Source organism: Ailuropoda melanoleuca, chromosome 13 (assembly GCF_002007445.2).
Source record: "Ailuropoda melanoleuca isolate Jingjing chromosome 13, ASM200744v2, whole genome shotgun sequence".
NCBI classification, from domain to species: Eukaryota; Metazoa; Chordata; class Mammalia; order Carnivora; family Ursidae; genus Ailuropoda; species Ailuropoda melanoleuca.
The window spans coordinates 69,574,198-69,645,016 of record NC_048230.1 but is presented as its reverse complement, the minus strand read 5'-3'; the positions used below and the strand labels follow the sequence as shown (position 1 = coordinate 69,645,016).

Here is a 70,819-nt window from a genome sequence, read left to right as displayed (position 1 = left end):
GACGAGAGATCCTTCCCAATGGAAGTGAGCCATTGGCCAAAATCCTTCTGGAGTGTCATTTGTGAACCCTGGCCTGTGGCCAGCCTGCCGTGGCTCCTGTTCTGCTGGCTAGTCCTGCAGCATTCTGGAATGTGAGGCAGGGCGGCCTACAGCTTCGAGGTAGGGGCATGGAAAATAAGAGAGCTGGCCAAGCCAGCAGCCCAGGGTCTGGCTGGTCCAGGCTGGTGTCAGCTCACCTAAGAGAGAAGACAGGGTGGTCCTGCCCACCCCTGCTCCGGGCTCTCTTGGTGTGGCCTCTGATCAAGCTGCTCTGGAGGCCTGAAATGGTTTAGAGCTCTTATCTGCTGGACCTTTTCATATATGGTTCCACATGGTATCCGCAGATGACTCTGGTGTGGGCATTTAGGCAGCACTCAAATGTCATGGTTATAGTGCAGCTATCAGCCAGATTTGGCTTTAAATCTAAGCACTGCTACTCGCTTGGTGTGTGACCTTGGGTATGTCACTTGACCTCTCTGAGCCCTGTGTATCTCATCTGTACAATGGGGCTTATGACATTTCGACCTCATGGGGATCCAGTATGATGAAATGTGCAAAGGACTTGGCATAGTGCTTGGCACTTGGAAAGCGCTCAATAAATGTTTTTATCAAAATATGTGTCCAATGGCTCAGGCTTGAGGCTTGGCAGTTTCTTTCTTTTCCCCTAGGCGGCAGCACTCCCTCCCCCTCCTCCAAAGTATGGAGGGGCTGAGAGGTCCCATGGCCCCTTGCACACAGCTGTGCTCCCCCATTAGCCATGAAGAGGTTTGATGCTCTCATATTTCAGAACACGGCCATGGAAGGGGTTTATACTCTTGAAAATGCAGGATCCTGGGCCTTGCCCCCAAACCCTTTAGCATCAGAAACTCTGATCAGGCTTCTAGAATCTGTAGTTGCCCCCACTGCCAGCACTCTGTCCCCACTCCCCAGCTAGTCCAGAGGAGAAGCAAACCAGGCTTATTGCGAGGCAGGGAAGAGAAAAGGGGCCTTGACCAGTGTTTCCTCATTTCTATTCACAGTCACACTGCCTCAGTGGTAAGAGGAAACTAAGGCTCAAGAAGGGAGAGGGAAGGATGCAGCAGAGCTGTTGGACTCAGTCTGATGAGTTTCCTTGAAGGCCGGTATGTCCCTCAGATATCTGTGCTGGGGCTCTCGGCTGGCGCTCAAAGCAAGCCCAACTTCCCCTCAGGAAGGGTATGATGCAAGAGGATGGACCAATGAGGAAGTGGTACACAGTTGAGGTAGTAAGAGCTTCAAGTGCACCCAGCCTTCAAAGCCAGAGGGGGGCTGGTGAGGACAGAAAGTCTCTTCAGAGGAGGTCACATTTGAGTTGGTCCTTCACGCAGAATATTTTGATGGTTGGATAAATAGGGAAAGGCATGCCGGGGAGAATAAGCCATGAGCAAAGCCTTCAAGGTATGACAGTTCTGGGGCTGGTGAAAGGACCAGGATGACCAGAAGTTTGGGGGTAGTGGTTAGATCATAATAATCACTAATATGTTTTAAGCTTCCACATGATGGACACTGCACATATCACCTCAGCCCCATCAGGTGAGAATTGTTAATTTCTTTATTTTACAGATGAGGAAACAGGTGCAGAGAGGCAGGGCTCCTTGCCCAAGCTCACACAGCCAGTAAGTCACAGAGCTGGGGTTCAGGCTGGGGTGGTCTTCCTCTATGTGCTGTTAGCCACTTTGCTGTATTGAAATATAAATTGATGTTGAATCAGAGATGTCCTTGGATGTTGGGTTAAGGAATTTGGACTTTATTCTCTACAAAAGGGAGGAGTCATTAAACATTTTTTAAAATTGTGACATTAAAGAAAATGTTAAAAATCACATCTCCATCCTAATAAAACTACTTAAGCTATATTTTTGTCTCTTCCTGACCATGTACACATGCATGTACATTTATCAATAATCATGAGGACTCATGTTTACTAGGCACTTATGCCATGCCTGGCATGTCCTAAGCACTTGGAGGTAGGTGCTACTTTTAATTCCATCTTATAGCTGAGATGAGGCAAAAGGCACAGTGAGGTTAAGCAGCCCCAAATCACACAACAGTAAGTGGTATAGCCAGGCCACAGAACAAGGGACATATCAAGGCCTAATATTTGATAGATGTATAGTGGGACTGTAGAGGATGAAGCTGGGACCATACTGGGGTTCCCATAACTATATCCCTCCTAGGTTGACAAATGGGAAGCTTGAGACAAAGAAAGGGGAAGGCCCTTGGTCAAGGGTCCCTCAAAGTTGATGATAGAGCTGCTCCAGGACCCCAGGGGTCCCCCAAGATGCTGGAGAAGATGAAATGTAAAGAAGGGCTGTCCTGAGCATCCAGGGTCCCACAGATTTTGACATCGAACAGAGCTAGGTTTGAATCCTGGCTCTGTCCCTTCCCAGGTATGTGGCTGTGGCAAGTCACTTCACCTCTCTGAACTTCAGTGTCCTCATATGTCAAACCAGGGCAAATAATAGTACCTACCCAATAAGGTTATCACAATTCAGAGAGAATTCAGGTAAAGCAGAAATCACAAACTGGCAGCCCATGGGTTGAATGCAGCCTATAGACAGACTTTGTTTAGCTTTCACTATAAAAAAAAAACAAGACAAAACCCAGTATTTAAAAATAATGAAATTAAAAATCTACCACAATGGTGAAAAGTGAGATACATTCCCCCTGTGTCAGGAACAAGAAAAGGATTCTTGCTATCATCATTCCCACATTGTGTTAGAGACCTAACCAAAGCAATAAGGCAAGATAAAGAAACAGTATAAGTATCAGAAAGGGTGAAATAATAGCAAGATCAATATATAAAAATTTACTAGGTTCTATGAATAAAAAAAAAATGCTGGGTTCCTATACTCCAGAAGCAATTAGAAAATGTAAGTAAAAATTAGGAGATTTGGGGGGTACCTGGGTGGCTCTGTCAGTTAAGCTTCCCACTCTTGATTTCAGCTCAGGTCTTGATCTCACGGTCATGAGTTCAAGCCCTATGGTGGGCTCCATGCTGGGCATGGAGACTACGTAAGAAAAAAAAAAAGCAAGTTCAAAATAAAAAATTGGGAAATTTCAGAATCCCTGGCTGGCTCAGTTGGTGGAGCATGTGACTCTTGATCTTAGGGTTGTAAGTTTGAGCCCCATGTTGGGTGTAGAGATAACTTAAAAATAGAATTTGTTAAAAAATGGGAGATTTCATATAAAAATCTGGGTTCTAACTTACGTTGAAAATAAGGATGTCGGGCATAGGGAGATAGCAGCCAGGTGGAGCTGAGCTAGCCAGCCCCTTTCAATGGGCACATGCATTCCAGATGCCATGGTTCCTGTTCTTTAAGATCTCTCTGACATTGAAGCTGAATGCCAGTTTCTACTTACTATACTTGCACTGATTAGTCTTAGCGAAATATTTCTAATTTCCCATGTCTTTCAAGAGTAGGAAAACCAGATGGCCAGAGAGGGTCACATGATTTTTTATGTTCCTCGCCTACTCAACCATCTTTCTCTCTGGACCTGAGGTATATGATTTGAGGAACCCTGTAAATAGTGCTTTCTTTTCTCCCTCCCACTGCCAGTCCTCTGTTTGCCTCTGAGCTAGCCGGCCTCAGTTTCTCTATCAGTAAATGTGGGGAGTTGAGTCGTAGCTAACTTTACTGTCTATTAAGTGCCAAACCCTGTGTTCTGTGTCTTATTTACGTGTCACTGAGTCCTCAAAACACCCTTGGAAGCAAGCTCTCTTATCACACCCAGTTTGTAAATGGGGAAACCAAGGCTCAGATAGGTGTAGCAACCTGCCCAAAGACTCTCAGCCAGAATGTGGAGCTGGGCTTCAAACCCAGGACTGACCCCAAAGTTCCTGCCTTGTCTTAGGATCACTAAAGCTCTCACCAGCTCTGTTGGCCAAGGTTTTGGGTTTTTGTTGTTGTTTTAATCACTTCTCCAGGGCTCCAACCACTTTTCATCTCCTCAGCCATCACTGCCCTGTCCAGGCTGCTAGCCTCTCTTGCATGGATAATTGCATCAGCCTTCTCTGGTTTCCTTGCTTTCTCTCTCTCTCCACCATGATCCATTCTCTTGACAGCATCCCAAGGGATCTTTCTAGAGCCTCAATCAGATTATGCCACTTTCCTGTTTAAAAGCCTCTAGTGTATTCCAATCTCTCCCAGAATGAAATCTAAAGTTTTCCTGGTAGATTTCAAGGTTCTACATGATGTGGCCCTCTTCTTTTATTCTCTTATTCTACTCCACCATATGTGCCCTCTTGCTGCTCGTCCATTATGTAAGCTGGTTCCTGCCTCAGGGCCTTTGCACTTGCTGTTCCCTCTGTCTAGAATGTCTAGAATGCTCTTCCCCCAGATTTTCATATGTCTGGCTCCCTCCCTCTATTTACCTTTGTCCAAAAGTTATTTCCTTGGGAATTCCCTGGCCAATTTGTCTAAAATAGCCCCACCCCACCCTCATCACACTCTAGTAGTCCCTTACTCTTCATTTTTATTTATCATCCTTGTGACATTATATTAGACATTTCTTTATTGTCCATACCCCTCATTAAAAACAAACAGTGCACAAGGACAAAGATTTTCTCTGTTTTGTTCTCTGATATATCTACAGTGCCTAGAACTGCTCAGGAATTGCTCGATCAATATTTGTTGAATGAACCAACAGCAGCACTTTGAGAGAACAAGACCCACTCTACCCATCCCCTTTTCTCATTAAATGGAGGCCAAGGGTAAGTTTCCCTCAGGAGGAATCTGTCATGTAGGCTGAGAAATGACTAACCCAGGGCCCTGTAAAGCTCTGTTTTCCTTGTTTTAAGAAGCTGAGAATATCTGGGACAAATGACAGAAGCCATGGCTTGGAAATCTCCGTTGACACAGCAGGTATTGGTGTGGCCCAGGAGAACCGGTTGGACCAGTTTTGTCTCCCTTGGGGAGGCTGGAGTGCAGGTGGCAGCTGCAGGTGCTCCCAACCCCCAAGGCCACCAGCAAATGACACCCATGGATTCTCAGGCCCTGTAGGTTGGTAGAACAGATTCCACCTCAGGTTGGGGGTGAACCCCTGCTCACCAAGGGTGGCTTGTGTATGGTCAGGCATGGAATCCTGAGGCCAGGGTCTGAAGCCCAACTTCAGGGCCTTGGGCCCTTTGTAGAATCACAGGGAATAAAACGAGGTCCAGAGAGGGAAAGCGTCTTGTCCAAGTTCCATCATAATATGGCTAAATCCAAACCCAGTTTTCCTGCCCCCCAAGTCAATGCTACATCAGCCCATTCGTTTATCCATTTGACAAATATTTATCAAGTGCCTACTATATGCTGGGCATAGTTCTAGGCATTGATGATACATTGTGAACCAGACAATAATGATCTGTGGAAATCCTCTGTGGAAGAAGCAAGATAAACAACAAATAAGCAAGTTATATAGTATGTTAGAAGGTGATGAGTACTGTAAAAAAAAAAAATGGAGGAGAGTAGTGTGAGTGTGTGGGGGGTGCAGGTTGCAACAAGATATGGGGTGGCCTGAAAAGCCTTACATTTGACCCTTCAGGGCACAGTGCCTGTTGCATCGCCTACACATGCTCAGATGAATAGGTATGGAATAAGCAGGCGCTGTAACCCACCATAGGCTCAAGTGCAGGGGCCTCTCCAGCACACAGTCTCCCCCCACTCCCCACTTGCCTCTCGCAGCTTCTCTGGGTCTCTCCTACCCCTACTACTAACTTTGTCCTGTTTCCCAGGGAGGTCATACCTCCTCCCAGGCTCATCACACTTCATTTATTTGTGTTTATTTGTGCATATCTCTCTATCCATTCATTCATTTGGATAAAGACCATGTAGCATAGAGGTTAAGAAGTTTGTCTTTATAGTAAGAATCTCAACTTTGCTCCTACAAGCCGTGTGACCTTGGGCAAACTGTTCAACTTCTCTGTTTCTCTAGTACCTAATACATAAAATGGCGACAGGGACGCCTGGGCGGCTCAGGCAGTTAAGAGTCGGACTTTGGCTCAGGTCATGATCCAGGGGTCCTGGGATTGAGCCCTGCATCCAGCTGCCTGCTCAGCGGGGAGTCTGCTTCTTCCTCTCCCTCTGCCCCTCCCCCTACTCATGCACGCTTGTGTGGGCTCTCTCTCTCAAATAAATAAAATCTTAAAAAAAAAACTCTTGCTTAATCAAAGGTCATGAAGATTTATACCTACATTTCCTCCTAAGAGTTTTATAGTTTTAGCTCTTACATTTAATTTTTTTAAAAGATTTTATTTATTTATTTGAGAGAGAGAAAGCAGAAGCAGGGGGAGCAGCAGAGGGAGAGGGAGAAGCAGACTCCCCGCTGAGCAGGGAGCTGAATGCGGGGCTTGATCCCAGGGCCCTGGGACCATGACCCAAGCTGAAGGTAAATGCTCAACCGACTGAGTCACCCAGCACCCCTAGCTCTTACATTTAGATCTTTGATCCATTTTGAGTCAATTTTTGTATATGATGTAAGGTAGGGGTACATATCCATTCTTTTGCATTTAAATATCCAGTTATCCAAGCACCATTTGTTGAAAAGACTATTCTTTCCTCACTGACTGGTCTTGGCATCCTCATCAAAAATAAACTCACCATAGATATACTGGTTTATTCCTGGACTTTCAATTATATTCCATTGATCTATATGTCTGTTCTTACGCCAGTACCACACTGTTTTGATTACTGTTGCTTTATAGTAAGTTTTGAAATTGGAAAGTGTGAGTCCTCCAATTTTGTTTTGGCTATCCAGGACCTTTGCAATTCCATGTGAATTTTAGAATCAGCTCGTCCATTTTCTGCAAAAAAGCAGCTCAGATTTTGATAGGGATTATATTGAATCTAGATCAATTTGGAGAGTGCTGCCACCTTAATGATAGTAAGTCTTCTAATCAATGAACATGGGATGTGTTTCCATTTATTTAGGTATTCTTTCATTTCTTTCAACAAAGTATTGTACTTTTCAGTGTACAAGACTTGCATTTCCTTGGTTAAATTTATTTCTAAGTATTTTATTCTTCTTGATGTTATTGTAAATGGAATTGGTTTTTTAAATCTCATTTTCAGATTATTCTCTGCTAATGTATAGAAATACAACAGATTTTTTAAAAAGATTTATTTATTTATTTATTTGAGAGAGAGAGAGCATGGGGGGGAGGCAGAGAGAGAGGGAGAGAGAAACTTTTGCAGAATTCTGGAGCCCGATGCAGGGGTCAATCCCAGCACCCTGAGATCAGGACCTCAGCCAAAACCAAGACTCCTATGCTTAACTGAGTGCACCATCCAGGTGCCCCCCCTTTCTTTGAGAGAGAGAGAGAGAGAGAGAGAATGCAGGCACGGGTGCTCGTGGGAAGAGGGCGGGTAGCAGAGAGAGAGGGAGAGAGAGAATCCTAAGAGGGAGCGAGAGAATCCACACTAAGTGTGGAGCCTGACTAAGCCCAACATGGGGCTTGATTTCACAACCCTGAGATCATGACCTGAGCTGAAATCAAGAGTTGGATGCCTAACCAACTGAGTCACCTGGTGCCCCAAATATACAATTGATTTTTGTGTGTTGATCTTGTGTCCCACAACTTTGCCACATTAGTTTTTAACTCTATCTATAGTTTTCGGTGGATTCTTTTAAGTTTTCTATATAGAAGAGCATGTCATCTGCAAATAGAAATAGTTTTACTTCTTTTTTGATCTAGATGCCTTTTATTTCTTTTTTCACTTAATTGCCCTGGCTAGAATCTCCAGTACAATGTCAAATAGTAGTGAGAGCAACCATCCTTGTTTGTTCCTGATTTTAGAGGGAAAGCTCAGTCTTTCACCATTAAGTGTGATGTTAGCTATGGTTTTTTCATAGATGTTCTTTATCAGATTGAGCAGTTCTTTTCTATTCCGAGTTTGTTGAGTGTTTTTTTCAGGAAGGGGTATTGGATGTACTTTGCCTGTTTTTTACAGTTAAAAATTGGCAAATCCTCTGTTTGATTTGGTATAATTACATGAGACCAAGTTTCATAAGAATTTTTATTATTCATAATTTGAAACCTTTATAAGTTTTATTAACTCAGCTTTTCTTGACTTGACATTTTTAAGAAAGCTAACAAATAAATAATGGCTGAGTGTCTTTAACCACATGACCTTGGGCAATTTCTATTCACTTGGCCTCAGCTTCTTCAACAGTAAGATAAGATGGTATAGTAATGCTTATTTCTTAGGGCTTTGGTAGCTGGAGATAAGATGAGATTTTGTATGAGAAAGTACTGTATGCTTCTGTTGCTGTTTTTACCAGAGAAGTTTTAAAAATTGCAATATAACATGTATTTAGTAAAGTACATAAAGTATATAAAGGGCAGTGATCTTAATTATGAGGACAGGTAAATTTGTATACACCCTCATGAATACCACCAGATCTTGATATAGAACCTGTCTGGCATCCCATAAAGATCATTCTGCTTGGTCTATACCACCCCTGAAGATAACCACTATTTTTTTAAATGTTTATTTATTTATTTATTTTTTAAATTTTATTTATTTATTCGACAGAGATAGAGACAGACAGCGAGAGAGGGAACACAAGCAGGGGGAGTGGGAGAGGAAGAAGCAGGCTCACAGCAGAGGAGCCTGATGTGGGGCTCGATCCGATAACGCCGGGATCACGCCCTGAGCCGAAGGCAGACGCTCAACCTCTGTGCCACCCAGGTGCCCCTAATGTTTATTTATTTAAGTAATCTCTACACCTGACGTGAGGCTTGAACTCACAACCCCGAGACCAAGAGTCACATGTTCTTCTGACTGAGCCAGCCAGGTGCCCTGGTAACCACTATTCTAACACCTATCACCATAGATTATTTTTCCTGTTTTCGAACTCTGTATAAATGGAATTATACAGTCTGATTTCTTTCACTTAGCATAATATCTGCAAATCTTCCAAGTTGTTGCATGTAATGATAGGTCATTCTTTTCACATAATTTTTAATGCTAGTCAGTCATGGCCTGAAAAGGCTGTGCATTTGCCCAAGAGACCAAAAAAATGAAGTCCAGGGAAACCCAGGGCTCTCCTGTGTTGAATCAGCCCACCATATGAATTTTTACCAAGGCAGTTGAATTCTCAGCCCAGATCACAACTATCTTGACCTTATATCTCCACTTCCTATCCCACACTCCAGACAGACATCACAAATAGATCTCAGCACATTTTTCAGGGAGTCCTGAGGCAGCCTCAAAATTCTTCTCAATCCAGTAATCTGAGGAGCCTACACCAATTAATTGGGGTGGGTACTCAATATTAAATCTAAACATTCTATTATCAGAACCCTAAGATGTTTTTTTTTCTGGGCTCCCAGCATTATGACATGAGGGGTTCTGCTATCATCCTCAGTTTATCCCACAGCAATATAAGACCGGTGGTGGTAGGGGCGCCTGGGTGGCAGAGCGGTTAAGCGTCTGCCTTCGGCTCAGGGCGTGATCCCGGCGTTGTGGGATCGAGCCCCACATCAGGCTCCTCCGCTATGAGCCTGCTTCTTCCTCTCCCACTCCCCCTGCTTGTGCTCCCTCTCTCACTGGCTGTCTCTATCTCTGTCGAATAAATAAATAAAATCTTTAAAAAAAAAAAAAAAAAAAAGACCGGTGGTGGTAAAGGCCTATAGTGTCTCCGGTTCATATATTCTTTGGGTCATGGCTCAAACCCAGCAAATCTTTTGCTTCCTGTGTGTGTGATTACAGCATGACTTAAATAAGAGGGGAATGGGTGGATTGCTTAGATGTGGAGGAGTTGCTGTACCCACGAGGTGGCTTGATTGAAGCCTCCTTATTTATATTTTTTATTTTGATAAAAACATTGCAATACCTCAATTACAAAAAAAGCACAAGTGTGACTTATGTTTCACAATTTATGCTGTTGTGAATCTTGACAGTTCTGCATGTCTCTCACATTTGAAAAATTTCTTCCAACCTGGAAATCTGGGTGAAATAAACTCTCCCATCCTCTGGGAATGGTTCCCTGTATATGCAGGCTGGGATTGTCATTGATTACAATAAGAACAACAACATCTAAGGCATGTTTTAATATACCTATAGATCATAGTCTGAGAAGGAGATAAGACTTGTATGTGATACAATTTTAAAAAGTCAATGAAGTGCTTATTTATTTGAAACTGTTCCCAAGCAACTTCACATATTTGGAAGGTCCAGGAAGGAATAAAAAATAATTTCGAGAAGCTATGTTTTTCTTCATCGGAGAGCACTTCAGACCGTCACTCAGAACTGGTTTACTTTTTGCTTTCATACAAATCTAAGTGACAAGTAACAAGGCTTCCAAATAAAATATTGGAAGCAGCAAATCAGAATGGTGGGCTTGGGCCAAGTATTGGTTACTAGAGGCTGCCTCACTGTTAATGGAGGGAGAAGTGATTCTTGACAGCAAAGGACAAGGGAAAACAATAAAATGTGGCCACACAACTACAACGGTCTGTAAAATGCAGGGGCAAAACACTCTTTAATGCTTCTACTACTTTGGAAGTTTTGGGTCTCCTCCTAGTTTAATTATTATTGTGTATAATGAGGACCAAGAATAAGGAATAAATTTTTGAGCACCTACAGTGCTAGGCCATCCTCAGTAAGTACATTACCTGTCTCACATAAGCCCGGAGGTGGTCTTGTTATTATCATCTCCGGGGAGGCACACAGAGTAGGGGAAGCAACTTGGCCAAGTAAATCATCAAGGTGCGTTTTGAATCCTTGCAGTCTAACTTCAGCGCCAAGGCTGTTAGCTTCTACTAGGTTTCGAAGAATCTGTTAGGCGAATAAAGGTAGAAAGACATTCTAGGTAGAGGGTACAAAATATGCAAAGACGGGGCTAGTCAATTAGTCAGTCACTCAGTTTATCTGTGTCTTGGTCACTCACCTACAAAATAGGAACAGTATTATAGGTTTATAGGTTCATAGGCTTGTGAGAATTAAATGGGATAATGCGTGTAAAGCACTTTGTACGGTACCTGGATCAAAGAATGTGCATAACGCTAATTAATGTTTTAAAAAATACTGTTCTTTCTCCGCCTGTCTTCTACCCCTACGGAACGGGTTCCAAGGAGCCTACATTTCCCAGCATACCACCTCGCCCTTTGACTCCAGCTAGACCAAAAAGAGGCGCCCACGAGCGCCTCAAGCCGGAAGACTATAGTCTCCCGGCGTGCAGTGCGCCTCCTTCCATTAGATTTGAGGCACGGCCGGCGCGTTGCCCACCGGGAGTTGTAGTTAGCTCTGTATCTCTCTGACGCCGGCCGGGCCGGGCGTGGGGGCCTGTGGGAGGTGGCGCGGCCGGGCCCAGCTGCGGGGCGGAGGCGGCGGAGAGGCCTGTGGCAGCAGGGAGCGGCGGGGTCGGGAGCGGGCGCTGGAGCCAAGCCGAGCCGGAGCGGGCGGCGCAGGCCGGCGCGGCGAACAGCCACCATGTCGGTGTTCGGGAAACTGTTCGGGGCAGGAGGGGGTAAGGCCGGCAAGGGCGGCCCGACCCCTCAGGATGCCATCCAGCGGCTTCGGGACACGGAGGAGATGCTAAGTAAGAAGCAGGAATTCCTAGAGACTAAGATCGAGCAGGAGCTGACCGCCGCCAAGAAGCACGGCACCAAAAACAAGCGCGGTGAGTCGGCCCGTCCCCTCAGACTCTCCTCAGGCTCCCCTCGGGCTCCCCGGGCCCGGACTCCACCTTCATCAGACACGCCCCAGGGTCTGCCCCGACCCTAGAACTCTCCCGGGTCAGACTCCCCTCTAGGCCTTTCCGGACACCTCTCCGTCTGGCTCCCTTGAGTGTCTCTTGGGGCCTTGGACTCCTCCACCATCAGACTCTCATTCCTGCCTTTTCCCCCTCAGGCTCTCCCCTCTCCGCCAGGCCCCTTCAGACCCTGGTTTCACTGCACTTCCCTCGGTCCGCCCTGTAGTCCGTTCTCTTCCGCCTTCTCCTCTCTCAGGCCTGCCCGTGCTCACCCACCTTCGGGAAACTGCCGTCTTTTTCTTATTGGCTCATTTCTGCCCCCCATCCTAACTCTCGTGTCCTTCCTTGTCCTACCCCTGCCTTCCTCTGACCCCTTCTCCCTGACTGTGGAGTCCGTGAGCTGCCTCTGTCCTCTCCCCATCCCCGTGACTCAGAATGCTCCTTGAGAAGCCTCCTTAATGGAGAGGAAAGGGGACTCGGGGAGAGGAGACCCCTCGTTCCGTCTCTGTTTACTTGCTGAGCGAACTTGAACAAGTTGCTTTCCCTCTGAGGCCTCCTTTTCCCCGTCCATCAGCGAGTGCCTTCCAGATCCGTGATTCACTGTATGTTGCCTCATAGCCAGGTCTTATCAGAGTTTCTGGTAGCATAAGCCTTCATGGGTGACTCACGGCTTCCCCATCCCTCTGTACCAGAAATAGGGATTGCATTCCTCCATTGGCAGTGACTCCTTCCCAGTCCCCACTCCTGGGGGTCAGGGTGGGGATAGTGAACCTTGAGGCGTGCTTAATATACTTCCTGTTGCTGTATGGCTTTCTGGGCAAGTGCTTTGTATTCTTCTTAAGGTGAATGTGACAATGCTTTAATAACTGTAAAGCAGTTTAGAAATATTTGATCTTTTTGGTGTTATGGCAATTTGAGAGTGAACCGTAGAGTGACAGGGCCTCCCCCCACAGAGGGAGGCAAAGGTGAGAGGGGTTGAGGAGCTGCACAAACAAGTGTTTAATTTAGAAGTCTGCTAGTCTTTAGCCACGTGACCTTGAGATGGTTATTTTACCTCTTTAAAAGGAAGATCATGCATTTACAGTGCCCAGCACCAAGTAGAGGCTAAGTAGATGTTTTCTTCATTCTAACAGAAGAACAAAATAGCCCATCCTGAGGATGCTTCTTTGCTGATAGTCAACAAATACTCTGGGATTTTTTTTTTTTTTTTTTTTTTTTTTTAGTGCTTGCTGCATATTGACAGGGTGAACAAAGTATAGCTTCCACCTTTATGAGAGAGAAGATAGAAACAGGAAAATAAATGGAGAAAATATTGTCTAGTGATGGTGGGTGCTTAAAAAAAGAAGATGATCTGGTGGGGAGTGATGGAGTGGGCAAAGGGGTGACACTTTAGATAGAGTGGTTAGGAAAGGCCTCTTTTAAAAAAGGCCTCTTTTCCTTGAGAAGGAACCAGCTCTGTAAAAAGCTAGAGGAGGAGCCTTCCGTGCAAGGGAAAACAGTATAGGAAAAGGCCAGGAGGTTGGCCTGTTTTAAGAAGCAGAAGACCTCTGTATCTGGAATGTAGCAATTGAAGGGGAAAATGGTATGAAATAGGAGGGTAGGGAGTGGACCTTGGACTTCTGGTAGAGTTTGGATTTTATTTCAGGTGGGTAGAAAGATGTTAGAGGGTGTTATCCAGGAGTGTGTCCTTATCATTGATAGAGTTTTAAAAACACCATCTGGCTCCTCTTTGGAAGGTAGACAGGTGTGGGATGAGAGTGGGAGCAAGGAGACGTGAGGTAGTTGGTGTCATCCATTTGTGGCCTGGACTCCAGTTATAGATAGCGCTGGAGATAGAGGGGTTAGATTTTGCTGCCTCTAGCTTTTTTTCTCTGATGACTCTCCCTCTGTCAGGATCCTCTGTTGTTCATTAGAGTCATTGTTTTTACCAGTCTGCATTTTGGAATGCTTTGCCCATTGCAGGGTGGTGGGGGAGGGAGGTATCACTTTACCTCATCTCCCATCTGAGAGGGCAATTCTTTTGAGGTCATTTGGTCTGGAGCTGGTTTAGTTTTTGCAGTTTTAGAGGTGAGTGGATTTGCTTTCAGGAGGCTTGGAGAGAGGGTACCAGCAGACTGTGGAGGAACAATCTTAGTTGTAATGATTTTGCTGAAAGCAGTCCATCTTCTTGAGTTGCCTGAGAGGACAGGAGCTACTATAAGCTTGTCCTTTTTAGCATCTTTAGGTCTTATCTGCTTATTGGGATAGAGCTGTGAGGTATTAACACAACCACATACCATTCATTTAGTCACTTATTGACTTGCTACTGTGGCGGGATCTGTAGAATCGGATGAAAATACACTGTGCTTGCCTTCCAGGAACTCGGGATTGGTAGTGGGTGTGTTTTTGTTGTAGTTTTTGTGTGTATGTGTGTGAAAGAGAGAGAGAGAGAGAAGAAGGAAAAGGAGTAGGAGGAGGAAGGGGGGAAGGGAACATACCAGTCAGTGCTGAAATGTGTGTACATGTCTGAGGAGGTTCCTGTCTGGAAGGGAAAGAGTCAGGGAGGCTTTTCAGAGGAGGGAGGTATGAGATGGGTCAGCAGAGAGTTTCGGGAGCGGTGAGAGTTTTTGTGGGGTGAGACAGCAGAGAAATAATACTGCAGTGTCCTGTAGCCTCAGGCCTCAACCTGGAGATGCTGAGGAGCCACTGGTTGTCTTAAAGCAGAAGAGACGGACTAACTTGGATTTCCAAAGAGCACAGCAGAAACAGCATAAAAATAAGGAGTGTAGACCAATCTGAAAGGGGCTGGAGGCAGGAATCCATTAAGACTTAAGGATAGAATCTCATAGACATGACTTGAGCCATAGATTTATCACTTACTAGCTGGTGTCTTGGGCTGGTTACTGCACCTCATATTCCTTTTCCACGAATAGGGGTACTAGTATCTACCTGATTGGGTTAAATTGTGTTATGTATGCAGAGCTCTTAGCATAGGGCCTGCCATATGGTAAGTGATCAAAAAATGCTTGCCATTATCATTATTATAAGGAGACTTGCAATTATTCAGGTGGAAACAAAGGGCCTAGAGTAGAAGCATGGAAAACTAGATGAGAAGTAATACATGTCAGACTTTTCTGAAGGAGAATCAAAAGAAGCTTGGTGATTTATGGGAATTGTGGGTAGGATGAAAGAGGGAGGAGTTGAGAACAGTTCCCAAGTTGGACAACTGGGTGGATGGTGATGTCATTAACCAAGTTAAGAAACATAGAGGTGGAGCAGTGCTTCATAACTGTGTAGTCCTTTGAGGTTTGTAAAACTTTTTTATGAATCTCACAGCATCCCCTGAAACTGTGAACTCCTCCAGGCAGGCTGTGATGGTTATGTTCTTCACTGTGTCCTCTAACATAGTGCCTGACGTATGGTTAAGGTTCAGTAAGTATTTATTAAATGAATGGGAACCGTCTTTTGGCTATATTTTGTTATTCCCATTGTACAGAGAAAAAAATGAGGCTCAAGAGAGGATGTAACTTGACTCAGACCAGTTCTTCTGGTGGCTGTGGGCATCTTGTGTTCTGTGTACTCCCTTGACGGCTGAAGACATCATCATTACCTTTGTCATCACCCAGCTCATTAAACACCCACTTGTGCAAGGTGTGGTGCTGAATGGGTGGGGGGAGAAGTGAGATAGGACCACGCCCTGCCCTCTTGCCCTGCCACGCCATGCCCTTGTGGTGTATACATCTAAATTGTCCTTTAAAACCAATCTCTGAAGCTCAAAGTAGATTATTTGCTGTGTGCAATTGTGTTCCAGCAAGTCGTTTTAGTTAGGGTCCTGGAGCAAAATTTGAATTGCATATTTTTTCCAAATTCCTTTTCCTTTCCTTTAGTCATGTATTTATTCTTAAGCATGTAGCAGGCTCTTGAACTGTGTCCCAGGCCCCATGCTCAGTGCTGGAAATATAGAGAAACCAAACATGGTGCCTCCCATTCAGGGGACTTAAATATCATCACTTTCCTTTTCTATAAAGTAGAAGTAATATTTATCTCACATTACTGTGGTGAGGATTAGTTAAGAGAATATATGAAAGAGTGTGACACATTGTGGATATGAAAGTATATTGTTCTTTCCTTTTCTGATAAAATTATTGCTGCTCAGAATTCTTTGGTTTGATTGTCAAAATGGAAAATTTCTTTCACTGAGAACTGGATGGAAACCAGTCTAGGTGAATTGACAAAAATCACTCAAACTTAGGTCTTTTTTTGGTACCTTTCTACAGTGCCCTGTTAGTTTTCTCCCTAAGACAAATGGTCAAATATCAAAGATTTTTTTCTTCTTGAGGTGTTGTAATGAGTTATGAAATATCTACCCTAAGTGGTTCAGATTTCTCTTTTTTCCTGTTTTAATAAAGATGAAAACAATTTGTAGAAAGGGTCATGTTTTAGTTTAACAAGAGAACTGTATGAGATTAGAAAATGGGTATGAGACACCTCATCTCAAACATCCTATACCGATACACTTCTATTGGTTATGGATGCAAATCAGTTCATTTACAGGTTAATTTAGGTTCAGCGGAAAGTGTCTGATGGATGCAGAGAGGCTATGCGCTCACAGGAAATACATCTTCGTTAAGTCCTGTTCGTTGCTGGAGCCAGGGTGGCGCTCTCATGTTTAATAAAATTGCTTTGAAATGTTAGCATGGGGGAAGACATCTTAATAAGTTACATTTATAGTGAGTGTGGCCTTTTGGTTCTCTAGACTCAAGGTATCAGGTGAAGAGTACAGCATCTTGGGGCACCTGGGTGGTTCAGTTGGTTAAGCGTTTGCCTTTGGGCTCAGGTCCTGATCCCGGGATCCTGGGATGGAACCCTCACTGCATCAGGCTCCCTGCTCAGCGGGGAGTCTGCCCCTCCCTCTGCTCATGCTCGCTCTCTCAAATAAATAAATAAAATCTTAAAAGAAAAGAAAAAAAGAAAAGTACAACATTTTAATGGTGCATGTGTCAGCAGGATCTCCTCTTCCAGAGGCCCTGGGATGGAAAACCCAAAACCCACCCAGGTAAGTGAGCAGTGGGAATTTCCCTTGGTGATGCTTAATTTCCTTGTTTGAAGAAATGGTTGGCCAGATTGGTTTGGTTTACTTCTTAAGACAGATGGAGTGTCAGAGAGGCCTCATGTGTTGGCTGTCCAAACATGCTGGTGCCTTTGATTCAGATGACAGAATCTTTTTTGCCCCATTTGGCAGGGAGATTAAATATTTTTAAGTGCCTGCCAGTTGGTTTATAATGTGGTTTGAAATTCAAGATAGATTTTGTTCGGAAGTTGAGCTAAATGTGAGGACCTCTGAGCCTGGACTATTTTGCTCAGGGAAATTTCGTGTTGTCCCTGATTGGGTTTGTGTGCAAAGAGCAAGATCTTGGAAAACAGCCTGTGAAGATGTGTGAGAGCCCTATATCCCTGAGGCAGAAAGCCAGGACCTGATTTGTTTTCAGTGGTCCAGAGCCCTGAGGTGGAGCCAGGGCCGGCTGGGAGAAAGGAAGCTCTTGGGGTCTTGAGGAATTCCTTTGGGTAGGAAGGGTTTACGAAAACTTGGTTCTCTTGCCCAGAATTGTTTTGTGCTTTGCCGTTGTCTTTAAAAGAGTGAGAGAGAGGATATTCAAAAACAACAACAACTTTAGATTGGTCATTTTGAGGATAGATGGTTATATTTAGAAGGAAAATTTGAACTTAGCAACAGGAAATAAGAACAGACCTAGTTGGATATAATACTGGCCTGTTTTTAAGGTGTTTGGCTCCAGCCAGCAGATGTTTTTTGAGTTCATTCTAGGAGGAAAGCAGCGTGATGGTTTAGGCAAAAGATTTCTCAGTTTGAATGCTGACTTCACCACTCACCAGCAGTACCTTGGCAGTTACATATCCTCTTTGAGTCTCAATGTGCCCATCTATAAAAAGGGAAAAATAATACTTCTTAGGGTTCTTGTGAGGATGTGGAATAAGTTGATGTATATAAAGTGCCTAGCAGAGTGCCTGGAACATAGGAGAGATGTAAACATGTCCTTGGTTTTTCAGGTATAGTCTTAGGCACAATAAGGGATATAAAGGTGGATGAGACAGTACTTTCTTCCTACAAGGGCTCACAATTCAGTGAGGAAGACTCATACATGTACAAGTAACTGATAGAAGGCAAACCATGGTAAATGTACAAATGAAGTATTAGAGGAAAATACAGCAGGAATAGATTAATTCATCTCTGAGGGTTGGCAGCTTCATTTCACCCAGCCCCCATCCAATGCCCAAATTCCCTTTGCAGTATTCCTGCCAAGCGATTAACCTCTGATTGAACCTCTTTGCTGACAGGATTTGTATTAGGTGTTCTATCCTCCCATATTACGGCATCGTCTGTCTTTGGATAGCTCTGACTATAAAATCACCTTTTTTCTTTGGAAATGGAGATCTTTCTTCTTGTGCCTACTTCCAGCAGGTTGAGGTGGTAGCTCTAGGGAAGCAGTTTGGGCCAGTGGAAAGAGTATGTAATCTGGAGTTAGAAGGCTTGGGGGCAGATCCTGGCTCTGACAGTAGAGGATTTTGAACAGTGTTTCTTCCATCAGAAAACCTGACTGCCAATGCTGTCTTTTGGGGCCAGAGAGAACAGGTCTACTCTTCCTCCAACAAGACACATCAGGGAAGATGGTGCTTTATGTTTCAAGCCTGCACTTCTCCAGGACAGATCTCTGTTCCATTGACTGTTGCCAGGCATTTCTTTTCTTTCCTTGTAACCCTCCTCTGAATGTGCTCCTTTTTATCAGTGTTGCCTTTAAGTTGTGGAGTGGACAAAGCTGAATCTCTGAATATTCCAGCCGAGGTCTGAGCAGCATAGCCCAGAATATGCAGGGCTAACCATTTGTCTAGGAATTAATTTGATTCTTATGTACGAACGGCCCTGATAATTCCCATATCACTGAGACTGTTGGTGGTTTTTTTGTTTTGTTTTGTTTTTTTAAGCAGATTTTGCTTTCCAGTGGCCTTTCGTTAATAAAGGAATGAGCATCTAGTAACTAGTAAGGCTTGGCCCTTAAGGAGCCTTGGCTGGAGGATTGAATGATTTAAGTTTTTTTTTTTTCTTTTTTTAAAGATTTTATTTATTTATTTATTTGACAGAGATAGAGACAGCCAGCGAGAGAGGGAACAAGCAGGGGGAGTGGGAGAGGAAGAAGCAGGCTCATAGCAGAGGAGCCTGATGTGGGGCTTGATCCCATAATGCCGGGATCACGCCCTGAGCCGAAGGCAGACACTTAACCGCTGTGCCACCCAGGTGCCCCGAATGATTTAAGTTCTTAACAAAAGCATCTGGCTGGCTTGATTCTCCCATAGCTCCTATTTCCAGTTCTTCCTCCTCCCTCTTCCATACAGGGCAAAGCTGGCTGGAGGGCTTATTTGAGGAATGCAGGAAAACTATACAACTTTGTGGTCATTGCTGTGTAGGTCAAAAGGTTAGTTGTATGGTGTATTGGAAAAGATGATGGGGCTTAGGATCAAAAGACCTGCACTCATATTCCACCTCTGCTACTTGCTAGCTTTGTGATCTGCAGCAAGTCTCCTCGTATCTCCGAGCATCAGCTGCTTCAGCTGCAAAAACAGTACATAGTATTTACTTTACAACTTTGCTACTCTGAGTGCATTCTATGGAAACATTTGGGAAAGTGTTAGAAATACAGATTATCAGGCCCTACCAGCCCCACAGAAGCAGAACCTGCATATTTATGAGATCCTTAGGCAGTTTGTATGAACATGAAAGTTTGAGAGACACCTCTCCGTAGTTATTGTGGAGATTAAATGAGAATAGTGGGCGTTTTCATATGCCCATGCCAATCAATATTCATTCCTCACAAGGAGACACTCAGGGATGCTGTGTCCTTGGTCAGTTTGCTCACTTCTTTGGCTGCTCAGAGATTGAACTCTTATCCTGCTCAGTCTGTTTCCAGGTACCTTCAGCTACCTCCAGACCCAGTGAGGTTACAGAATGCGATGGTTCAGTAGAATCTGCCCCACCCCTTTGAAAAACTTGAAGCACTTGTCCTGCTGATGGGGTAATGGCCTTCTTCATGAAAGAAGTCAGTCATCTGGGTAATTGACACATATTCAGTCAAGCTGTCAGTTATGAGGACCCACTGATTGTTAGGTACTGGCAACCCTGGTAATAAGTTAGGGGCAGTTCCCATCCTTAGTAAGCACTACTGCCTAGTTGGGGGACCAGTTGGTAAAGAAGAGATTTCTACCCAGTGAGGCTTGTGTAGAGTGCCATAAGAAACCCAGATGAAGAGGGATTAACTCCAGCTGGGGGCTGGGGGGTGGCTAGGAAATGAATTTTTTGAAGTCTTTTTTTTTTCCCTAAATAATTGTTCAGTGAGTCTGGTTGGTTGGTTTAGTGGCTTTGTGGTGGTTTTCTATTCTGTTTATATGGCACTGGTAGTGTTCTAAACCACCAGTTTTTTGCATTAGGAGGGACAGATGTTCTCTGAGAGCCTGTTCTGTGTTAAGAGCCATCTGAGATACCATGTGGATTTCCAGGCAGTGAAAAAGACACAGCCTGGCCCGGTGGATCCTATAGTTAAACAGATCTGAGGCTCTTTCAGAGAAAAAGTTATCACAACTACATAGCCCATACATTTTTTTCATTAGAGTCTTACAACCATCCTAAGTGTTCCTTTCAGGAACTTATGGATAAAGTAAAAAAGTTCAAGGAGCTTCTCAGCTAGGAGAAGGGGAGTTATATGGGATGATGAAGTACAGATGATACAGATAAAGTAGAAAGTTCAGGGAGCTTCTCAGCTAGGGGAAGGGGAGTTATATGGAATGATGAAGTATAGATGATGGCAGAGGATCAGTGCAGGGAATTCCATCATCAGCTTGCCCTGTTTGATTCCATAAAATGACATTTTTCTGGATTTGGGGTGATAGTGAATCAAGCACCACGTTTCTCGGGGTGGTAGACCTGGGACTTGGCACAACCTGCTGAGGAAAGTTTCCTCCCGTTGAACAATCACGGCAGTTGAGTTTGCTCAGAGCTGAAGACTCTACAAGTCCCAAAGTAGAAGTTCAGACATTCACCCAATCAGTGTTTCCTGCCCAAGTGTGGGGCCTGTCAAATGATCCTGCTCTCAGAAGGCCCGTACTCTTGGTAGGGGGGTAAACCTAGGACAAGAATAATTAAAGTGCAGAATTTGCTGTACGTACCACCCATAGGAGCACCCTAAATGGAGCATGGTAGAGAATAGAAGAAAGGAGCAGTTTAGAGTTGAGATGACAGTGTGATCTTTTGTGTTAGTCCTTAAAGAAGTAGGCAGCTACAGAGTGGAGTGGGGTGGGTAGAGTGGAGTGGGGGTTGGGCATAGACACTTGTGTTTGGTATATCACACCACCTCAGATCTAGAGTTACAACTGGAAGCTGCAGAAGAACCTCTCTTTCATCTAGCTGTGTTGAGTATAGATTAGTATATTTGAGGAAAGGACACTAAGGCTTTTGAAATGGATTTGGATATTGTACTGTTTAGGGACCTTGATGTTGAGATCCCAAACCTTTTTGGTCGTAGTGCTGCATAGGTAAACATTTGCATTTCACTTCAGATGGTCCTTTTTATCTTCTTCTTCTTCTTTTTTTTAGAGAGAGAGGAGGGGGGGCTGGAGTACTGGTAGAAGGAGAGGAGAGAGAGAATCCCAAGCAGGCTCTAATGCCCAGACGGTCCATTTTAAAAGAAGGTAGCTAGTGGGGGGATGGGGTGGCTGGGTGATGGACATTGGGGAGGGTATGTGTTGTGGTGAGCAGTGTGTATTGTGTAAGAAACTGATGAATCATAGACATGTACCCCTGAAAGAAATAATACATTATATGTTAATAACAAAAATAAATAACTAAATAAAGAAGGTAACTAGAAGTAATCCAAATTGGAAAGGAAGAGGTACAACTATCACTATTTGCAGATGACATGATACTATACATAGAAAACATTAAAGACTCCCAAAAAACTCTCAGAGCTAATAAATGAATTCAGTAAAGTTATGGGATACAAAATTAGCATACAAAAATCTGTTGCATTTCTATTCGTTAATAAGGAACTATCAGAAAGAGAAAACAAGAAAGCAGGCCCACTTACAGTTGCATCAAAAAGAATAAAATAGCCCCAGTCATTGAGCCACCACTGAGGACTCAGCAGCCTCCCCCTTGAGCTGGCCTGCCCCCTCCTGCCCCCCGGCTTTTCCCCACTCCTTCTCCTGCAGAACTTTTCCACCAAAGAAAAGGAATCATATCAAATTTCCACTATTCCAGAACCTCCACTCTTGTGACTGCTTTGCTGCTGCAAGTAAGAGTGATGTTCTGCTTCCTGCTGGCACTGAGGATTATATATATAAGAATTCAACAGAGGGGGCGCCTGAGTGGCTCAGTCGGTTAAGCATCTGCCTTCAGCTCAGGTCGTGATCTCAGGTCCTGGGATTGAGCCCTGCATCAGGCTCCTGCTCAGCGGAAAGTCTGCTTTTCCCTCTCCCTCTGCCCCTCCCCACTGCTCCTGCGTGCGCACGCTCTCTGTCTCTCAAATAAATAAAATCTTTAAAAAAGAGAGAATTCAACAGAGAAATGGCAGGAAGACCCTTACTCCTGTCCAAGGGATTGTTGATGGTTACAATAAAAACTAGTGAAGGTGTTTAAGAAGAGATTTGCCTGCAATGGTACTGTAGTTGAACATTCAGAATATGAAAAAGTAATTCACCTACAAGGTGATTAGTGCAAGAATATATACCAGTTCCTTCCTTGTAGAGATTGTACTGGCTAAACATGACCAGCTGAAGGTTCATGAGTTTTAAGTGCTTTTGGCTCACTGAAACTTAAGTGAGGATTTCCATGCAATGAGTAGAATTTCTTTTCAGTCCCTTATCACACGTTTAAAAACCTTATAGCTTGTATAAAAAGTAACTATTTGGGGTCTGCTTTTAACGTGGACTAATGTAACTCCTTTGTGCAATAAACTGAAAAGAGCCAGGGGCACCTGGGTGGCTCAGTTGGTTGTGTCTGACTCTTGGTTTCATCTCAGGTCATGATCTAGGGGTCCTGAGATCAAGTTCTGCACTCAGTGCTCATTGAGGAGTCTGCTTGAGATTTTCTCCCTCTCCCTCTGCCCTCTCCTGCTTGTGCTCCCCCTCCCTTTAAAATAAGTAAATAAATCTTAAAAAGAAGAAAATACCTAGGAATAAATTTAACTAAGAACGTGAAAGACCTGTACACTGAAAACTAGAAGACATTGATGAAAGATGTTGAAGAAGATAACAAATAAATAGGAAGGTACTCCTGCACATGGATTGAAAGAATTAATATTTTGTAAATGTCCATACACCCAAAACAATCTACACATTCTGTGAAATGGGATTTTTCACAGAACTAAAACAAATATAGAATTATTTGGAACACAGAAGACTTGAATAACCAGAGCAATCTTGAGAAGGAACAAAGCCAGAGGCATCACGCTTCCTGATTTCAAACTAGGCTACAAAGCTATCGTGATGAAAACAGTGTGGTATTGGCATAAAAACAGACACATAGATCAGTGAAGTAGAACAGAGAGCCCAGAAAAAACCCACACATATATGGTCAATTAATTTATGACAAAAGAGGCAAGAATATACAGTGGAGAAGGGACAGTGTCTTCAATAAATAATGTTGGGAAAACTGGACAACTACATGCAGAAGAAAGAAATTGCACCATTATTTACACCATATAAAAAATTAACTCAAGGAATTAAGGACTTGAATGTGAGAGTTGAAACCATACAACTCCTGGAAGAGAACATAGGTGGTAAGCTCCTTGAGATCAGTCTTAGTGATGTTTTTTTGGATCTGACTCCAAAGGCAAAGACGACAAAAGCAAAAATAAACAAATGAGACTACATCAAACTAAAACACTTCTTTACAGTGAAGGAGGCCATCAACAAAACGAAAAAGCAACCTACTGAATGGGAGAAGATATTTGCAAATCATGTATCTGTTAAGGAGCTAATATTCAAAATATGTAAAGAACGCATACAACTCATTAACAATTAAAAAACCTGTCTGATTAAAAGATGGGCAGAGGATCTGAATAGACATTTTTTCCAAAGAAGATTTCTAGGCAGCAACAGGTACATGAAAAGATGCTTAGCATCATTGATAATAAGGGAAACGCCAGTCAAAACCACAGTGTGATATTACCTCACACCTGTCATAATGGCTGTTATCAAAAAGGCAAGAAATAACAATTGTTGGTAAGGATGTGAAGAAAAGGGAGCCCTCACGCACTATTGGTGGGAATGTGAATTGGTAAAAACACTTTTGGAAAACTGTGGAAATTCCTCAAAAAATTAAATATAGAGGGGGCGTCTGGGTGGTTCAGTTGGTCAAGCATCTGCCATTGGCTCAGGTCATAATCCGCGGGTCCTGGGGTCGAGCCCCACATTGGGCTCCCTGCTCAGCGGGGAACCTACTCCTCCTTCTCCCTCTGCCTGCCACTCCCCCTGCTTGTTCTCTCTCTCTCTCTCTGTAAAATAAGTAACTAAAATCTTTTAAAAAATTAAATACAGAGGGGCGCCTGGGTGGCGCAGTCGTTAAGTGTCTGCCTTCGGCTCAGGGCGTGATCCCGGCGTTCCGGGATCGAGTCCCACATCGGGCTCCTCCACTGGGAGCCTGCTTCTTCCTCTCCCACTCCCCTGCTTTGTTCCCTCTTTCTCTGGCTGTCTGTCTGTCACATAAATAAATAAAATCTTAAAAAAAAAATTAAATATAGCACTGCCACATCCAGGGGCGCTTGGGTGGCTCAGTAGTTAAAACGTCTGCCTTCGGTTCAGGGCGTGATCCCGGCATTATGGGATCAAGCCCCACATCAGGCTCCTCCACGGGGAGCCTGCTTCTTCGTCTCCCACGCCCCCTACTTGTGTTCCCTCTCTCGCTGGCTGGCTCTCTGTCAAATAAATAAATAAAATCTTAAAAAAAAAAAAAAAAAGAACTGCCACATCCCGCAATACCACTTCTGGGTATCTATCTGATGAAAACAAAAACACTAATTTGGAAAGATATATGCACCCCCATGTTAATGCAGTATTATTTACAATAGCCAAGATGTGGAAACAACTGAAGTATCCATCGATAGATGAATGGATTAAAGACAATGTGGGGTGTGTATTTGTGTGTGTGTGCGCGCGCGCGCGCTCGTGTACGTGCAGAATACTACTCAGCCATAAAAAAGAATGAAATCTTGCCATTCATAACAACATGGATGAGCATTGAGGGTATTGTGCTAAGTGAAATAAGTCAAACAGAGAAAGACATACTTCATGATTTTACTTATAAGTGGAGTGCAAACCCCCCTCCCCAAAAACCGAGACTCATAGAGAACAGAATGGTGATTGCCAGAGGAAGGGGCAGTGGAATGGGTTAGGGGAGCAAGAGGTACAAACTTTCATTGTAAAATAAGTCATGGGGATATAATGTACAGTGTAGGGAATACAGTCAGTAATACTGCATTAACTTATGACAGATAGAAGCTAGCCTTATTACGGTGATCAGTCTCCAATGTATGTAAATGTCACAATGTATACAAATGTTAAATCACTATGGTGTACACATGAAACTAATATTGTTTGGTTACACTTTAAAAGATGAAAGTAGCTAGAAACTTTTGCTTCATTTACAAACCCATTTGATAAGTATATATTAACTTGAGCTGTGTGCCAGATAATGTCCCAGTTTATTGGGTAAATGCAGATGAAGACAGGTCATTGCCTCTGAATGCTTATAATCTGGCTAGAGTGACAAACAAGTAATCAGATATAATCAGGGTACAGTGTGATCTGTTCTGGAAGCATATTCAGAGTACAAGATATGCAGTGGAGGGAACTGAAACAGTCTCTGTGTGTATGTGTTGATTGAATCTATATTTTATTAAATAGTTATTTTGGAGAATAATAGATTGTTAGGAAGGGACTCAAAATGTAAACGCGCTTGAAACTTTGAATTAATAGAAAAAGTTTTTGTGAAAGAAAACCCAGGAACATGGAAATATATGCAATGCTTTTGAAAAGCACTTTGGATCGGGATCCCTTGTGGGGACATAAGAATGGATACATGTTTAACTTAGTTTAGTCATAAAAGAATTAGTTTTAGAATACTTAATTTAAAGTACAGCTTATTCTGATAATTATTACAAATTTGCTTTACAGTTGTCTTACTTCCTATAAAAGGAAATAGGAATAAACTTGAGGAATGATTCACTGTTTGCATAATCGAGAACTATAAGTTTTTTGTTTGTAATCTTTAAAAGACCTGATAGTTGTAAAAGCAAAAATTATACTTGTACATGTGTGTAGCCTGACTGCTGTTCTCTGCAGAGGTTTGAAGAGGAGTTGGTACTCAGTGAGGCCATCTGAAAGACTCCCCATTACGGTGAGGAGTTTTATCAGCTCCGTGTCCCCAGAGTTCATTAGACTTTGAAACGTTGACTGACAAGGGTGACATTTAAAACTAAAATAATTACTAGTTTCTTAATTCTCCATCAAGTGGATCAGTTGCTTTCACCTCTCCAGAGCACTTTTTCCCTTTAGAATCTTGTGCAAGGTCAGTGAATGGTTGCAGATTGCTTAGCAAGTCTGGAGTTAGAAGATTTGGGTGTTGAGTTGTAATGGGCTCTGATAGCCTTCTGTGGCCATGTCCAAGGAGGGAGCTAGTATCAGCCTGGCATTCAGCTTGTTGCTTTTAGCAGACAGCAGTAGGACTGGTGGCTGCAGACAGCCCTTCTCATGTTTAGATTTTAGAGGTAATTTTGGAGGTGTAAAGGTCANTTATAAAGTGTATGGCATTTCCCAAAGAGAGGGGGAATGTTTTCATTTTCTGAGGATTTTTCTCCTGAAATAAAATATTATATATATATATATATATATATATATATATATTTTATTTCAGGAGAAAAATCCTCAGAAAATGAAAACATTCCCCCTCTCTTTGGGAAATGCCATACACTTTATAAATGGATCTTTTTTTTTTTTTTTCAACAGCCCTAGCATTAAGTGGTATTATACCCCACACCTCCATTAGAGATGAGAAAGCTGACATTCAGATTACATGAGTCACTGGTCCAATCCAGAAGCCTTGGGGGATCCCAAGGTGGACTGCATCACAGTGGGTTTGGATATTTTTGGTGTCCCATAGGGCCAGGACTCCATAGTATTCAGGGCTCGTAACTTATCAATGGACAAAATCCCGTTATTGGAAATAAATTTTTTTTTTTACTGTTCTTTACACTGTTTAAGTACAGTGCAAGTTATTCTGCAGGGAAATATTTCACATTTGTATAGGAATTTTGGCTTCCAAAGCACTTTCACATATACAATCTTGTTTAGAAAATCAGAGAAGCTTTATAACATAGGTAGGGCAGGTTGTGATTTTAACCCCATTTTGCAGAGGAGAAATCTAGGGCTCAGAGCAATTAGGTGGTTTCCCTAGGGACTGAGTCAAGGCTAGAACCCAAGTCTAGTGCTTTTCTGCTACACCATGTACTGTTCTGGCTCCGTGATATTAATGTTCAATTTCAGATTCCCTTGCCAGCTTTAGCAAGGCAATGTGTCAATAATGAGTGTGGGTCAGGTTGAGGAGGAGGACCAGGTTGGGGGTCCTCAGAGTGACTGGATTATGTTATGGCACAGTGGGACTAGTGCCAGAGAGAAAACTAAGAGGAGACTGTTGATATGTGTCTGGAATGGTTTGAGAGCCTTTGTGTACTGTATTCATTTATTCTGCTTTCTGAGAGTGTGGCTTGGACTGGGACCTAGATCTGAATCCCTCGTACTCAGGACTCTTTCACCAACGTAGAGTTTTTCAATCTTCAGGTTGGAGGATGGTTTTCTGGACTCATTCACCAACGCAGAGGTTTTCACTCTTCAGGCAGGAGGATGCTTTTCTAATTCCAGAAAAAATCAGGAATGGTCATGTGATAATACATAGTTGTACTTTAGTACCCATTAATTAAGAAGATACATAATTACCTTCAATTGGTATTTATTGAATACCCACTGTGTCTCCATCCTAGGACTATCTCACATGAATGGTAGTAGGTGGTCACGTGGCAGTTGCTTTTGGGATTGTGTGGTATAGTCACCATGTAGTGCACAGGCAGTGCTGAGTGGGCACATTCCACAGAGCAGTGTAGTGGTAACCATGAACCCCTATGAGCTCACAACCCATAGGTTGGAAACCAGTTGATGGATTATACCCTGAGATTTGGGAGAACAGCAGGCCTGAAACTCGGGGCTTTTCTTGAAACCAAGAACTCTCTTTACACTCAAGACAGAAATCTCCACAGTCTGTGGAAATAAAAAGCCAGTAGGCTCCCTAGAGTCCTCAGTACAGCTCTCTCAGCAGCTATACACTAGGGTATTTGTGATAAAAGAAGAGGCATTTGGCTGGAGACAAGCTTTAAGTTCTGAGCATTAGTTGGTAAATGGTGCATGGGTCTAAGGGGAGTTTAAAATAATGGCCTTGAACTTGAGAATGTGTGTTCCCACAGCCTCTCATCTCAAAGCACTCAGCTTCTCTGACAAGAAATATTACTCTTATTTCAGAGGTAAGAGGCAGAGAGGCGAGGCCGCACAAATGGCCCCTGAAAGAGTACCAGCTACTCTCAGGTTTAGGAGCTGGAACTCTGGTTGGCATCCCAGGATGGGGCTGGTTGTTTCTGTCAGATGATGGTGGGAAAAGGAAAAAAGTTGTTAGATTAAGTTCTACCCAATTGGGCCAACATTTTGATTGCCCACTGTGAAAGACTCCACGCGAAGGGACAGTGTAGGACACAGCCGAATAGGATTTGGGAGAGAGGAAGTGGGTATGGCCATTCCAGGCTGAGGGACTTGTGGGAGCCAAGGTACTGTGTATGTATGTGGGAGAGGAGGGGGGAAATTAGGGGAGTGGTAAGGAGTAGGGGTTGCTCAGGCAAAGTGACAGTTGGAAAGATAGGCTGCAGCCTCCCTGAGGAAGCCCTGGACACTAAGCTCTGGAATCTGAATTTAGTGGTTGAATTTAGTGAGGCACATACTGAATGAACACTGTCTCTTGAGCAGTTTGTGGGGACCAGCAGCCATCTTCCTGCAGCACCCTGGTGAAGTTACCCATTGGTAGGCTTTCTACCCATTATTACCTGAGGGAATGAAGTGGGTAGAGGGGTTGTTCCCTTATAAGAGGACTTATGGGTCAGTATCCTTTCTCTCATTACTTCTTCCTGGTTCCTCTTCTGCTTTATCTGAAACCTGGAACATCTGGGCAACTGGGTAGAGACAGAACAGTAACTTTTTTCTACTTGGGAGTATCTCAGTTACATGCTGAAAGGTGGGCAGGCAGATCTTTACTTAAACTAGCTTTGCCCAGCCTCACTTATTAATCAGGTCCTTGGCTGCTTCATGTTGTGCATTTCACTCCCAGCTCCCGGCTGGTTCACTCAGTTAGTTGTGGTTTTAGAGATTATTTAATCTTCCCTTCATGTTTATCTTTGATCCAAGAGAGAGGGAAATGGGAAGAGTTACTTTCCCTTGGCTGGTGACAAGGACCTCTGTTTCTGAGGTTATACATTTCAAGTTCAGCCTGGTCTCTGCTATCCTCACAAAAATCTGAGAGCTCCTTCTTTTATTACCTGTTCTTTCCTGAACTCCCGTCCTCCTGTTAGCTTTCCTGTTTCCTAGGTGCTCCCTGCATCACCCAGGATGGCCAGGCAGAGCCCTAGGACTCCCGCTGCCCCGCCCCCGTTCTAGTTCTGATTCTGTCAACTAGCATCTTTGGGCAAGTGCCCTCCCTTTGTTTTTTCAACAATAAAATGAGAAGAATGGTTTAGATGGATGCTAAGATTCTTCCTGTTCTCACATTGTCTGAGTCAACAAGTACCACATTACAGTAACTCTCAAGAGAACCAGGTGTTGCTCTAAGCAGTTTTACTGCATAAAAAGATGGAGCAGCTTAGCGTTCGTTTCGTCTGTTAGCAGCTTGGGTACAGCCCTGCTCATTGAAAAAGCTGAGGGCAGCCACAGACTGTTTTGCAGAATGTGATGGATGTCTTTTTATTGTGATTCCCTGGTTCAGAGGCCAGAGCTGAATAATGGTTTTTAGCTGCTCCCATGAGCCTGCATCCAGGTGAGCTGCACAGATGCCAGAGGGCATCTCTTGTGGTGTCTGAGCCTCCTTTGGATCAGTAGTCTGCCTCTGACTTGACTGCCAGTCTTCTGGCAAATCAGAGGCACACATTTCTTCTGGGGCTGAGCAGACTTAAGCCCTGGTGGACCAGCAGTGACCAGTTAATCGTACTGGGGGTGCTTCCTTGTAGTAGTTCTCGACCTCCTCACCAACCCGATTTCAGGGCCACAGGATACAGGATTTGTCTTCTTTGTGAGGGGAGTGGAGAAAGGAACCATCTGGTCAGGGCTGGCCTGACAGGAGTCATTTTATTTAAATCTGCTTTTTAGGATGGCTACTGAAGATGATACTGGATGTCTTGGGGGAGAGCAGTGGTCTTCTCTGCAAAGACCTTGTGTGCTTGGTGTAAATCCTGGCACCACTATGAGCAGCAGCTAAAATCTCTTAGAAATATGGAAGACATTTACCCACCTGGTTCTAAATTAAGGCCTTTAAAATTAAAACCTCAAGTCCCTGCCAGTGCCCATTAAAAACCATTCACTCCCTTTTATACATTTTCATGGTACCTTCCTGTCTCCTAAGCAGCTTTGGAAAAATCACACAACTTTGGAGTTCTTCTTTCCCGTACAGAGGGAAGTCCCAGGCCCAGAAAGGTTAAGTGACCTGTTAAAAGTGACACAGCTCATGAAGACAAATCTGGGACTAGCACGCATGGCTCTTTTCTCTTCATTCCATTAAGTTCTGCTGCTTCACTGCTTCTCAACAGACTCTGGGGTGGTATGTTCCCAGAATGGTTTTGAAAATAAAATTAAAGTCACCATGCAGAAAATAAAATTAAAGTTGCCATGCAGAAGGCCCCTGACAGAAGAGATGGAGCAAACAGTTGTTATTTTAGGGCGTTATTTTCTTTTGAGTTATAACTGGCTGTTGGTGGTTTGGCAGGATGGCACAGCCTGGATGGAGGATCGTAAACCTCAGGGTCCTGTTGTTGCTACCTTCCCGACTCTGTGTAACCAGGCTGTCTTTCCCTGCCTTCCAGCAGGGATGTCTCCTATGCAAGGGATCAGAATAATTCCTACTTTTAACCCCTTTTATGGGACCCTGGAAGGATTAGGAAGTCTATAAAGAGACCTAAGAAAAAGTTGGTATATAAATGACAATTTTTGGTGCTTCTTAATTTTTTTTTATTGAGGTGTATTTTATATATAGTAAAGCTGACAAGTCTTAAGTGTACAGCTCAGTGTTTCTTTTACAAATGTATATACCCATGTAATCACCACCCTGATCAAGACATAGAATATTTCTAGCGCTGATTTTTATAGTGGCTAAAGACTTGAGAAGAAAACAGTATTTGTTTACTCTGGCCCCCTTAAGAATCTCAGAGGCATTATATTATCCGTCTGTTACTCACTCAACATATGTTTCCCAAACACCTAGTAGTATAGGGTGCTATGCTAGGTATTGCTGGGAGTTCAGAAATGAGTAATTGTTGACCTCTGTCTTGGGCTAACAACCCATAAGGGATTACAGTTAGGACCCCAGGGAGAAAGTGAGAAGGGCTGTAAGAAGCAGCTTGGAGGAAGGAGGCGGCCTCTGGCTGGGAGAGGCAAGTATGTGTATTTACAACCACAGAGTTTTCCCCAGTCCTATCATTGTTCGTAAATGCAGGAAGGGAACCAGGTTATGGACTTTTAGTCCTTTCACAGCTAATTCTTTGCATTTTTAGACCATGTTGGGTACTTTGGAGAGGTGCAGGCCCAGCTAAAAATCTGCGTCTCTGGTGTTTGCTCTGCCTTGCTTTTTCTGCTGGAGAGAACTTAGACAATATGGAAGAGAGCAAAAACAAGGATCTCCCCCTCTTTGACTACCAGGCTTTAAGGAGCTGACTTCCCTTCTCTCTTGGGTCTTAAGACTTTTATAAGACCACACATCTTTTTGAGTTAATTTTGGCCTGAATTTCTCTGCCCTCTTTGGTCAAATTGTCTAAACATAGAATTTTCTGTGTCTTAAGTGAAAACACACTCAAGAATGACTTTTCTGATCTGTTTTCATGTGTGAAAAACAGGTTTTTGTTTTAATTGCTAATAAAGGTATATGGCTCTGTGATTGGTAGAAGGGAAGCAGGCCATGTCTAAGTAGATGCAAGGTAATCCCTTTCTTTAAAGAAAGATTCTCCCAAGGTAGTGAAGACCAGTGCCTAAGACAGGGTTAGCATGAAGAGATACTAGATTGGGACATCTGAACATGGCAGAACTTTACCTTGGTATATGTGTAGGTAGGAAAGAAAGAAGGGCAAATGGCTTAGCTTGGCTGAAACTTGTTCAGGTTCTGATGAATTACTGTGTCTTGGAGTCATACGAGAATTTAGATCATTTGGGTCCATTCCCCATCTCCATTTCACAGATGAGGAAACCAAGACTTTGATTTGATAAGGGCTGGAACCAGAACCAGGTCTTATGTCTAGTGGAGTACAAAGATGTTTTGTTAGAGTGCTCAGCAGAATTTCAAAGGAGGCATGGCTGGGAGAGGGTGGTGGTAGGTGTGGAGGGTGAACAGAGTGACAGGAGCACTGGGTGGTTCCCCCTAACAGTGAAACCCCTAACAGTGAAACAGTGAAATGCTGGAGGTGGGAGGAGTAAGAGTGTGGAGGTCGGGAAGACTCTGAGTCTCTCGATCATCTGATGGGGGTGCCCTGGGACCCCCATAGCAAGCGAATATGTAGGCTACTGTGGCCAGGATTAAGGACTTAATTGGCTAGAGAATCTATGGCACTTAACCTCCTTAAAGTTTTTGTTTTCTATTTGACTACTTGGGGACCCTTGAGGTATTGCTTTCCTCGGTAGGAAGCCTACCTCCTTCTTCCCTTATTTTTTTTTTTTTTTAAGATTTATTTATTTGAGAGAGAGAGAGAGAGATCATGTGAGCGAGCAGGAGCAGGCAGAGGGAGAAGAGAAACAATCCTCAAACTGGAGCAAGTGTGGGGCTGGATGCAGGACTCGATTCCAGGACCCGATCCCAGGGCCCTGAGATCGTGACCTGAGCCTAAATCAAGAGCCAGTTGCTTAGCCAACTGAATCACCTGGGCGGCCCAGGAAGTCTACCTTCTGACATTCCTTTCTTTACATTCTTTTCTAAATATATATGAAACATAAAATTTACCATTTTAACCTTTTTTTTTAGATGTAGGCTCCATGCCAGGCATGGAACACAGGGGTTGAACTCAGAACCCTGAGATCAAGACCTGAGCTGAGGTCAAGAGTCAGATACTTGGGGCACCTGGGTGGCACAGCGGTTAAGCGTCTGCCTTCGGCTCAGGGCGTGATCCCGGCATTATGGGATCGAGCCCCACATCAGGCTCCTCAGCTATGAGCCTGCTTCTTCCTCTCCCACTCCCCTGCTTGTGTTCCCTCTCTCGCTGGCTGTCTCTATCTCTGTCAAATAAATAAATAAAATCTTAAAAAAAAAAAAAAAGTCAGATACTTAACCGACTGAGCCACCGAGGCACCCCATTTTAACCATTTTTAAATGTATAGCTTTGTGACGTAAAGTACATTCACATTGTTGTGCCCAATCTGTTTTTACTCTTTGGGGTTTTTTGGCCAAGATTTTTTTTTTTAAGATTTTATTTATTTATTTGACAGAAAGAGAGAGCACAAGCAGGGGGAGCAGGAGAGGGAGAAGCAGGCTCCCCACTGAACAGGAAACCTGATGCAGGGCTCGATCCCAGGACCCCGGGATTGTGACCTGAGCTGGAGGAAGATGCTTAGCGGACTAAGCCACCCAGGCGCCCCTGGCCAAGATTAATCATGAGCAGAACGGTGCTTAAATTTGACGTCTGCCATCAAGATTAACTATTTGGTCTCATCTGTAAAACAGGAGTAATAATCATAATAAGACCTGGAGTCAAACAAACTGGATTTGCATTCAGCCTCTATCACTTACTAACTGCAATTTGGGGGAGTTTACTTAGCTTTCTAAGTTTCCATTTACATTCTTTTGCTATTGAAGGAGAAGAGAATGAAGATTTATTGAGCATCTATGATCAGGTATTGTACTATACAAGTTGCCTTGCATGTGCTGCCTTGTTTCCTCACAGTGGTCCAGTGAGATACAGATATTATTATCTTTATTTTATATATTTGGACATTGAATCTCAGAATGGTTAAGTGACTTGCCCATGATCACCAATTAATAAATCTAGGGAAGAGCCTTTTGGGAATGACTATTATTGTTTATTCTGCAATGGGATTTTTTTTTCATATGGATTCTGATTCAGTTAATGTTTGCTGAACCTTTTTTGGGGTGATAGGGAGTATAGTTCATACCAGAATTATTTTATTGTCTTATCACCATTTTATAAATGAGGAAATTAAAGCTCAAGGCTTGCCTAGGATTGCGTAGATTGTAGATGATAGAGACAGGATACGGACCCAGGTCTGCTTGACTCCTACCTCATGGTACCTCAGGATTACCTGACTGTGGCCCAGTTGTTTCTAGCAGTTGTTGATAAAAATGAATTTCATTCCAGCATTAGAATTTGCCTAGCCCCAGGAAATTAATTACGATGAGATTTGACCTGAATCACAAAATAATGAAAGATGTTAAGGTAGAGTGATAAGGAAGGGGTCTTCCCAGCCATTCTTAGCATGTCTGCTCAAAAGTTTTGTGAAGAGAGGCACCTGGGTGGCTCAGTTGTTAAGCATCTGCCTTCGGCTCAGGGCGTGATCCCAGGGTTCTGGGATCAAGCCCCACGTCGGGCTCCCTGCCCTGCTGGGAGCCTGCTTCTTCCTCTCCCACTCCCCCTACTTGTGTTCCCTCTCTTGCTGGCTGTCTCTCTCTCTCTCTGTCAAATAAATAAATAAATAAATAAATAAAGTCTTTAAAAAAAAAAAGTTTTGCAAAGAACAGAAACAGAGAACTGCCATCACTATTATATTCCCAGGAGGTTGGAGCCAGGAACAGATTCATTATTTGTTCTCTCATTGACCCTGGGAGGTAGACCAGTGGGTGTTTTGTGATTTCATAAACAGTGAGGACTGGCAAGGGTAAAAGTCTTGTTAGAGCTCTCCCAAAGTTATGAGGATCTCAGGCTGTTGTTGGAGTTTCTAGTCCATCGAGATAGTTTAAGAACTTTTTTAGTAGTCAGACTTGGTTCAAATAAACGCTTATGTGGAGAAGCAATGATGGCAGGTCCTTTTTATTTTTTATTTTTTTTAATTTTTTTTTTAAAGATTTTATTTATTTATTCAACAGAGATAGAGACAGCCAGTGAGAGAGGGAACAGACAGGGGGAGTGGGAGAGGAAGAAGCAGGCTCATAGTGGAGGAGCCTGACGTGGGGCTCGATCCCGCAACGCCGGGATCACGCCCTGAGCTGAAGGCAGACGCTCAACCGCTGTGCCACCCAGGCGCCCCGGCAGGTCCTTTTTAAGTGACTTACTAGACCATAGACATTGCTTTTTCCTCATTCATTCAAATGACACATGGGTTTGAATACCTCATCTATGCCAGACACTGTCCTCAGAAGGTTCATTGCACTATCTAAGGGGATGTCAGTTACAGTATAGTGTTAGTGCTTTGAGGCAGCCTTCAGCAAGGAGAGGTTCAAGAGCATGCAGGAGAAGTGTCCTCTCCTGGCCTGGGGAGAGTGGGGTGATTGAGAAGCTGCTGTCTGGATAGTCCTGTAAGACCAGTGGGAGCTAGCCAGATGCAGGGTGAGAAGAGCATTTGAGGAGAACTGGAAGGCTGAGGAGGCTGCAGAGAATGAAAGCCAGTACAGGGTTTTTTTAGGCAGGGGAGTGGAATGTTAAAGTCTGTGTTTAGAAAGACCACTGGTGACAAGTAGAGAGGGGGCAACTCCCACCCTCATCCACACACATACTCTTCCCACTCCCTTCCTCAGCAACTAGAGTTCAACCTTATGAGCAAGTATGCAACATAATCGCTTTGCCTCCAAGAAACACACTCAACATAGGGCCCTACTCTGGACATAGTCTTCTTGCTCTTGGGTCCTGATTGTTCTGGTTGTAGGGAGGGCCTTTCCCTTGGTATGCTTAAGGGTTAGGGCTTAAGCTGAAGATTTGTGGGCACGGAGGCTTTTTGAGCCTCTAAGGAAGAAGAGGCTGAAGCTGCTTTTCATGTTTCAGCCTTGATCCAGGTCCGCCAGAATTGGGAGGGGTGGTAAATGCTGTAGGAGGGGAGGTAGAATTGTTAATTATCTAGCTCCTCAGTCAGGGAGGTTGAGTGTAGACGTAAGAGGTAAGTTCCCCCAGAGGTGAGGAAGTGCATGTATGTGTTTAAACAGGACTTTAGCCAAACTCCCACCTAATCCCCCTGACCCAGGTGGACTGGCAAGGTGCATGTAGGGGAAGAAATGGCCCTGTCCTCATGAGATACCCTTGTGCTCCTGTTTTTTTGCCCTGAGATCCACAGAACCTCTGCTATGTGTATCTCTCCACCATGGGGCAGGATCTGTGACTGGGAAGAAAAAGGAAGAGGGAGGTTCTTATCTAATTCCTGGGGGTAGGGTGACTGTATATAGATCATCCAAACCAGGACACTTATGAGAGTGAAAGCAGATGCCATTAATAACTTATCTGGTCAGCAGGTATCAACTGGGACTATCTCAGGAAAACCAGGATGTATGCTCATCCTATTGAGAACTTGAGGTAAACAACCCAGCACAAAAGTTGCAGAGAGTAGGGAGTAGCAAGAAGAAATTTTAGTTCTATTATTTTCCTGGAGGCAGGAATATCTGTGCAGAGGCTGTTGGACCAGTAAAGGCAGGCATGAAGGAAGTGGGGGCAGCAGAGCTAGGAGATGGGAATAGTAAGGAAGTAGAGGTCCAAATTTGGTCGACCAGTCCAGAACTCCTGATGGAACCTCGTCAGGAGACACTGCTTTGGGAATGTCAGTCTCCTTTTTCTCAAGCTCCCTCATTTTCAGTTCTTTGGGGGGATCACAGACCCTTTTCAAAACCCAATAAGTACACGTACAATGTATGTGAAATTTTGCAGGTTGTGGTAGGGATCCTGGACCACAAGTTGGGAATCCTGCTCCAGCTTCTCTGCTTTTTTCTCTACTGCTTCATTTCTTGAATTAGTCAGTTTGGTTTTAGTTGCAGGTGACAAAATGCCAACTCACGCTGGCTTACTCTGCGGAAGGAGGACTTATTGACACATGACTATGGGAAAGAGCAGGGTGGAGCTGGTCTCGGTTCGGGCATGTTGACTCATTCTTACTTCCTCATGAGTCTGGGCCAGGGCTGCAGGCTGCTCTGGCTTATAACTTTGGATCCCGGCAGGCAAAGTATCACTACTTCCCTCCACTCTCGTCTGGAATCTCTTAGCAAATTCCGGAGGAGGAATCTGATTGGCCGCTTCGGTCTCATACTCGTGACTAGACCAATCACAGCATTGGGTGTGGCGGAGGAGCTGTTCTGTGGCGCAGCTTCTATCACAAGCCTACTCCACCCTAAGGCCAGGAGGCAAGGTTTGTAGAAGCTTAGGGTTTGAGGAGATTGTTCCTCAGGAAACAATTGCACCTGCACTTTTCTCCTCCTTCCTGGTAGAGCTCACTGCTCCTGTTCATCCATTCTTCTCCAAACCTAGCAGGGTTTGTAGGGAAGAACTAAAGACCTGGGTTCTGATCCTCAGAGCATCCTCTACCAGGGGTTTACTGAACGTATACTCTGCTTGTGCCTCCCTGGGTCTTAGTTTCCTCCTCTGTACAAACAAGGTTGGATTTACTCTCTGGAAGTGTGTTTGTCCAGCCAGCCATCCCTCACCAAACACCTCAGTACTATGTACTGAGAATACTGAGATGGAAAGACAAACCCCTTCCTCCCAGAGTTCATATTCTTACAGTGTGAAAATAGAGATATGCATTAGGGTTCCAGGATGCTGAGGTTCTGTGCCTCCATTTTTTGTGGACCAGGGAAGACTCTTCTTTCCCAGAAAGGCACCAGCTTACTGTGGCTCCTCTTGCCCTCCATTCCTTGGAAGCTGTCATTCAGGCAAGGAGGGTGATTTGTCTCTACCCACCTCATCGTGTCTGTCTGATGCTAAAATGAGAAAACGCTGGTTCATTTTTCCCTCTTGCTTTGGAAAAACATTTCCTAATGTTTTTCTGCTGGCATTCCCCTCTCCCCACTTCCCCACAAAAGACTTCAGCCCCCAGACCTCTGTTGTCATCTCGGTTGCCAGGGTGCTTTCGTGCTTGTTCAGGCAGAGGGGGCTTTTGTTGGCATGAATTCAGCTGGAAGCAGGGGAAGAAATCCTAGCCTGGGAACGAAAACCAAGAGCAGGCTCTGCTTTTTCTCTGTCCCAGCCAAGAACCTGATCACCCTAAGTAAGCCGGACTAAGAGCATCCAGGGGATCTGGTGGGTGGGTGAAGGAGTGCAATCAGTGCCTTTACTCCGCTGGTGGGACCAGACCACATTTCCAGTGCTGGCCATAGTTAAGTTGTTCTTAATAAATGTTTCCTCTTTTTCTTTTTAAAAATACTTTATTTATTTATTTGACAGAAAGAGAGAGTGTTGGGGGTGAGGGAGAGGGAGAAGCAGAAGCAGACTCCCCGCTGAGCATGGATTCTAAAGCAGGGCTGATCCCAGGACCCTGGGATCATGACCTGGGCTGAAGGCAGACGCTTAACCAACTGAGCCACCCAGGCACCCCAAATGTTTGCTCTTTAAAATACAATTGCCTTTTCATGTCTGGGGATGGGGCAGAAATTGGCTGTTTTATTTAAGTTACTTTTTTGTTTGTTCTGATTAGATCGACGTGTAAATGGTACATAATTTTTAGAAGTGCGTTCTCTGCCCTAGGCACTCTTTGCCCCTCCCAGAGGCAACCAATTACAAGGCTCACAGTCTCTGCAAATTACAAGTATATACCTATATCTCCTCCTGACACACGCATGCATAAATGGTAGCAATTAAGTTACCCTTGAATCCTTTACTCTTTACAAGAGCATGTAAGAAATTATTTAGATTTGACCCAGTCAGAAGTCACTAAACTTCCCTATATTCATTATAGGGATTTAGAGAATGTTCATTTAAATTTCAGTACTAATTTGAGTTTTGAAGTACACAGCCCCACAGAAAGACCTTGTGAGAATGGTTTCACCCTACCTGTCCCATCTCTCTCCTCTGAGTCAGTAGACTGTGAGAAATGGCATCTCGGGGCGCCTGGGTGGCACAGGGGTTAAGCGTCTGCCTTCCGCTCAGGGCGTGATCCCGGCGTTATGAGCCCACATCAGGCTCCTCCGCTATGAGCCTGCTTCTTCCTCTCCCACTCCCCCGGCTTGTGTTCCCTCTCTCGGTGGCTGTCTCTATCTCTGTCAAATAAATAAATAAAATCTTTAAAAAAAAATGGCATCTCAACCACCTGGTTGCGCCAGCCGGAACTTGGGGGTTGTTCCTGACCCTGCATTTCCTTCCCCTACACATTCAAACAGGTGATACAGGCCCACGGAGTCTTCCTTCTTGATATCTCTCAAGTTCATCCTCATCCCTCTTCCGTGGCCTTGGTTCAGGCCATTGAAATCCAAACTCTGGATTATTGCAGTGGTCACCAGTCCTTTCTGCCCACAGCAGCCAGAGAGATCTTTCTGAAATGCAAATCTGATCACATGCCTGCCCTACTTAGAATCCTTTAGTGGCTTCCCTCTAACCCTGGGATAAAGTCTAGCAGCTCCTTAACAGGACTTGCAAACTTGTTCTTAAGTTTCTCTCTTGGGCTTTTATCTTTCCTTGCTCCCTCCCCCATTCTCTCCTGCCTTTCTGTTCCTCCTGCCTGGGATGTGTCTCTCTTGCCTATCTCTTAATCATCCTTTGAAGTGTGTGATAACTCCAAAGGTTCGGTTAGGTTAAGTTCCCCTCCTAGTGCCCTGTGCTTACCTCTGTCATTATATCACATTTCCCATCTCTTTGCTGGTTTGTGAACTCCTTTCGCCTTGGTAATTGATAATTTTCTTTTCCTGATCATTCTGGCTAGAAGTTCTGCTTTATTGATCAAAGAGCCAGGTTTTTATTTCATTGATTTCTATTGTTTCTGTTTTCTATTTAATTTATTTTTTATTTTTTATTGAGATATAATTGACAGTTTCAAGTATACAATGTATTGATTTGATAATAGATATATTGTAAAATGATCACCACAATAAGCTTGTTAACATCCATCTATATTCTATTTTATTGATTTTTTAAAAATATTTTATTTATTTGACAGAGAGAGACAGCGAGAGAGGGGACACAAGCAAGGGGAGTGGGAGAGGGAGAAGCAGGCTTCCCACCAAGCAGGGAGCCAGATGCGGTGCTCGATCCCAGCACCCTGGTATCATGACCTGAGCCGAAGGCAGACGCTTAATGACTGAGACACCCAGGCACCCCTGTTTTATTGACTTTCGCTTTGATCCTCATTTCCTTTCTTCTGCTTACTTTGGGTTTTACTCTTTTTCTAGTTTCTTTACCTTTTTTTTTTTTTTTTAGAGAGAGAGCACGTGTGCTCAGGGGGAGGGGGGACAGAGGGAGAAGGGAGAGACAATCCTAAGCAGGCTCCATGCTCAGTGTGGACCTGTACGTAGGGCTCGATCTCATGACCCTGATCATGACCTGAGCTGAAACCAAGAGTCAGATGCCTATGGGCATCTGAGTGGCTCAGTTGGCTAAGCATCTGCTTATGGCTCAGGTCATGATCCCAGGGTCCTGGAATTGAGCCCTGCATTGGGGAGCCTGCTTCTCCCTCTCCCTGCTCACTTGGTCTCTCTCTCTCTCAAATAAATAAAAATAAAATCTTAAAAAAAAAAAAAAGTCATGCTTAACCAACTAGTCACTCAGGCACCCCTCTTTTTCTGTTTCCTTAAGGTGGAAGCTGAGGTCACTGATTGGAGGTCTTTCTTCTTTTCTAATAAAAACATTTAGTGTTGTAAAATTTCCCCTAAGTACTGCTTTAGTGGTGTCCCACAAATCTTGATATGTTATTTTTCATTTTCATTCAGTTAAAAATACTTTCTAATTGGGGCGCCTGGATGGCTCAGTTGGTTAAGTAGTCTGACTCTTGGTTTCAGCTCCGGTCACAGTCTCAGGGTTGTGAGATCCAGCCGCAGGGTAGGCTCTGTGCTGAGCTGGGGCCTGCTTAAGATCCTCTCCCTCTCCCTTTGCCATCCCCCGCCTCGCGTGCTTGCTCGCTCTCTCTCTCAAAAAAAAACCAAACTACTAATTTCTCGTTTTATTTCTTTTTGACCCTATGGGTTACTTAGCAGTATGTGTTAGTTTCCAGATATTTGGGGAGTTTTCCAGAGATCTTCTGTTTATGATTTCTAATTTTATCGTGGTTAGAGAGCGTATTTTGTATGACTTGAGTCCTTTTAAATTTATTGAGATTTGTATTATGGCCTAGAGTGTGGTCTATGTTGGTAACTGTTCTATGTACACATGAACAGAATGAGTATTCTGCTGGTGGTAGTGAAGTCTTCTACAGGTAACATGTCAAGTTTATTAATTTTGAACTATTCAAGACTTCTGTATCCTTTTTTTTTATTTTTTATTTTTATTTTATTATTATATTTTTAATTTAAATTCAAGTTAGTTAACATACAGTGTAGTATTGGTTTCAGGAGTAGATGTTAGTGATTCATCACTTACATAGAACACCCAGTGGTCATCCCAACAAGTGCCCTCCTTAATGCCCATCACCCATTTAGTGCATCCCGTATCCTCCCCTGCCTCCAGCAACCCTCAGTTTGTTCTCTGTAGTTAAGAGTCTCTTATGGGGGTGCCTGGCTGGCTCAGTCAGTTAAGTGTCTGCCTTCGGCTCGGGTCGTGGTCCCAGGGTCCTGGGATCGAGTCCCACGTTGGGCTCTCTGCTCAGTGGGGAGTCTGCTTCTCTCTCTCACTCTCCCTCTGTGTTCTCTCAAATAAATAAATAAAATCTTTTTTTAAAAAAAGAGTCTCTTATGGTTTGTCTCCCTTTCTGTTTTTATCTTATTTTTCTCTCCCTTCCTCTATGTTCATCTGTTTTGTTTCTTAAATTCCACATGTGCATGAAATCATATGATGTTTGTCTTTCTCTGACTGACTGACTTACTTCACTTAGCATACATAATACACTCTAATTCCATCCATGTTGTTTCAAATGGCAAGATTTTATTCTTTTTGATGGCTGAGTAATATTCCATTGTGTATATATATGCCACGTCTTCTTTATCCATTCAGCAGTCAATGCACAAGAAGACTTCTGTATCCTTATTGATTTTCTGTATCCTCTCTCAGTTGTCAGAGAAGGGTACTGAAATCTGACTATAATTGTGGATTTACCTGTTTTTCCTTGCAATTCTATCCATTTTTCTTTGTGTATTTTAAAATTCTATTATTAGGCCTATACATGTTTCTAATTGTTATATTCTCCTGATATATTGAACTTGTTATGATTATGAGATGATCTTTGTCTCTGGTAATTCTTTGCTCTGAAATCTATTTTGGTATATTAATTAATATAGCCATTCCAGCTTTCTTTTGAGTAATGTAACCTTGGTATATCTTTTTCCCATCCTTTTACTTTTAACCTGTATGTCTTTATGTTTGAAGTTTGTTTTTTGTAGGCAGCATATAGTTGGATTTTTAGTCCAATCAGTTAACTTCTGCCTTTTATTATTTTTAGTTTTTTAGAAGATTGATGGATTGATTGATTTGAGAGAGAGGGAGAGATCATGAGCAGAGGGAGGGGCAGAGGGAGAGGGAGAAAGAGAATCCTTAAGCAGAATCCCTGCTAAGCATGGAACCCTTGTGGGGCTCGATCCCAGGACCCTGAGATCATGACCTGAGCCAAAATCAGGAGTCAGACGCTTAACTGACTGAGCCACCCAGGTGCCTCAATAACTTCTGCCTTTTTTTTTTTTTAAGATTTAATTTATTTATTTGTCAGAGAGGGAAAGAGAGAGAGAGAGAGCATAAGCAGGGGGAGCAATAGGCAGAGGGAGAAGCAGGCTCCCACTGAGCAAGGAGCCCGATGTGGGACTTGATCCCAGGACTCAGGGATCATGACCTGAGCTGAAGGCAGATGCTTGACTGACTGAGCTGCCCAGGTGTCCCCTCTGCCTTTTAATTGAGGCATTGAGAAAGTTAGATTTTATGTGATTATTGATAAGGCTAAATATAAATCTGTCATCTTGCTTTTTAAAAATTTTTGTCTCGGGGCGCCTGGGTGGCACAGTGGTTAAGCATCTGCCTTTGGCTCAGGGCGTGATCCCGGCGTTGTGGGATCGAGCCCCACATCAGGCTCCTCTGCTATGAGCCTGCTTCTTCCTCTCCCACTCCCCCTGCTTGTGTTCCCTCTCTCGCTGGCTGTCTCTATCTCTGTCAAATAAATAAATAAAATCTTTAAAAAAAAAAAATTTTTTTTTGTCTCATCTGTTCTTTGCTCCCATTTTTTCTCTTTTTCTGCCTTATTTTGGATTAAATGTGTTTATGATTCTGTTTATCTCCTTTGTTGGCTTATTAGCTGTAATTCTTTGTTATTTTTAGTACTTTAGAGTTTATAATATATATCTTTAACTTACTGTATTCTACTTTCAAGTGATATTGTCACTTCACATAAAGTATCTGAACCTTACAGTGGTACATTCTCACTTCTCCCCTGGCTTATGGCTGTTGTCATGTTTTACTTTTGCATATGTTATAAACCCCACATACATTATTATTTTTTTGTTTAAAGAGATTTTAAATCATTAAAAGGCCTTACATGTATATCCATGTATTTATCCTTTTTGGTGCTTCTCATACCTCTGTACAGAGCTATATTTTCATCTGGTATTATTTTCCTTCTGCCAATTTGATCATTGTCATATGGAAATTTTACCTTATTGGGTATTAGATATTTCTGTATTCCTGTATTTTTTTTTAAGATTTTATTTATTTATTTGACAGAGAGAGACAGCCAGCGAGAGAGGGAACACAAGCAGGGGGAGTGGGAGAGGAAGAAGCAGGCTCCCAGCAGAGGAGCCTGTTGTGGGGCTTGATCCCAGAACACTTCCATCACGCCCTGAGCCGAAGGCAGATGCTTAACACTGCACCACCCAGGCGCCCCTGTATTCCTATACTCGTAAGCTTTGTTTGGGCGTAGTTAATTTTGTTGGTAACAATTTGTGTTTTTGGGTCCTGCTTTTAAAATTCGTTAGGTGGTCAGGATGCCTGGGTAGCTCAGTTGGCTCAGGTCATGATCTCTCTCCTGCTCCCCTTGCTTGTGCTCTCTCTCTGTCAAATGAATGAATAAAACTTTAATAAATAAAATAAAATTTGTTAGGTGGGCCCAAAGCAGGGCTATTTATTCCGTATTATCAAAACAAGACCCTTCTCAGTACTCTACCCAAAGCCCCATGAATTAATGAGGTTTTTCAGTATGGCTAAGGAACAGGTACTATAACCAGCCCCATATGAGCACCTGGTACTATTCTCTCTAATCCTTTTGAGTGGTTCTTTCCTTGGCCTCAGATAGTTTCTTCACACTTGTACTAATCAGTACTTTGCTGGATACTTGAGGGGACTGCAGATCTCCAAGAGTTTGTGTTGTGTGTTCTCTTTCTTTCTCTCTCCCCACTGCCTCCTCCAGCTTTGTCCTCTCTGGTTCTCTGTCTCCTGTGAACTCTAACCACTTTGGTCTCTCTAGACTCTCAGCTATATCTTGTCAACTGGGGAAGCCTGCCAGGCTCTGCCTGGGTTTTCTCTCCCTGCACTGAGGCCTAGGAAACTCTGAAAGCAATGAACTAGGGCAGTTGTCACCTAGTTTATTTCCCATTTCTCAGGGGTCACTGACCTTTTTTTACCTAATGTCTAGTGTCTTGCGAATCACTGTTTCATTTTTCTTAGGTAGGAGGGTAAGTTCAGTTCCTACCATTTTATCTTGACTAGAAGTAGGAGGAATATGGATTTGGATCCTGACTCTGCCTGTTATTCACAAGCTTTGAGAGGTTAGCAAGTTACATAATCTCTCCAGCCTCAAATCTCCTCATCTATAAATGGACTAATAAGACTAATTCCTTATTGTAAGGATTAAATGAAGGAATAAAATACAAGACTTTGAACAGGTGTGTTAGCTCAGGTTAGTATGTGTGAAAAGAACGCAGGATCAAAGTTTGAGTTCCATCCAACCACTTGGAATTGAGAAGATACAGAAAAACCCCAGAAGAAATGATAATGGGAGCCAGGGAGCCAGATTGTAGGGTATCTTCTTTTTTTTTTTTTTTTTTTTAAAGATTTTATTTATTTATTTGACAGAGATAGACACAGCCAGCGAGAGAGGGAACACAAGCAGGGGGAGTGGGAGAGGAAGAAGCAGGCTCACAGCAGAAGAGCCCGACGTGGGGCTCGATCCCATAACGCCGGGATCACGCCCTGAGCCGAAGGCAGACGCCCAACCGCTGTGCCACCCAGGCGCCCCTGTAGGGTATCTTCTAAGACTAACAGGAGAGAGATATTTCAGAGAGAGGAGGTCAGCAGTGCCAGGACTTACAGGGAAATGGAGAGTGGGGGTATCTGTGTTTACATTCTAACTGTAATTACCTCTTCTCCCTGAATGACATATATGAATGACATCTGTGGCTAGTGTTGGGCGCGAGTGCTAACTTCCTCTGCCCAGCTGGAGCAGCTGAGTGCAGAGGCTAGAAGGAGTCTGTGATTTCTCTGACACAATTTGTGAAACCAGTTAAAAGAGATACTGCTAATTTTATTGGACAGGAAAAACTTGATTATGTGAAATACTCAGGAAATGGAGTATATTGATGTTAATTACATTTTCAAGATCACATAGGATCAGTCAGAAAAAGCCTTTTGTGTTTGTTTTAATCAGTTACCAGAAATTTCAGAACTATACAGGTTCATATATTATTAGACCTGGAGGAACACCTTAGGGGGAGCATCTAATCCACCCTTCCTATGTCCTTGATGAGCCCTAAGAGGGACTTGCTCAATGTCATAATTTGATCATGATAGATTTAGATCAGGAAGCTAGATCCAGGATCATAGGACCCACGTTTCAGGTTCTGTCTAGACACAAGTCTCCCCGAGAATAGTGGAAAGAGCACTGTCCCAAGGGACAGGGCACCTGGCTTGGATTCTTCCTTGACCATTACCTCTAACTTTGTGACCTTGAGCAAGTTGTTAAACCTTTGGTTGCTTGTCTTTGAATTGGGAATAACCTTAACTGCCTGAAAGCAGGGGATTGTCCCAGATAATTCATAACAGTTTCCTCCAGATCTAAGATTAATGACCTAAGAGTGGTCAGGACATGTAAATGAGTAACATGGCCGTGTATATGAGAGTGGGCAGTGATGGACACTGAGGTGAACTAGACAGTATGTACCCCTTTTAAAAGGATGGCTGCTACTTAATTCTATTGGATTGTTGCCAGAAAATTTGTGTTATCGAAAGGAAGCCAAAAATCTGGATTTTTTTGTGTGAAATACGTAACATTCAAATTTATGAATTAAGACATGGAACAACTAAGACATATCTTTGGGTTTCATGGGTGCTCAGTTTTAGTTTGTGATAGCTATTTAAATGAAATTCTTCTGAACCTTGACCTTGGATCCCAAAGCACAGGCTCTCTGACTGTGGCCCTCAATAACTAAAGCCAGATCACCTTCCTTCCTGGGATCCTAGTTGCCCCATCTGGCCCTGAGTTATCCTTGTCACAAGAGCTCCTCCCTGGCTGCCTGCTGTATCTGGGAAGTGAAACACCTCTTCTTCCTGCCCAAATTGAAGCCAGCTGCAGCAGAGCCCTGGAAAGCCATCAGCTGCCCTTTTAGAAACAAGAGGAGGCAGCCACACAGGCCTTTGCACTGCACCCCTGGCTGGGCCTGACTTCCCTCGGCCATTTTCTGTTCTTTATGGCCTGGGCCCCTCCCACTAGTCCAGTCGGAACAATTTGCTGCTTACTCTGGGTCTCTGCTACTTCTTCTCAGACGTAGTCACAAGGGGAAGTCCTAGGCTCACTAGCACTTAAACAAGCCCCTGGACTCTGGTTTTAAAGTTCTAGGCATCATGGGGCACCTGGCTAGCTCAGTCGGTAAAGCATGTGACTCTTGCTCTTGGGTTGTGAGCCCCATATTTGGGTGTAGAGATTACTTAAAAAAAAAAAAAAAAAAAGAGTTTTAGGCATCCCGACTGGAGTTAATACAGAAAAAAAAAAAAAAAGGTAGGCAAGTGACAGAAGTTTGAGAAACTTTACCAAGTTCTTGTAGCTGTAGTCCCTGGGTCTTCTATAATACAGAGGGGAAGTTATTTTAGGTCTTGGGAAAAGATCTAGAGGACATTATAGGGTGAGAGGACAGAGGGCAGAGCCCACTGGCTTCAGAAGAAATGACAAGGCAAAGTTGGGCATTCTGGAATACCCCCTCTCTTTTCCTTGTGTCAGTGCTATTAGGGGCACAGAGATGTAGGTTCCATTCTTGAGGAGCTTATGACCTAGGGAAGATACAGGGCAGGCATGAGGGAAGAAGATAGTCTTTAAATAGGAAACAACTCATTACGGTCTCCCCAGCTTTGTAGAATTGTCAACCTAAATGTGGAGGAGCTATTGTTGGATTTTATCACATATACTTTTAACTAATTAAAATCCACTGGAAAAAAATTTTTGTTTTTTCAGCCAAAGGCTTTTACTGCCTACCCTCATGGATTACCAATTAGTCAAGTGTTTCTGGGCAGGCTGAGCTGCCTGTGGAGGCCCTTGGTGCCAGACTGCTAGCTTGTGGAGTCTTTTTTTTTTTTTTTTAAGATTTTATTTATTTATTTGGCAGAGATAGAGACAGCCAGCAAGAGAGGGAACACAAGCAGGGGGAATGGGAGAGGAAGAAGCAGGATCATAGCGGAGGAGCCTGATGTGGGGCTTGATCCCAGAATGTCGGGATCACGCCCTGAGCCGAAGGCAGACGCTTAACCGCTGTGCCACCCAGGCGCCCCGCTTGTGGAATCTTTTGGGTGGGAAAGGCATGGGAGGCTCTCAGGTCCCCAGGCTCAGGCAAAAGCAGGCCATCTGCCTGCTCAGTGCAGGGTAGATGTTCCTCCATGGAGCAAGAATACACCCTTTGCAGATAGGCAGCTTGGCATCGATCCCAGGCTTCCTACTGTCTAACCATATGACTTGGGCAAGCGATAAACTCTTTGAGCCTCAATTTTCCTATCTGTCAACGGGGGCAATAACAGTACCTACTTTGCAGGGTTATTGGGAGGATCCAGTGAACATGCAAAGCACCACATGGTGCCTGCTACCCAAGAAACTCCTTATAAGTGTTAGCTGCTGTTCTATAATACATTTTTCTCCACTGTGCCACAGCTATATACGGTTTCTTGGAGAGACACATTGGGCTAGGCGGGGGAACAGCGCAGGGAAAAGAAGATATAGAGATCCCCAGAGAGAATATTAGACACAGGCAAAGAGAGAGAGGCAGAAGGTTAAAGAAGTGGGCAAGATGGAGAGAAAACTCACCTTTATTGAGTATTTTCAGAGAGATTATCTTTCTCATTCATCTTTGAGGTAGCACTATCACTCCCATTTTTCCATTTGATGAAGAGGTGAAATGACTTACCCCAGGCCAGTGTCAGAGCCAGGATTCTGACACCAAGCTCCATGTTTTCTCTGTGTTCCAGTGCTGGTATGCATCAGCCAGGACAAAGGATGATGAAGCTTATGTTGGCTAACTAATCAAGGTGATTTTAAATTGTTTTGTGGGCGAGGGCCTGGTGGTGGTAATGGTAGTGGTTCGCTTTCTGTTAAAACAGGCTCTGAGGGGCGCCTGGGTGGCTCAGTCATTAGTGTCTGCCTTCAGCTCAGGGCGTGATCCTGGCATTATGGGATCGAGCCCCACATCAGGCTCCTCCACTGGGAGCCTGCCTCTTCCTCTCCCACTCCCCCTGCTTGTGTTCCCTCTCTCTCTGGCTCTCTCTCTCTCTCTGTCAAATAAATAAAATATTTAAAAAAAACCAAACAAACAGGCTCTGAGAAGTCCTGCAGTTAATAATAAGACCAGTGACCAACATTTACTGAGCACTTGGCCTTTCTGGCCCTGTGCCAGGTGCTTCACATATATTTCATTTTAATCCTCAAAACAACTCTGAGATGAGTATTATTATCTGAGAATTAGTGAGGTTCAGTAATTTCTCAGGGTTTACTTTGATAGTGGAAATGAAGCTCGGAGTTGAATGTCTGGACTCCCTAAATGACCATGTTAACTTGGCATGACCTAGCATTTCCTAAGCTTGTTTGAAGGTGTCTTATCATGCCTTTATCTGACCTTTGCAGAACATACTTTCTATGTGTTGTTTAAATGGTTTGGAGTAATTTGATATAGTGTTAGATTGTTAATTGGGGGGCTTATTTCTTTCATATTTGTCCCCATTAAACAGGTAAGGGGCTTCTTTCTTTCTCTCTAGAATTTTTCCTTGCAGTGAGTGCTGTACTCCCTGTGTGTTTGCTGATGAAGTCAGCAGTGTTTCAGACTCTACTTGCCTGGTCATACACAAGTACTTATTTTACCATCTCTAAATGGAGCACATTAGCTCCAGGCCATGGAGAGCAAATTAGGGGAACAGGGAGATACATCACAGAGAAGGAGGCTGCTCTGAAAAATGCTGGCTGCACCTCTCTTCAGCTGTGTGGGCATCAACACAGCATTCCAAGGCTTTTGCAGGATGAGGCCCTCTTTTCTGCAGGTGAGCCTCGGGATACTGAGTGAGGATGGACATAAAACAGCCTCTGTCTGGGCGTGAAGGCACATTTGAGTTTCTGAGACCTTTCTGTAGGTCCTGTAGATCCATGCTACTCCTGCCGCTTTTTTTTTTCTTTTAAGATTTATTTATCTATTTTAGAGAGAGAGCATGAGCGTGAGGAGCAGAGGGAGCAGGAGAGAGAATCTCAAGCAGACTCCACACAGTGCAGAGCCTGACTCAGGGCTCAGTCCCACCCCCCTGAGATCACGACCTGAGCTGAAACCAAGAGTCGGATGCTTAGGCAGTTGAGCCACCCAGGTGCCCCGTGCCACTTCTGTACAGGGTAGCAGAATGAGAGCCCAGCCCTGCCCCTATCTTCTGAAACTGTGGATAAGATCAACAGTACCTATTTAGGGAAACTATTCTGGAACCAGGTGGATATTGGACCTTTTTTCCATTCGTTTTTCTTTTTCTTCTAACTGGGGACTTTGGAGAGAATATCGGTAGCTTCCTGGTTCTTTCATGTGTCAGCATGAGCTTTAAATGGGGTTTGCAAAGGGCAGAGTTTGGAAATTGGATGAAAGAGCATTAGTAGACTGTTTTCCTTATGGTGGCGGAACTGCTGGTTTATTTGAGCAACTTAATTTGGAGATAAGAGAGTTGAGGTGGTGGAAAGAGCCCTGGCTGTAGACCTGGGTTCTAGTTCTGATTCTTTCTCTAACTCCCTGGGTGATCCTGGCAAGCTGTGTCACCTTTTCTGGGCATCGTTTTTCCTCAGTCACCTAATGAGACAGGTCGGACTTCAGGATCTCTGAGAATACTTGCAGTGTGCACCCCTCCCCCTTTTGACGCCAAAATTATAACTCATTTAGTCAGGGTCTGGCAGGACATCTGATGCCTTGTGGCGCAGGGATGCTTACTAATAACCGTCCCTGGAGGAGAATGGCTTTCTTTGACATTGGTGATTAACTTGATGGTTTTGACTTTGGGTCTTTTCTTGCACACATACACTGGGCAGATGACAGGTGACCCCAGCACAGTGACTAGTGGATCGAAGGCCAGATGTGGTTCTCCTGGCTGAGGGTGCCCTGAACATCTGAGGTTTATTCATGGGTATGATGAACAGGGAACATCTGAATGATTGCTAGATGCAGGCAAAGCAGGGCTCCCTCAGCTTCACTCAGCTGCCTGCCTGCCTGCCAGTGGTCCTGCCATGACCAGGCTGCTGAGTGTTCTTCAGAATCCCCACTTAGTGTTGCATTTGTGTTTATACACAAATGTCCTCTGGAGTGTGTTGGTGTTTGCCGTGTGCTGAGAGTGGGAAAGGAATGGCACTCTCCTCCTTCTCTCTTAGTCCTTGTATCTTCTGCTAGGTGAACCCAGATGTAGGATCTTGGGTCTTTGAAAGGACACCATCATTCATTCATTCAAAGAGAGGATATTACTGGGCCCTCCTTCCCACCAATGCTGAAATCTCTCTGTACTGGTCATGAGTGTACAGTTATGACTTTTTAGCATCTGTTGAGATGCCTTGGGTTTGTGTCTCCTATACTGAATGCCCCCAGACCAGGGCAGGCAAACTTGCCCTCCTCAGCAATTCTTCAAGGAGAAGTCAAGTCTGCCTTTGCTTAAGAGAAAGGAGCATCCTATCTAGTTGTGTTGAACTGATGTGTTCTCTGAAAATGGTTTCTGTACAGTCATTAACAGGTGCCTTGCAGAAGGAGTTTCCAGTCTTGGGTGAATGTCTTTTCAGCTGGTCTCTGTTTCGTAGGGTATCTCTTTTGTATTTTTCCTCCAAATAGCTGTTTAGAGTGTCTAATGAAGCAACTGTCTGGAGACCAATGTTTATTTCAACATGGTTGGAGTTGTTTTTGCTTCAGCTTTCAGAGCCAATAAAGCTGGTTATTAGATTCCGTAATTGCTGCTGTAATTACTCTCTTGGAACCGGCAAAGGCATAATTAAATATGGAGATTCCAAGGACTATTTTTTTCCATCTAAAAGCAGCCTCTTTAACTTCTGTTGGCCTGAGTTAGATTTCAACTGTTAAAGCCACTGTGTTTATGAATGACAGTGGCGTTCTTTGACAGGAAAGGTATTTCTTTGGACACCTCTTTGAATATTTGGTTTAGGTGAACTCCTTGTTAACCTGTACTTGTTTTTATTTTTTCATTTCCCCCCCAGTTTTATTGAGATATAATTGACATAACATTGTATTAGTTTTAGCTATACAACATAATGATTTGATATGTGTATGTATTATGAAATGATTACCATGATAAGTTTAGTTAACATCTATCACCTCACACAGTTACATTTTTTTTCTTGTAATAAGAACCCAGTACTTGTTTTTTTATTTTATTTTATTTTATTTTTTTTAAAAGATTTTATTTATTTATTTGACAGAGATAGAGACAGCCAGCGAGAGAGGGAACACAAGCAGGGGAGTGGGAGAGGAAGAAGCAGGCTCATAGCAGAGGAGCCTGATGTGGGGCTCGATCCCATAACGCCGGGATCACGCCCTGAGCCGAAGGCAGACGCTCAACCGCTGTGCCACCCAGGCGCCCCCCAGTACTTGTTTTTTTAAACCCAACCATCCAGAATTTGGAGACATAAAGGGCAAGACACTAAGAGCCAGCATATATTTATGTAAAACTTTGGGCTCGGCCCTTTAAACCTTGGCTACGTATAGAAGTAAATTCCTGTGGTCAGAAATAAGGTTGGGATGGATGATATTTTAAGTGTAGCAGTATGCAGGAAGAGTGTCATTTTACTCCTTTAGTTTGCCCTAAGTTATACTTTACCCCTCTGCCACACGTTTCTAAAATATGAAGTGTTTCAAGTGCTATGAATCTCTATGTTTACACATATTCTTGTAGCCCAAATGGTGACCTCATGTCTAATTTCTTTTTTTTTTTTAGGATTTTATTTCTAGAGAGAGAGTGTGCAAGCAGGAGGAGGGGCAGAGGCAGAGGGAGAGAGAGAATCCTAAGCAGGCTCCATGCTCAGCACAGAGCCTGACACAGGGCTCAATCCCACACCCTAAGATCATGATCTGAGCCGAAAACAAGAGTCAGAAGCTTAACCACTGAGCCACCCAGGTGCCCCTAATTTCAAGATTATGTTAGGGGCGCCTGGGTGGCACAGTTACGTGCTGACTCTTGGTTTCAGCTCAGATCCTGATCTCAGGATCGTGAGATCGAGCCCTGCGTTGGGCCCCACGCTCCATGAGGAGTCTGCTTGAGACTTTCTCTCCCTCATCCTCTGCCCCTCCCCCGCTAAAATAAACAAACAAACAAACAAACAAATAAATAAATAAATAAATAAATAAATAAATAAATAAATCTTCTTTGAAAAAAAAAAAGACTACTCATGAGCCACATGTGAAGGGAGAAAATGAATAGTGTACCCTTTCTCTTCAGAGTTCTTAACTAGTTGAGAAGTACACACAGGAGTTAAATTGGGGTAAATAAATCAACTGTCCCTGCCAGGTACCATCCTGGAGAGTTCACTGTATGGAGAGGAAGACTGTGTGAACTCTGCAGGCAGGAGGGAAAAGTCGTAGAGGGCCAGGCTGTTTGCTCAGGCCCTTTTCTTCCTCTCCAAGAGCACACCTTATGGTGAGGATAGAGGGAAGGGCACATGCTTATAAAAATTCCTGTTTTATGGGCCAGGAGGGATGTAGGGAAAGAATCCTATCGAATGATTGTTTTAGCTAGTGTTTCAATGAGACATTATCATTTCTCCTTTGAGTCAGAGGTACACAGGAGATAAAATATGGGTGTACCCCACATGAGGAACCCTGGATAAAATACATGAAAAACTTGAAATACAGATGAAATTAGAGATTCAGTTTAATATATATGAAGCACTTATTGTGTACCAGCCATTGTGCTGGATATTGGTCTGTAAACATGAATAATATAAATGTTTCATTCATGGAGGGACTCTTGTTTACCTCTCTGATATATTTGGGTATTTGCTTCCAGGTTATTTATTGCTTGGGGAATTTTAGAAGTAATGTGGAGATCAGAGAAATATAAGATTGGCATACAAGGAGTCACTGCCAATTGAAAATGTATTACAGGGCGCCTGGGTGGCTCAATTGGTTAAGTGTCTGTCTTCGGCTCAGGTCATGATTCCAGGGTCCTGGGATCGAGTCCCACATCGGGCTCCCTGCTCAGCGGGGAGTGTGCATCTCCCTCGCCCCCCCCCATGTGTGCTCAAGCACATACGTTCTCTCTCAAAAATAAATAAATAAAATCTTAAAGGAAAAAAAGGATGTGTTTCCTTAAAAAAAGAAAAGAAAATGTGTTAGAGAAAAAAATTAAAGCAGTTCTTAATCTAATGTGTTAATAGGGAAAGAATAAATTTGGTTTTAAAAATCAGAATGTATGGGGAACCTCGTGCCAAACCATTCATGGAAACCCTGCTTCTGGGTTGGGGTTTCATATAAAGCAGAGCAGCTCCCTCTCTGTGATTTATTGAAAGTCAGTCCTCTACACAAGGGTTTGGGGAAACAAAGAACAAACGAGAACAAAATTTGAAAAAAAAGAAAAAGAAAAAAAACAAAAAGCAGAATGTAGCTAACTGAATAAAATCAAGGCTCCTGCTGCACTCAGGACATGAAAAGCAAGGCAGTGTGTCATCTCCATCTTTGTTCTTGAGAACTGTTCCAGTGTCACTTGCCATCATTCTGAGGGTTTACACAGACCAGCGGTTGAGCCCTCCTTTCTCCACCTAACAGCAGGATGACTTGGATGGGCCACTTCACTTTTCTGATCCCCAGTCTCTTTGCTAGTAATAGATCTGGGATCTCTGCCTCATGACTGGCTGCAGGAAGATTAAATGAGAAGGTGGATGGGACTGCCACAGCCATCTTGCTTGCTCACCACACAGCAGGCAGTCAGACACCTTGTTCACTTTACTCATGAACCTGGCAGACAAGTTTTTATAGGCTGGGCTATGCCATGGGTGGTGGGGATGGCTGAGGCGGACCTGGGAAAGAGGCATCTGTAGGACATTGGCCTGAGAAAACTTGAGAATCATTTGTTGATTAGGATATGTCTGAGTTCGTTTCTGTGGAAAGGTAACACAGCACCAAGGAAGGCACAAGGAAGCAACCCCGGGCCCTGAGCACTTCTATACCAGGATATCTTCCCTCTGCCATGATGGTCAATAGCAAAGGTCTCCCAGAACTCAGCCTGTGGTGACAGTCCCAGTCCCTTGCAGAATCTTACAGGCCATATTAAACCATGTGGAGACTTGGTCATGTGGGTACAGGGAGTTGTTGAGGGTTTTTAAGCAAAGGAATGATGTTGAATTCACACTCCCTCTTCTGTGTTCCCACAGTCTCCTTGACACTCCCCGCTGGATTGGATGACCTCTCCAGGGCAGGATCCTGTCTTTTACATTAAGTGGAAGGCATAACAGTTAGAGTGGGAGAGCATGGACTTTGGGGTTCCACCCTTGGCTTAATCCCCTCTGCCACTTACCACTTGGTGACCTGAATTACGTAACCTCTCTGAACCTGTTTCCTCATCTACTAAAAGGGGTGGTCATTTCTACCTTAAAGGGTTTCTGTTTTGTGAGGTACTTACATAGCATGTATGACTTGGTATTAGCAGGTGAAGGTGTTCAGTAAGGAGTCTTGGGGACCCTGGGTGTGACACAGGTTGGATTTGCTGAGGTCATAGGCCATTCACACAGGAAGCAAGGGAGATAGCAGGTTGAATGTCTTGTCAGCTTTTAAGGAAGCACATTTCATTGTTCTTCACATTTTTTGCAATTTCTCATTAGTGTGCTTTATCGTCTGGCTGGAAGAATTTTCCTAGTGGCTTTATTTACTCATTTTAGAGGAAGTATGGGCTGCTTACCTGCAGTCCCTTGGCAGATGGTTCTCAGGATGCAATCCTAGTCTGACAGGAAGCATGAGTAGAAGGAGCATGGGACCTGTTCATGTGATATATGGAGAAACCACAGCCCTGTAAGGGAGATGATTGCATGTTCCTGAGAGCCTGCCCAAGATGGCTCTGGTCTGGAGCTCAGGGACATGGTGGAGCATGTGTGGGTGCATATGAGTGTTCGTATGTGTCTAAGACTAGTGCTATCCAGGCCAAGGTAGGGACCCATTCGTTCTGGCTTTGATGCCCATCTAAGATGTGTACTGAAGATACCTTTAGGTACAAAGAGGGGAATTGAGATGGTAAGGGGCAGGAACCTTGGGTTGTGAGTAGGGAGATGTGCTTTTGGCTCCTGCTCTACCACAGATTCACCTTGGTCAAATTGCTTGCCCTGACTGGATCTAAGAACAAGATGATCTCTACAGCCTTAACAGGCCAGGAAGCATAGATAGATAAAGATAGATGATGACATTGACTTGACCAAATGGGTCAGACTCTAGATTTGTCCCTGGCAGGGAATTCTGTCTTTATTTTAGTTGTGTTGTGTTTTCTATGATAGAAAATGCTGCAGTAACCATCTTTGGGCATGAGGATTTTTGCTTCTGTTGAATACATTTCCAGAAGGAAGTTACTGGGTCATAGGGCAGGAATAACATTATGGCTGTTGCTGTGTGTTGCCATGTTGCTTCTCAGAATCAGTATATCAGCTTACGGGTGTCAGCTATGTGTGAGAGAGCATTTTAACCCTAACTTATCCAGTATTTAGTATAGTTATTATTTATTGTTTTTATAATTCAGTTGGCATAAAATGATACTTTAAAGCTGCTTTATAATAATTAGAGGTGCTGTTTTTTGGCGTCCACTATGTTTAAGTTGTGCTAGGTGTCCGTATATATTATCTCACTTACTCTTCACAGGGAACCTATCAGGGAAGCTAAGTAGCTCACCTAAGTCCGTGAGCTGGGATTTGAACCTAAAGCCGTATGTCCTCAAAACACATCCTCCGTCTCGGTACCTCTCAATGCTTTGATTTGTGGGGTTGTGGTTATACAGTATAAACTTGAGCTTGTGTGCTTTGCTGCACTTTGAAGTATGTGGATTTTTTATAGTTTTCATAGAAAATTGAATGTGTTCTTTGTGTAGAAGAGATTATTAACCCTGTGTTATAGTGGAAGCAAAAAATGAGGTGCATTTATTACAGTTAGGGCAAAGACTCAAGGGAACTCTAGGATATTCAGTGTCAGGCTCTCTGAAACCCTGTTTTCTTCCCCATGCAGCGGCCCTCCAGGCACTGAAGCGCAAGAAGAGGTATGAAAAGCAGCTGGCGCAGATCGATGGCACACTATCAACCATCGAGTTTCAGCGGGAGGCCCTGGAGAATGCCAATACCAACACCGAGGTGCTCAAGAACATGGGCTATGCTGCTAAGGCCATGAAGGCTGCCCACGACAACATGTACGTGGCTACCCGCTGGTGGAGGGGGGGCATCCATATGGCAGGGCCTCAATCCCAGGACATGGCCTTGGGCGACCCATTGATTTATCCATTCAAATACCTGAGTTTGTTTTAATTTGCATTCTTTTTTGGAACCCCTTTTAAAATGGATTTTGTACCCTGTTGCCTAAAGATCTCGGGGTGCCTGGGTGGCTCAGTCGGTTAAGCATCCAACTCTTGATCTCAGCCCCGGTCTTGATCTCAGGGTTGTGAGTTCAAGCCCTGTGTTGGGGCTTGAACCCAGCATGGACCCACTTAAAAAAAAGATTTCATAGAATGAAACAGTATTTCTGAGTGATTGAGAGTTATTGTGATGGGCAGAGTTTCTAGCTAGAAAGGTCCTTAGAAAGTCCTCTCACCCAGGCCTCTGATTATCAAGGTGGGGAAGCTGTGTCCCAGAGAGGGGAGGTGACTTGCCCTGGGTTATGGATGAGCTTGGATAGAACTGGGATTAGAATCAGTGTTCATGTCTTTTTCCTGATGCTGTCAGGGGTCCTGAAAAGCGTGGTGTATCCAAGGGCTTCAGATCTCTCTGTTCCTATATTTGCTTTTGGTGGAATTTTCTGGCTCCTCTCTTGCTCTCAGTCTTTGGCTGTCATATTAACAGTGTTCTTGGGGTGCCTGGGTCAGTCAGTAGAGCTATGTAACTCTTGATCTTGGGGTTGTGAGTTTGAGCCCCAAGTTGGGTATAGGGATTACTTAAAAAAAATCTTTAAAAACAATGTTCCTGACCTTAGCAATCCTTCCCGTGTGTGACTACTTCTCATGTACAGTGGCCTAAGAAACTAGATAACCAATCTTGTTACAGTTGTAATTAAAGGCCAGGGTAACACTAGGTTCCAAATGAGGTCCTCTCCTATGAACAAATTCTGCATTTGTTGTAGTGCTTGGACTTGGCAGCATATATTTGGGGAGTGTTTGAAGCCCTTTTCACTTCCTTGGCAGTACTCAGCCATATTCTTGAACAGGGATTGGCAGAATGTAGCCTTTGGGCCTGCCACCTATTTTAGTAAATAAAGTTTCATGGATACATAGTCATGCCCATTAATTTACATATTGTCTGTGGCTGCTTTTGTGCTACACAGCAGGGTTGACTGTTCATGACAGTTTGTATGGCCCACAAATTCTAAGATATTTCCTGTTTGGTCCTTTACAGGAAAAGTTTGCTGATCTCTGCTCTAGAAATGTGGGGTTGCAGAAAAAGTAGCCTTTAAATAAGTGAGGTATTATCTGAGGGTGGATGTTCATTGGACTGAGCTTCCTAAGTTAGGCCCACGTCTGCTCCATTTCTGTGTTCTCCAAGATGCCTAGCACAGAGTACATCTTAGTAACCCACTGTGCATGCTTTGAAGTACTGATTAATTGTATGTTTATAAGATCAGCAGTGCACAGAAAGTAATTCTGCATGTTTCCCTTTCTTTTGGGGCCTACTAGAGGAGCCATAAGTGGATTTGAGTAGATGGGAAGGACCTATCAAGTGGCACAGCTATATTTTGTGATTTGTGATTTTATCTTTCACTGTACAGAGTTACAGAGTTACCCTTGAGCTTGAATAAGAGCTATTGGCCCAGGAGTTAAAGTCCTCTAGTCTCATCTGACATGTTTATTACTAGCTTACATGAGAGATCATGAATGTGGCATCTAACTTCGCTAAGCCTTATTTCCTTAGGGTGTTGGACTAGATGATGCCTAAGAACACTTTGATCCTCTTGCTTTTGTGATTCTCTTTTAAAAGGGGGAGAAAGATAATAAAGACAAACAAGTAATTCCTCACAGGGAATAATTATAGGGGGTAGGGGTAGGGACCAGATTGTGTGCAGTGGGGTTTCTGTTCCTGCCTCAAAGACCCTCTTTACAAAGACCGATTGTCCAATATGACATCTGTCCATTTCATTTAAAGGGACATCGATAAAGTTGATGAGTTAATGCAGGACATTGCTGACCAGCAAGAACTTGCAGAGGAGATTTCAACAGCTATTTCAAAGCCTGTAGGATTTGGAGAAGAGTTTGATGAGGTGAGTGGTTTCATGCAGTTTACATAAGCTTCACAAATGACACCCGGGCTGCCCTTTGATGTGCTGTTGAAGGCTCTCCGGCAGGGTATATGTGGTTTGGAAATCACCAGTTCTCATTCCTCCGGAGTCTTAGACATAAATAGGGCGTGGTATTAATTCTCCCTAATTCTGGATTTTAAGAAATGGCTTTCACTCTTTGGGATAGAAGTTTAGGTTGAGTAAAGGGACCTTCATTGGGACCCCTCAGCAGGCTTCAGGTCAATAATTGGTTTCAATAAATAATTAACTTACACATTTCATGGGGGACCTGGGCTCAGAGCTGGGGCAGCTGAGGTGACCATTCCTTGCAGAAGGTTACAGGATTTGCCCTTGGGCAACTCTGATTTGAGGTAAAGATGAAGCCAAGGAAGGAGCATTTATATCTGACCCCTGAGGGATCCATCTGGAACTTGGCCACCTACAAGTTTCTGCTGTAGCAATTGGTATTTTGAATCTCTTGGGCTTTTAAAATACAGTAACAGGCCCTGTTGAAGATATTTCATTCTGTGTTAGAGTTGAGTCTGCTGAAAGTCAGGTCCTCTCCATTGAACCTAATTCTTTGTGCTGTCTGATTCCCACTGTATAGCTGAGAAAACAGCCTGTGGCTCTTAGACTTGGCTTCCAGCACCAGGGTCTTCATGTTTTCAGACCGAAATTTGATGGACTTAGTCAAGTTAATTTTGATTCAGCAAATATTCCTGAACATTCAGTGAGTGTACCCAGTTCTGAGATAAAGAAAGAGGAATGAAAAGATCCAGTCCCTTCTCTCAAAATGCTGACAGCTAGTGGAGGACACTGGATATAGACTCTGTAACTGCTTGACAGTGTATTATGTTCACCAGTAGAACCATGTTTAGGGTTTGAGTCACAGAGTATGGACCTGGAGTTCATCTTCCTTCTGACCTTCTTAGAAGGGTTGTGTGTCCTCTGAGTCATCAGGAAAGAGGGACTGCTCTAGGGGGTAGGATTCCCAGGGACATATCTCTCACTCTTGTGTTTCCTTTACCAGGATGAGCTCATGGCAGAATTAGAAGAACTAGAACAGGAGGAACTAGACAAGAATTTGCTGGAAATCAGTGGACCCGAAACAGTCCCTCTACCAAATGTTCCCTCTGTAACCTTACCATCAAAACCCAGTGAGTACTTCTTACCCAGTCATGACACACCCCTAGTGCCATGTAGTGGGTAATCTTGAGGTTGGTTGGCCTCAGTTTGGGTCCTGAGTTTGTCCGGGATTGAGAATCACAGAAGATCTGTTATGACAGCCACGAAGACATCATCACCTGTCTTTTCCTCATTTCTCTATAGAACAGGGTTTCTTAACCTCGGCACTATTGACACAGCCAGGTAATTGTTTGTATTAGGGGAGAGGGGTTATTTTATGTACTACACATGTTTACACAACACCCCTGGGCTCTGTCTCCCCCAAGCTGTGGCAACCAAAAATGTCTCCAGATACTATCGAATGTCCCCTGCAGGGTGTGGGGCATCACCCCCCGTTGAGAACCACTGTTCCAGAATGATTTTTCCTATGTCACCAAATAAGAGAAAGTTCCAGGCCCTGAGAGAAGGTGTGAGGGTTTAATTCCAGGAAAGCTCTTAGTTCCTGTCTCATATCCTGTGCTGTGCACACCGGCAAAAACTTGGGGCCTCAGAGGTAGCCACTGTGGACAGGAAACATCTTTGGCTTTTTTAGAGACCTGGTTCTATAAAACCTTCATTTCTTTTTGCCTGCTCCTTCTTTCCCCTCCCTCTTCTATAATTTCACCCTTGGATAGAAGTATTCCACACTAAACTTCTAGAAAAGGTACAGAAGTTTGACTTGGCGTGGAGAGAGAGCCTGGGGAGCAGGGTAACAAGGCTGTAGTCCTCTTACCCTCCCCCATGTCAAGAAGAAATGGCCCCTCAAGCTGAGTCAGCAGCCTGTGGTGGGTTCAGGCAAAGGGGGTCCAAACACTGTTTAAGGGGCACCTGTGGGGGGCACCTGGGTGGCTCAGATGGTTAAGCATCTGCCTTTGGCTCGGGTCATGATCCCAGGGTCCTGGGGTCAAGCCTTGTAGCATTAGGCTCTGTGCTTGGCGGGGAGCTCTTCTCCTACTCCCTCTGCTGTTCCCCCTGCTTGTGCTCTCTCACTCTCTCTGTTGAATAAATAATAAAGTCTTTTAAAAGGGGGAGGGCACCTGTGGGTGTGGAGAGGTGGTTCAAGCCACTTGTAGTGGAGGGGGAGTGCTGGCAAGGATTAGATCTCCTCTGGGGTTCTTCCTGATTTCCCCCTCCTTGAATGCTCTGGGACGAATTCTGACGGACTCTTCTTGTTTTGCCTGGCCCTAAAGCTGGTGGAGGGGAGGTGCCTGGAATGTGTGCCCGTTATCTGGAGTTTTATGTTGCAGCTTTCAGGCACAGAAAAACAGTCTGCTGATAGCCTGGCAATGAGGCTGGGTGCAAGGACAGGGCTGTTTATTATAGACACGATGTAGCACAGCTCTGGCACCCAGCCACAATGTGTTGAGAGCACTGTAACCAGCCCTCCTAAATAGCCTTTTGTCTCTTCACGCAGCCAAGAAGAAGGAAGAGGAAGAGGATGACATGAAGGAATTGGAGAACTGGGCTGGATCCATGTAACTGGTCCAGTGCGGGCTGGGCCCAGACAGACTCTGGTGGCCTGTGCAGCGGGCAGGCGTGTGCGTGTGTGGGGCAGGCAGGACATGGTGCAGGCAGGTTCCATCGCTCCTGAGTCTCCCTCCAAATCAGTAGGGCCGCATCACTGCTCACTCTGCATAGCATGGTCTGCACCCAGCGGGATGGGGAGGGGGGAGGGAATGTTGAATTTCTGTAAAATAAACTGTATTTGCAAATCCAACATTGAGCTTCTGGACTACGCTAACTCCCCTGCTGAACCTCAATGGAAAGGGTCGACCGTTTGCAGTTGAAATGATCTGAAAATGTAGCCTCTGTCCTTTTAAGTCAGTTGACTTGTCGCACATCTCTTTGTAAGACTTGTTTGGTACTGCCAGAAAAGTTTTTTAAAAGCCATAGGCTTTTCCTTGTCCTTAGCTGTAATAATGCATCTGACTTTGGTTTCCTTGAGAACTGTATTTCCGTCCATCACCTGTGTACTGGCCCCTGTGTTTACCACTCTGCCTACCCCTTACTCCTACTTCCTTGGTCTTTTGGAGTTTGTGACACTGATTTGAAATGGATGGTGTTCTCTTGAGAGCAAGTGAGATTGTAGAGTTAAATCCCAGCTATACATTTTTCTAACATAGCTCTAAGGTCCTTGTTGCTGTTTGTGATAACTGATAGATAACTCATTGGAAACATGTGCATACATTTATATTCAGATGAAATTATGGTTTGCACTGTCTATTAAATATCTCAATTAATTTTCATACTTTGCTGTTGTGTTCAATCTGTCATTTGCTTCGGGAGCTGACTCTTTCGAGGTTAGTGTGGTGTCCAGTGGAGTCTGTGGAAACCTACACAAAACTTGAGCATGACCTGCATCAACAATCTGAACCAAAGAACAGAGTGCATCTTACTAGAAATTTTTTTAAGTTCTAGAGGGCATGGATCCATGGCCTTCATCTTACTTGGGGACCCTCTAGGTACAGTTCAGGAGTGAGTGGTTCTTGTGCAGTTCCATGGTCTTCCCTAGTTCTTCTCTGTCAGTGTCTGTGGGCAGTGCCCTCAGGACAGCAGAGCCTGCCCGCCCCTGTTAGAAACCATGGTCTTCCTACTGACTAGGCCCACCTGGTGCATTGGCTTATTGAACCAATCTGGTACATTGGTGCACTGAAGAAAATGGCCTTTCCCATGGAGAGAAAGCGTAGGGCAGTGACTAAGAATCTAGGACACAAGTGGTAGTCTCAGGTCTACAGTGACTCACCATGTGACCTTGGCCCAGGCTCTTCCACTCTCACTACTCTTCTTTAGTCTTATACCCCCCTGGAGAATCTGATGAACACTATGGACCTTCTTCAAAAAAGTGGATCTATGAACATTTGTTCTTAATTCTGCATGCCAATTGGCAGAATTTGAGAGGATCCCTTCTCTAATGCCCATCCCTAAACCTCTTAAGATTAAAATCACCTTGGGGCTCCTGGGTGGCTCAGTCAATTAAGCTTTCAGCGCTGGGTGTGGAACCTGCTTGGGATTCTCTCTCTCCTCTCCCTTTGCCCCCCCCCAAAAAAAAGATTAAAATCACCCTGAGTTCACAATTAAAACACCGCCATCCCTCACTGGGTACTCTGGGGCAAGTTGCCCACTTTCCCTGGATCTCATTTTCCCATCTGTGAAACAAGGGGGTAGGACCAGATCATCGGAGGTCCTGTCTATGAAATTCCTAATGCCCTTTCTCATCTTCCCTGGCTGCCACACTTAGGATTAGACTTGACCACCGTGGCTTGAAAATTCATGACTTTTGGTGACGTTGGGTCTGGCTATTCTCAGAAGTTCGTTTTTTCTACCTCAAGAAGAATCTAGTGGCAACACTTGGCTGCCAGCTTCCCACCCTCTCAGGGCAGTTGGTGTAGCCCCTGCATCCCCCTGGGGGACGCAGAGTGAACATTCTTAAGCTCTTCTCATCGGTTGCGTCAGGGGCCTCTCACCCCAGGTCTGGATGAGGGGAACTCACAGGCCAACTCTCCAGCTCTGGTAGGCCTGAAACCAGGTTCAGGGCGGTGTCTGGGGCTCCTCTGAGAAATAACTGCTTATTTCTCTAAATGTGGTCCTTGTGCCAGGCTGTGGGTTGCAGTGTTCAGTAATGCTCAGTCTCTTTCCTGCTTTCAGGAGGTTCTCAGCCTGGAGAGAAAAGTTACTGTGTCAGGATTCCCTGGCTACAAGCTACAGATGACTCAATTGACTGGTGTAAAGTCATCTACTTATCCATTCGGAGCTTACTCAACAAATATCTACTGAGCACCTACTGTGTACCAGGCATTGTTCAAGGCACTGCGAGTGCATGCAGCAAAGTCCCTGCCCTCAAGGTGTTTACATTCTAATAGTCCCAGGACTGGACCTCTTGGGCTGATGGAGGGTTGAATGGGAGTGGCGAGGGCATGGGGGGAGTCTGGGTTTGAGGCAGTGGCTCAACCATGTCCTCAAGAACTAGGACTTTTGCATCCTTCTGTTCTGCCCTCCATACATTAGCTTTTCCCTAGTGGGCTTGGTCCCTCTTGGTCACTAAGTGGCCTTTCGTCACACCCAGGATCTAGAAGCAGGAGGATCAGCATAGCCAGAGTTTCACCTCTGCCCATGTTAACAGGAGGCAAACTTTTCCCAGAGGCTCCACACAAACTATCCCTATATCCCATGGACCACAACTGTTGCATGGCCATTTCTTGCTGTAAAGGAGTCTGGGAAAGTGGGGACTGTACAAAAGGTTCTAATCAGTATTCTCCCCTTGGGCTAGGGATGGAGCCTCCCTTCTCTGAGCCCATTACTTTTTGTTAAGAAGGGAGAAGAGGGGATGGTTGCTGAGTTAGGTGGCACCAAGTGTCTACCACAGAGGCAGACACTGAAACAGACAGATGACATTAGTTCTGTCCATTTCTTTTAAAAAGCAGATCAGCCCATGATGGATTCTTTTCAAATCCTTCAAACTGCCTCCACCCTTTCTTTTTCTGTGGTTGGAAAACTAAGATGTGTTGGAATTACCCAGGGAGCTTGTTAAAAGTTCGTGTCCTGGGCCCCAACCCCTGAGCTGGGCGGGGATCCAAGAATTTGCATTTTAACAAACTCCTTGGGTAATTGTGATGTAGGGGAGCTGAGGCTACACTTTGGAACACTAAGGTAGACAGGATCAAAACCTCAGAATGGTTTACATGAACCTTCCGTGAGCCGGAAACTCTCCCCTCGTTTCCCCCATGTTTCCCCGCATACTGTTATGCAGAATTTCCTGTCTTCTACAACATGTGCTCTCTGCCTCCTAGCCTTTATGTGGGCTTCAGTCCCCTGGCCTTCCTCTCTTGGGCACAGCCTGCCTTGTTCCTGCAAGGATTTGCGGCTTCCTCCTCTGCTTGCCGCTTCCCACACTCTTGTTAGGATTCCCCACTCTCTTACCAGACAGTGAGGTCACTGCATTTCCTCGCCCCCTAGATCTGCTTGGCCCAGATCAGGTGCTCAAGGACGTTCGTGTGAAAGTATGTGTATGGTCAGAGGGGATGTGCTGTTGATTAGTTATGCCAGGAGGAGGTGGAATTTGAGCCTAGGCTTGAAGGAGTGGATTTTTTTTTTTTTTAAGATTTCGTTTATTTATTTGAGAGAGAGAGAACAGAGAGAGAGAGAGCAAGAGAGAGCACAAGCCAGGGGGAGAAGCAGACTCCCTGCTGAGTAGGGAGCCCGATGCGGGGCTCGATCTCAGTACCCTGGGATCATAACCTGAGCTGAAGGCAGATGCTTAACCGACTGAGCCACCCAGGTGCTCCTAGGAATGGATTTTTTATGTGTGCCTGCGATGGATGGGGCATTCTAGGCCAAGGGAAGCTTGCGAGAGGAGACAAGAAGGCAGGGAGGTGAGGGCTGTCTCAGGAGGATTTGACTGGGGGAAGGGCTTGCTTGAGAAGAGGTGTGAGGTAGAACTGGAGAGGTAGGTTGGGGCTAGATTGGGATCTTGCGCGTGAGACTGAGGGGTCTACACAGTCATTAAGAATCAGGCAGGGAAGGGAGGGAGGAAGGAGGGGAGACAGGAAGAGTAGGGGAAAGAAGGAAAGAAAATCAATTGCTTAGGCAATAGTTTTGGGGCCAGAGGAGGGGCAGAGATGAAGCTTTTTAGGCTGCCTCCCATTCCCTCAGTGAAGTGAGAGGTGGCAGTTTCAGAAGCAGCAGTACCATGGGGTAAAATCCTGCATCTTCCAAGTGGAGACTGGACAGTGGGCTGCTGTGTGGGCAGCAGCAGGCCAGGATGCAGAGGCCAAGAGCACAAGGCTCTGGAGTCTGGCATCCAAGGTTCAGCTCCTGCCTCTCTGGCACAGGGACTGTGTGAGCCTCAGGAGGTGATTTCATTGCCTCAGCCTGTTTTCTCATCTGTAATGTGCAAGTACTAACACACCTGTCTGTTTTCGTTTTCTAGTGCCTCCGTAACATGACCACAAACCAGGTGCCTTAAAACAATAGAAATCTATTCTCGCACAGCTTAAGAGGTCCGAAGTCCAAGAGCAGCAGGCCCACGCTGCCCTCAGAGGCCCTAGGGAGGGAGGATCCTTCCCCGCCTTTTCCAGTTTCAGGTAGCTCCTAGCATTCTTTGGCTTGTAGCTCTATCACTCCGGTCCATGCCTCGTCTTCTCATGGCTTTCCTCTCTATGTGTCTGTGTGTCCTTTCCTGTCTCTTACAAGGACACTTGTCATTGTTACGGCCCACCCTAATTCAATATGCTCTCATCTTCAACTTATCTCATCTCTACTTTAATTATATCTGCATAGACCCTATTTCCAAATAAGGTCACATTGTGAGGTTCCAGGTGGACATGAATTTGGGGGGACACTATTTAATCCACTGTGCTGCCTCATAGAGCTGTGAGGTCATGGCCTGTAAAGCACAAGCAAGGCTTAGAGAGTTCTGTTGAGGTAGAGGTGGGAAGCCCAGCTATTATGAGCCCCACTTGCTAGATGTGAAAACTGAGGCTTCAGGGAAACTTTGGGTCCCACTGCTAGTGACAGGAGAAGCAGATGAATTGATTATTCCATGAAGGCCATTCAGCAACTGTATTTTGGATGTCTTTGTGCCAGCTCATGGTGTGGTGGAGAAGATTATTTCATCATCCTCTTTATCATCATTGCCATGACAGGCGGGGAAGTCAGTGTAGTGAAACCTTTTGAGAAGAGGGTACCTGCCCCAGGAGGGCTTGTGAGAGGAAGTACTGTCTTAGCCAAGATGGAGGAGTGCTAAGGACTCAGCAAGGGGAACAGTGAAAGACAGGAGCTAAGATAGTTTTCAGTGGCATGCGCAAAGGTCTGGAGGCCACCCTGGGCTTCCTGTGGGCCTGGGCTGTCAATGACACAGAGTCAGTAGACCTTCAGTTACATATTTATGAAACGAGGGGCACGTGGGTGGCTCAGTCAGTTAAGCGTCTGACTCTTGGTTTTGGCTCAGGTCATGATCTCAGAGTTGTGGGAATCTGGTGTTAGACTCCACACTCAACAGTCTGCTTGAGATTCTCTCCCTCTCCCTCTGACTCTTCCCCTGCTCACACTCACTCTCTCTCTCAACAAATAAATAAAATATTTTTAAAAAGTATTTATGAAATGAATTACAGATGGGGAAACGAAGGCACCAAGGTGCTTCAGGTCCCATAGCAAATACTGGTAGAACTAAGACGTGAACTGAACTCCCCTGTCTCTCTATCCAGGTCTCTTCCTGTCTGCCCTGGGTACCGGGTCCTGCAGAAACAACTCCCTTCCTTCCTGCTAAGCTGCATCCTGGCCTTGCTCAGACAACAGAGGAGTCAGGTGGAGCAGGGATAGAAGCACAGACCTTTGGGTTCCACAGCCAAGACTGCGTCGATCCCAAGCTAGACTTCCATGAGGCTCTGGCTAAATTGGGCCCAAATTCCCACAGGGCAACTCTGGGCTGAAGCGGAGGGGAAAGGTCCCCCCTTTTAGAGCAGACATCTGTTCTCTTGCTCAGTAATGTTACTTGCCTGGACTTGTTGTTTTTCAATAAGAACAACAACCTAAAAGAATGGCAAGTATAAGGAGGTATTTACTAAGAACAAGCACTTAATCTGCTTCATCTTATTTTATCCACCCAAGAACTATTTCAGGGTAGGACCAGGCTCACAGAGCTGGGGAGAAGCAGAGCCTCAAGAATCCAACCCCCCTTCGCCCCCCCCCCACAGCCCTTCCTTGCCACAGTCGTGGGGGAGGGGCAGGCTCACAGAGTCTCTTCCCTCTCTCCCTCAGAAGGTACCAACTCTGAATGGGACCAAATGCTTGGGTCCGGTGCGCCTGGGTGGCACAGCGGTTAAGCGTCTGCCTTCGGCTCAGGGCGTGATCCCGGCGTTGTGGGATCAAGCCCCACATCAGGCTCTTCCGCTATGAGCCTGCTTCTTCCTCTCCCACTCCCCCTGCTCGTGTTCCCTCTCTCGCAGGCTGTCTCTATCTCTGTCAAATAAATAAAATCTTAAAAAAAAAAACAACAAACCAAAAAAAACACAAATGCTTGGGTTCAAAGATGAGGCCAACTCTCTTGGGAATCTTCCTGTGAGAGCAAAAAGGCCACATGCAACAGGATCTAGAATCATCCAACGTGACCTGGAATGGAGTGGTGGTGTCAGAACCATGCAGCGGAGTCAGGCTCCTTCCACAAGGGGCTTTTGAAGGTGGGACCCCTCTGGGGTTGGTTTGCCCTCTCCACCCTGAGACCCTGCCTATTTTCCCCTGCCAAGCCATCTCACTACCTCTGTTTCCTTCTCTCCCTCCTCAGCTTGGGCGGCTATGAGGGGGACATTTGGTTCCCTCACAGAAAGTGTGGACAAAGACACCATGGTACGTAACAATGGCAGTTCTGCTTATCTGTTGTTACACAATAAACCACCCTGAAATTTAGTTGTGAAAAGCAACTATTTCATTATGCTCACAGATTCTGTGGTCAGAAGTTTGGAAAGGGCCCAATGGGAACCACTTATCTCTGTTCTCTGATAACTGGGGCCTCACCTGCAAAGACCTGAAGGTTGGTGATTACTTCAACTGCTGGAATCATCCGAAGGCCTCTTCAGTCCTTTGGTATTTGTGGTGGTTAATGCTGATTATCGGCTGGGACTGTCAGCAGGAGCACGTGCCCTCTCCATGTGGCTTGGGTTTCCTCAGCACCAGAGCCTCAATGTAGTCCAAGCTCAGGGATCTAAAAGGGATTGTCCCAGCCAGGGTGAGGAAGGTGCGTTACTTTTATGACCTTGCTTTAGAAGTCATGCAGAGCCCCTTCAGTGCATTTTACTGGTTACGAGTGAGTTGCAGACCCACCCAGTTTCGAGGGGAGGGGAATTAGACTCCATCTCTCTCTCTCTCTTTTTATTTTAAGTTATTTATTTAAGTAATCTCTGTACCCCACATGGGGCTCGAACTCACAACCTGGAGATCAAGAGTCAGGGGCTCTTCCGACTGAGCCAGCGAGCTGCCCGTAGACTCCACTTCTTGATGAGGGCATGGCTAGTTCTCAAAGACCATGGAGGACAGACGGTATCATTGGGCCTATCTCTGGAAGATACAATCTGCGGAGATAGCTAGCAGAGTGTTTACTATGTGCCAGGAATTGAATTAACTCATCTTGTCTCCAAACCCCACCCCATCCAAAGAATTCTTTTGGGTATATGTTATATCTATCTATATCTACCTATCTATATATTTATTTCTCTCCAAGTATTATATATAATACTAATATATATGTACATTAATAAATTATATATATGTACCACTGTACTAATAATAAATTGTATACATAATACATATACAATCCCATGAAGTTTTAAAAGTCTGGGATAAGAAATAAAGATAATCAGGGGCTCCCGGGTGGCACAGCGGTTAGGCATCTGCCTTTGGCTCAGGACGTGATCCCGGCGTTATGGGATCGAGCCCCACATAGGCTCCTCCGCTATGAGCCTGCTTCTTCCTCTTCCACTCCCCCTGCTTATGTTTCCTCTCTCGCTGGCTGTCTCTCTCTCTGTCAAATAAATAAATAAAATCTTTAAAAAAAAAAAAAGATAATCAGAAATTTCAATGTCCTCTTCCTGTATTTCAAAGGAGATAAAGGATTTACCTTTGAAATCTGTCCCCCCTCTGTCCCATCCATGGCTACCACCTGGACCAGGCTACCACCTGGACCAGGACACCATTAAATCTCAACTGAGCAACTTGAGCAGTAACCTTCATGGTCTCTCTGCCACTCTTCTTGCCTCCCCAGGGCCCCAGTCCTTCATAGTAACCAGAGCTAGAGTTATCTTTCTAAAGAGCTGTCTCTCCTGTTTAAAAGCTCAGTGGCTTTGGGGCGCCTGGGCGGCTCAGTCGGTTAAACATCTGCCTTCGGTTCAGGTCATGATCCCAGAGTCTTGGGGTCCAGCTCCGCATCAGTCTCCCCGCTCAGCAGAGAGTCTGCTTCTCCCTCTCCTTTGGCTCCTCCCTACACCGCTCATACTCTCTCCCTCTCTAGAAATAAATAAATAATCTTTTTAAAAAATAAATTTGAAAAATGTTTTTAAAAAAAGATTTTTAAAATTTATTTCAAGAGAGTGAGGGAGTAAGAGAGCACAAGCAGGGAGGAAGCAGTAGGTGGAGAGGGAGAAGCAGGCTCTTTGCTGAGCAGGGAGCCCGATGCGGGGCTCAATCCCAGGACCCTGGGATCATGACCTGAACCAAAGGCAGACACTTAACTTTTCACTGAGCCATCCAGGCGCCCCAGATAAAAAATCTTAAAAAATAATAATAAAATAAAAAATAAAAACTCAGTAGCTTCTATTGCCCTCTAGACAGAATCACAGTTTCCACCCTCCCAGCAGGATCCGGCAGACCCCTGCCTGTTTTTCCAGCCTCCTTGAAGGCCTGGTCTCATCCTGCATTTGGCAGAACATCGGCATCAGAATTTCCTGGGGACTGATTCAAACTGCAGATTCCTGCATAGATCAGAATTGCTTGGGGGATGGGGCCCTGGAACTTGCATTTTAAATATGCTTCCACGGGATTCTCTTTCTCATTAAAGTCTGCGAATTCCACCTAGCTTTTGAGATAATCTCTTCTAGTGCAACATCCTCTAGTGCAACCCCCATTCTGCAGATGAGGAAACTG

At 44.4% G+C, this 70,819-nt stretch overlaps 2 protein-coding genes and 1 long non-coding RNA gene across 5 annotated transcripts in view; all 3 read left to right on the top strand.

Moving 5' to 3' along the window:
- ZNF341 (zinc finger protein 341) overlaps nucleotides 1-1,917 on the top strand; it is a 37,665-nt gene extending 35,748 nt beyond the window's left edge. The window contains exon 14 of the mRNA XM_034641593.1: nucleotides 1-1,917. This exon is cut by the window's left edge and continues 597 nt beyond it. The gene's annotated coding sequence lies outside the window, so the exon portion shown is untranslated.
- Nucleotides 1,918-11,310: 9,393 nt separating this feature from the next.
- On the top strand, nucleotides 11,311-61,837 carry CHMP4B (charged multivesicular body protein 4B). Its single transcript, XM_011221282.3, has 5 exons — nucleotides 11,311-11,664; nucleotides 56,777-56,954; nucleotides 58,894-59,008; nucleotides 60,057-60,183; nucleotides 61,605-61,837. The coding sequence occupies exons 1-5, from the start codon at nucleotides 11,475-11,477 to the stop codon at nucleotides 61,667-61,669; spliced, it is 675 nt and encodes a 224-aa protein (XP_011219584.2). The 5' UTR covers nucleotides 11,311-11,474; the 3' UTR covers nucleotides 61,670-61,837.
- A 1,163-nt stretch (nucleotides 61,838-63,000) lies between these two features.
- On the top strand, nucleotides 63,001-69,453 carry LOC117795429. 3 transcript variants are annotated; one of them, XR_004619443.1, is made up of 3 exons: nucleotides 63,001-64,032; nucleotides 66,117-68,530; nucleotides 68,625-69,453. It is a non-coding gene; the product is annotated as an uncharacterized LOC117795429 (long non-coding RNA). The 3 variants fall into 3 exon arrangements; XR_004619441.1 differs by having other exon boundaries at nucleotides 63,001-66,270; nucleotides 67,393-68,530; XR_004619442.1 differs by having other exon boundaries at nucleotides 63,001-68,364; nucleotides 68,469-68,530.
- The last annotated feature ends 1,366 nt before the right edge of the window (nucleotides 69,454-70,819 follow it).

What these genes read in the sequence shown, in the direction of transcription:
- CHMP4B (XM_011221282.3), top strand. Translation starts at nt 11,475, where the DNA reads ATGTCGGTGTTCGGGAAACTGTTCGGGGCAGGAGGGGGTAAGGCCGGC. An exon ending in CGGCACCAAAAACAAGCGCG is followed by an intron (nt 11,665 to 56,776) that starts GTGAGTCGGCCC and finishes TTCCCCATGCAG; the next exon opens with CGGCCCTCCAGGCACTGAAG. An exon ending in TTGGAGAAGAGTTTGATGAG is followed by an intron (nt 59,009 to 60,056) that starts GTGAGTGGTTTC and finishes TTCCTTTACCAG; the next exon opens with GATGAGCTCATGGCAGAATT.